The sequence below is a fragment of the Danio rerio genome, chromosome 15, assembly GCF_052040795.2.
Source record: "Danio rerio strain M-AB ecotype USA chromosome 15, GRCz13ab, whole genome shotgun sequence".
NCBI lineage: Eukaryota > Metazoa > Chordata > Actinopteri > Cypriniformes > Danionidae > Danio > Danio rerio.
This window is the reverse complement of record NC_141035.1, coordinates 34,337,017-34,408,716: the sequence shown is the minus strand read 5'-3', so window position 1 is coordinate 34,408,716 and position 71,700 is coordinate 34,337,017. Positions and strand designations below refer to the sequence as shown.

Here is a 71,700-nt window from a genome sequence, read left to right as displayed (position 1 = left end):
ATGAAATGCTCAAAGTACCAGAAGCTAGTAGAGAAGTGCCGGGAAAGGTGCTGGAAGACCCACTGTGAGCCAATAGAGGTGGGATGTAGAGGGTTTGCAGGGCGTTCACTCTGATAAGTCTTTAACCAACTAGGCCTAGCAGTAGCAGCTAAGAAGAGAGCCAAGAAGTCAGTTTGTGAAGCTGCAGAGAAAGCCACAATATAGCTATAAATAAAGAGGGCTGATCTGTGGGTCATGGCTACTGGGATGCTAACTGGGGTCTGATTACCCAGGTGAGAGTGTCTAGTGTTGAAAGTCCCAAAACCCCCAGTGACCCCAGGATACATCATTGATGATGCGTCCCAGTGCATCTAAATGATGTATCTTGGACACAGTGTCATGGTTTCCATCAATTTGACTTGCATTTAAATGTTTTGTAACAATTTAAGTGGATTTTTCAGTACTGGAATGTGGCTGGAAGAATATCCGCTGCTTAAAGCATATGCCAGAATAGTTGGCAGTTCATTCCCCTTTGGCGACCCCTGATAAATAAGGGACGAAGCCAAAAGAACATGAATAAATGAATGCAAGTGGAGTTTATTAAGAATTGCAATATTAAGTCAATATTTACAATATTTAAGTCAAAGAAAATGGAAAATTAAAACAGGAGTAAAACAATTTGTGGAGAAGTAAAGTGGATTTCATCGAGCTCTATTTCAATTTGCATGTAAACCACAAATGTGCAAGCCACCAATCCGATGGTTTGTTTGTTTGTTTGTCTGTGTTATTTCTTTGGCCATACAAATGATTTTGTCACGCATAGATCCCCTCATTCTTCACTGATTCAGAACGGAGGTCTGTACTGGATGCTGCCAAGATTGCCGGCTTGAACTGCCTGAAGCTAATGAACGACAGCACTGCAGGTATATTCAGAATTAATGAAAGCCACAACAACAGTGCCTTCGCTGTGTCTAGAAAAAAAAGATGCTGACTGTATAATAAATCATTCCAGTGGCGCTAAACTATGGCATATACAAGGAAGATCTGCCAGGCTCTGATGAGAATCCAAAGATTGTGGCGTTCGTGGACTTGGGTCATTCGGCCTTCCAGGTCTCCATTTGTGCATTCAATAGGGGTAAAGTTAAGGTGAGTTTAACAACAATAATATTAAGGAATATAACTACATAAAAATGTAAAATATATATATATATTTTAATACAGTGCTCAGCTTAAATAAGTACACCCCATTTTGAAAATGAATATTTTTGTCCATTTCTCAGTGAATATTGTCAATGTATTTTGGTGCATTTAAACAAAATTGATTTATTATACAGATATATTAAATAATATTCACTTAACATATTTAGAAATTGAAAGATAAAACAATTAAATTCAAGTAAAATATTGGCAAAAAAATTACAAAGTACAACATTTCAAATAATTGTTTCTTTTTTTTTAAATTTGTATTTAATATTTTTCTATAACATAAATTTGGGTGTACTAGTTTTTGTACATTTATTGTACGTTTTTTTGTTACATAAACTCCAGATTTGGCTTCAGTACTGGCTAATCTAATATATATCAACAAATCTAATATTGTATCGTTTCCTATTAAAAATATTAATTTAAAAGAGATTTTTGTGTACTTGCATATGCTGAGCACTGTATATTAGCAATAGTTATATACGGTTTAGTCATAACAGGAAATAAATAGAATTTGGGAAGTAGTGCAACTATTTCATGGTTTCAGTTAATAGTGTATATTTTATATTTTATATTTTATTTTTTATATAAGGTTTATTAATAACAAATTAGTATCAATATTTAAACAAATAGACATACAAATGCTCTGTGCTTGTAATTATAACAGGAATAAAATCGAATTTGAAATAAAAAATTCTAAAAAACAAACTTTCCTACTGCACAGAAAAATATATATATTATTTAAACCAACTTTAAAAATGATAATAATAATAATTTTGTAATCTGTTACAGCTAAAAGTTCTAGTTTTTCCTTAAAGCATAATTAAACTCGTTTCAAGCATTCATTTTATTGAATCTAAATCATAGGATTATTTTTTTTTCATAAAGTAAAAAAAAATGTAGATTTTTATTAAAGAATGTAATCTTTACCCTTTTTATCCTTAGATCAAAGTATCCTTTTGTTTTTAAGCAAGCTAAAAATTTATTAATTTTAAAATTAATTATAGTTTTGACTTGGTTGCAACTGTAAAGTGTAATTTAATGTTAATCAAAATATTTATTCTGCCCAAGAAAAAAAATACATTCACTCACATGTAAAAAATTTGCACAAATTTAGCAAATACATTCATTTTTAAGCTTTCTATTAGAAAACAACTTACAGCAACGGCTGCTTGAGGGTTGTAGCTTTAGACTGATGTATAGTTTTTTAATATTACTCATGTTCTTTTTGACGTAATTTATTTGTAAACAAACACTGAAATGCACAAATACAGCACCTCAGTGCGTCCACGTCCTGACGATGGTTAAGAGATTCAATTATATCAGAAATAAAACACAATTTGTGAAAACACAAACACATTTCATACGGTTTATAAATATTTTTTTTAAGTTCATTTTGTTATATCTATTTCTGAATTCAACCATGGTCTTAGTCACAAGATGCTTGTATAGATGCCAACTTTGCATTTTCACACATTCTCATTCCCGCTCTGTATTTTGCAGGTTCTGTCTACTGCCTTTGATCCTTATTTGGGAGGGAAAGACTTTGACCAGAGGCTGGTTGATCACTTCTGTGCTGAATTTAAGTCCAAGTACATGATGGATGTAAAGTCCAAGACCCGAGCTTTGCTGCGACTGACACAAGAGTGTGAGAAACTCAAAAAACTGATGAGCAGCAACTCCACAGAACTCTCCCTCAACATTGAGTGCTTTATAGATGATAAAGACGTATGTGGGAGGATGAACAGGTACTCCACTTCTTCATATCACTCTTAAAGCGTATATGTCTTAAAACGGGGACATTGTTGCTGACAAATTTATCATTATTTCATTTATTATCTTGTCACAGCATAAACGTGTTATTATATAAATATTACTTCATCCAGACATCTTGATTTACTATAAAGTATATACAATACTTATTTATTAAAGAGCAACACTGCAAATGCTTTTCCTAGAGGTTTTGTCTTGTTTCTAATACCATATTCTTGAAACAAGCGTTTTCTTCACAAGTAAAAAATATTGATTTATTTTTTTAAATAATAAAACAATATTAAGTGAGTTTTTCCCCTAAAACAAGTTATATAATCTGCCACTAGGGTAAGTAAAATAATTGATCACACTTTATTTTGATGGTCTGTTTGTTGAATTTAAGTTACATGGCATACATGCCAACTAATTCTCATTAGATCATAAGTAAACTGTTAGGCTGTGGTTAGGGTTAGTGTAAGTTGACGTACTTGCAGAGTTTCTTATAGTCAGTTAAATGTCTGTTGAAGCAGCAGTATCAGCAGATATTAAGCAGACAGTCTACTAATACTCAAATAGACCATCAAAATTAAGTGTTACCAAATATGTATTTGGTTGGATTTTAATTTTTTTTTTTTCTGCGCTAAAAACAAGATAAAAGCTCTAAGCAAGAAAGCTTTTTTAACCTATTGTACATGAATTTTAAAAACATAACAAGTAAAACTACACCTTCTAAACAATTGCAGTTTTAGGAAGTGTATTGACAGTTAGTTGTATTCAGGGTTTCTATGGGTTTCATCAAGTCAAATAAAAGACTTTTTAAGACCGTTATGAGTTAAATTCCAGACTTGCACAAGTCTAAATGTTAAGAATTTTTTCCACTGGCCCAGTTAAAACATTAAAAAAACCATTAAAACAAATGTTATTGTAAGTAAGATAATTAGGCCATATTGGTAAATAGAGTTAATAAATAATCTTTTGTTAAAACTTTTAAGATAGAATGTTAGTGTTTGGACGGGTGTTGGCACAGTTGCTTTACATGGACATAAGAAAATTAAGATCTGGTAAAAATTGTTTAAGACCTACAACACAATATTTCAGTGAATATAATACATTTTAAGACCTAAAATGTTGTTTTATTTAAGACATTTTATAATAAAAAATGTAAGACTTAAGACCCCGCGGATATCATGTATTACTGTTTAACATAATTGTAAACTAGAGCACATTATTATGAATGAACATTCTGTACTGATTTGTCTACAAAAATATAGATTCTGCATTTTTAATTGCATGATGCGTTTACTTTTTTAAAAAAAACTTTTTTTATTATCATAGTGTACCTAGCTCGTAGGTAATTATAGGTACAAGCTAAAAACAAGAAAAATCATTAATGATCACTTATTATACCGTCAACATGGGGATGTGAAAATAAGGGATAATAAATAAAAGTTTAAATTAAAAGCTATTATAAAGAAATAGAATCAAGTTATCAAATCTCGTTACCCTTTTATATAATGACCTGATATATAATGAAAGCATTTGATTGCTTTTCTATGCTTTTTATGCTCATTTAAGACAAAATTACCCAAAAAAAACACCAAGATCAACATCTTTAGATGTTATTTTTATTGTTGTTATTATTATAATTTTTGTTATGTTTATATGTCTGTTCAAACACGCACCCAAAACCCAGACTTTTGCTCCGCGTCAAATCACTTATACAGAATCCGTTTGGGAAACCGCGTCTATTTATCATATGGAGCGCTTCTGACATTCTGGCACCGCTACATGAACTGAATGTTTCGAGGACTGCATAAGAGGGGCAACGGCACCTGTAATGGAAAAGGAGGGATTCCTGTCATTTTTATATTTATTTTAAAGTGTTTTCATGCCTAAATAAAATGAAAGCACAGAACAGATTCACATTTCATAGCAAGGGGTGTCCACTGGTGGTTCGAGGGTATGGGTTGTGTATAGGGAGGATCGGCTACTTAATGTCCATTGCCACCCTTTATAGAAAGAGCGAAAATATGGGAGAAATATGGGAAAATACCTTTACGGGATGATAGCCAGATAGAATTGTAAAATACAGGAGAATCTTGGGAAAAATGGGAAGGTTGACAGGTATGTCACTTATTAATAAACAATCACACTAACAACAGAATTCACAATATTACCATTTCTCTAGATTTCCCTCTCAAGTCAAACAAACATGTAAAATAGGTCAAATGGAAATGCTAAACTGTCGGTAGGAGTGAACGTGTGTGTCCTGTGATGGACTGGCCATCTGTGCAGTGTGTCTGTGGTCAGGGATGCTGGGATTGACTCCAGTTTCTGTGACCCTACGGAGGATAAGCGCTTTGGAAAAAGGATGAATGGATAATTTGTGTATTGCTAGGCTGTTCTCTCCAGGCTGATTTGCTGCTTGGCTGCTAAACGTTTCATTTGTGTCTTGTTTTTGTCATTTTGAGGATTTTTAATGGGTTGAGTCATTTTTAAGAAGTTGCCAATTTTATTAAAAAAAAATAGCTACATTTGCTTTTAGGCACTTTTAGAAAAATATTTTTACTTGAGTATTCTGAAACATCGCTAATTCTGGAAAAAGTGACACTGTGTAAGGATGCATGAGATATCTGCACTATACTGATTATCAGCCAGTATTTGACTTGTAGTACTCAGTCAATGTGGTATCTGATTATCCTATTTCCTCCTGTAATTTAGTAAATTTCAAAATTAACATTTCTTATTTTATTTTGGACTTCAGAATTTAAAAGAATTTCTAAACTGTTCATAACACCAGGCAAAACATGAAAATATCAGTAAATGAAAACATTTTTAAACTTAAAGTCCATCTGAAATCAAAATTTGCAAAGGTTTTTTTTTTTTTTGCAAGCATTGTTATTATTTAGGTGATAACAATAATAATGGATTATTTTTGCATAGGTATTATTAACCTATGCAAATTAATCCATTGAAAAAAGTTTGTCAAAGCACCATTTTTAGTTAATGTCAGTCACTTCAGTCACTATATTCTTAACACTAGTTTGCTATGAGAGAATGACGTGCAAAAAGAAAGTCCTGCCTCCAATATTCCATTTCAGTTGGAAGGACTGTACATCAAAATACTGAAATAAACAACTTTGCAATTCACGCAAACTTTTACCAAGTTTAAAATTAATATCCCTTTTATTTATACATTTAGAATGAAATAAATAGATTTTAAGCTTTTTTTATTTTTAAGATTTTTAATACTATAATTTTTTGTTGTTATGTTTAGTTGTTTATTGTTTGGATTCTATTTTAATATTTATTTAAAATAGCATACATAATTTAGATGGTCTATTAAATAACAGGTTTAAATCCATCTTTACACCGCGAATGATAACAATACTTTAACTATAGCAATAAATATATCACTCCACACCAACTGATGAAAGCATTCTGTTTAAAAAGTCTTATTTTTAGTGTGCCTAAATTTGTTTATCTACACTTTCATATTTGCAGCGCATTTAATTTGCAGACAACATAAAAACTGAAAATAGCTTATATGTGTAAGTACCTGTTTTTCTCTTCCATAAAGGGCCAAATTTGAGGAGATGTGTGCTGACCTGATCGAGAGAGTGAAGTTTACTTTAATGAAGGCTGTAGAACAGGCTGGAGTGCGTCTACAGGACATCAGTGCTGTGGAGATTGTAGGCGGAGCCACACGCATCCCGGCTGTAAAGGCCCAGATCAGCAGCTTCTTCAGGAGGGATGTCAGCACTACATTAAATGCAGATGAAGCAGTGGCCAGAGGCTGTGCATTACAGGTACTGTAACAGGCTTTTTTACACTGTAGCTGATACATTATGTAGCTCGTTTAAAGTTAAAATTTAGAACTAAATGATGATGTTGTTGATGATTTTAAAGTTATTTGTCATTTAAAGGTTGATTTGCTTTTTTTTTTAAATATCCCAACCAGTTTTACAAATACATGTAGGGGTGTGTGGTGTTTCATTTCCTCTGATGAAAGTTTAGAGACTCCAGGGGTCACCAGTCTCAGTCCTGGAGGGCGGGTGTCCCTGCAGGGTTTAGCTCCAACTTGCCTCAACACACCTGCCTGGGTGTTTCAAGTATACCAAGTAAGACCTTGATTAGCTTGTTCAGGTGTGTTTTATTAGGGTTGGAGCTAAAATCTGCAGGACACCGGCCCTCCAGGAACAAGTTTGGTGACCCCTGGTATAATCTGTTTATATGCTTAACAAGGCTGCATGTACAGTATCAAAGTTTAATATAGCAGACAATAAAAACGGTAATATTCTGAAATATATTAAAAAAAACATTCTATTTGAGTATAAATCAAAATGTGATTTATTTATGCTATAGCAATGCTAAATTTACAGTGTCTTTACTCCACTAAGGATGGGACTTAGGCTTTCAGTGCTATTTGGCTAACATTTTCCAAGACCTCCTATTGCATCTTAACCCTCACATTATTGTAAAAGTTGCATCTTGGCCAAATAATATCCTATACCTACAAAGTATACATCGTTGGTAAGCTTATTTAATCAGCTTTCATGTGATGTATAAAATGTTGAGGTTCAGTCAAATTACTGACTCCATACTGAACAAATTATTTTTGTGTCACACTATATTTTTAACAAGTTATGAAAATTATGCAAACTATTGCAAAATAAAAACTTTTGAAAATCACGCTTACAATCTATATGCAGTTGAAACCAGAAGTTTACATACACTATAAAAAAGGCAAATAACCATTTTAAAAAAGTCAGATGTTTATGTGACTAAACTTTTTCTCTTTTAGGTAATTTAGGATTATCAAATTTGTTTCTGTTATGCTTAATAGCAGAGTAATGATATGGATTTAGTTTTTTGAGAAATTGTAACTTTTCTTGAAAGTCAAGTTCACATACAATAAGATTATTATGCCTCTGAAAAGCTCAGATGATGTTGTCAACGTTTTGGAAGTTTCTGATTGGTTAATTGACAACATTTGAGTTAATTGGAGGCTTGCAAGCCTAGGAACACTATCCCAACTGTGAATTATGAGGGCGGCAGTGTCATGTTGTGGGGCTGTTTTGCTGCAGGAGAGACTGGTCCACTTCACAGCATAGATGGCATCATGAAATAAGAACATTATGCAGATATACTAAAGCAACATCTCAAGACATCAGCCAGGAAATTAAAACTTGGCCACAAATGAGTGTTCCAAACAGACCATGACCCTAAGCATACTGCCAAATTAGTTAAAATGTGCTTTAAGGACAACAGAGTGAATGTTTTGGAGTGGCCATCACAAAGCCCTGATCTCAATCCTATAGAAAATTTGTGGGCAGAGTTGAAAAAGCTTGTGCGAGCAAGACAGCCAACAAATCTGAATTACACCAATTCTGAGGAATGGGCCAAAATTCCTTCAAACTATTGTGAGAAGTTTGTGGAAAAATACCCAACGTAACATTTGACCAAAGTTATACAGTTTAAAAGGAAAGCTAAACAAAATACCAAGGAAATGTACAGTATGTAAACTTTTGACTGTCTAGAAATTAATAAAAAGCTATCAAAAAATGATCTCATTATTCTGGCATTAGGCAAATGTAAATCATTAAGCTAATCCTAACAATACTAAAATAGTTAACGTTTAGTATGATTTACCATCAGACTTTTTTTTTTAAAGGGTTATGTTACTTTTTTTAGAGTGTATGTACAGTAAACTTTAGTGTCAACTGTATGCCTACTATCAGATGGCCAGAAAGTGATTGATTTTTTTATAAATTGTTAATGTTGGTATTGGTGAAGCAGCTAGTCCAGAGACTGTTGTGTACACAGATTTTTTTTATACAAATCACTTTAATGTGTGGACTAAAGCGGTCAAATGAGTAGCGTCTTAGACCCAGAAACAGTATTTCATACATCAACGATACATCAGGACTTAAAAAGCAAATGGTCACATTTCTTAAAAATATTACTGACTCCACACTGAACTAAGTGTATTTTGAATCTCTCTATATTTCAAACAGGCAACGAAAATGATGCAATCTATCCCAAAATAAAAAATTAAAACCTGATGGAATGAAGAATTCATCTCTTACATTCTGTTTTTTCCCCACAGTGTGCCATGCTCTCTCCTGCATTCAGAGTGCGAGAGTTCTCCATCACAGATGTCATTCCATTCCCCATTTCTCTTTCCTGGTCCAGTGAAGCAGATGAAGGCAAATCGTAAGCCCCTCGACTACTTACTTTCCTATACATAAGATCCAAGAACAAGAAAACGGGCTGCAGTTTTCATTTTAATTAGTTTAACCCTAAACATCTGTGTGCATAATCTGTGCTATGCATTTCACATACTAATGCACTTCTCATTACCATTCCTTACCTTCCAGGTGTCATGAGATTTTCAGCAGGAACCATCCTTGTCCGTCAGCTAAAATGATCACATTTTACAGGAACAAGCCTTTCATTCTGGAAGCTTTTTATTCAGATAAATCATCCCTGCCCTTTCCTGAGGCCAAGATCGGTGAGCTTTTTCCTCCTTCAGGCCATCGTAGTGCTTCTACCGCAGCATACAGATGAAACTGAAGTCATGTTTTTCATATTTTGCTGTGCGATTGTGCCAATGTCTCTACAGGTGAATATAAAGTGCAGAATATTCAGCCTCAGGAGAACAGAGAAAAGGCGAAGGTGAAGGTCAAAGTTGAAGTAAACAGGAGTGGTGTAGTGAGTGTGAGCTCAGCTGCCGTGGTCCTGAGAGTGAGATCAGATGAGTCTGAAATCACTGAAATAAATGAGGATGTTGACAGTCATGATGCCTCTGATGATACTGACGTACAGGTGGGTATAAGCAGTCTGCTTGTGTTTCATATTAGTTCATTTGGCATTTTTTGATGTTTTATTTAGTCGCCAGAGGGGTGTTACATAATGCATTCTATTGATATATGTTTTTATGTAAAACTGTTATTTAGGTCAGGAGCCATTTCCACCTGATATAAACGTGCTGAAATGCATCTCTTGTGTCGCTCACTTATGCTTGATTTTGTTGTGACATTAATATTGAGATTTGAGCAGTGTGCAAATTACACTACCTGACAAAAGTCCTGTTGTCGATCTCAATTGTAAGAGCAGTAAATAATAACTTGACTTCTAGTTGATTGTTTGGAAAAGTGGCAGAAGGTAGATTTTTCAGATGAATCAACTGTTGAACTGCATCCCAATCATCACAAATACTGCAGAAGACCTATTGGAGCCCGCATGGATCTAAGATTCTTACAGAAATCAGTCAAGTTTGGTGAAGGAAAAATCATGGTTTGGGGTTACATTTAGTAGGCAGGAGATCTGCAGAGTGGATCAGCCTGACCATCAACAGCCTGAGGTATCAAGATATTTGTGCTGCCCATTACATTACAAACCACTGGAGAGGGCAAATTCTTGAGCAGGATAGCGTTCCTTCTCATGCTGTGGTCACACTAGACGCGGAAGAAGCATCAAGCGCGAGTGATTTACATGTTAAGTCAATGCAAACGCGCGAATAGACATCCTGCGGCGTGATACGCGCGAATAGTATTGTGCGAATGGCGCAGCGTGAATTGAGCGATTTGCGCAAATCGCTCGAGTTAAAAAATCTGAACTTAAGCGGACATTTGCTCTGCGTTAACCAATCAAGAGCTTGCTCTTGTGGGGGCGTGATTGTGACGTAGCGCCTGTTGTTGGTGTCCTGGGGAAAATCCTTCAGCCGACACCGACAACAGTTCATCAAACTGGGCTTGGCTCAGTCAGAAGCACCGCTGAATGCCTTCATCATCCAGGTTAAGTTTCTGGAGGAGTTAATGAGCTCACAGAGCTGGTGCACCTCTGAAAGGATCTAGTGGACTCAGACACAGCCCTAAACGTATTGATGCTGTTTTTCAGCCTTCTTAAAGCACATAAACACTGTTATTTTCTTAATTAAATCCATGTTAGCCATTTAGCAACGAAGCTAGAGTCACTGGGCAGACAGAAGCCCTGTCCATCACACGAATCCACGTCTGTTCTAAAGTAAATTTGACGCCATATGAAGCGGGGTTTGATGCGCAAATAAAGCAAGTGAACTCAAATTTTCACGCTGCTATTTACATGTGAATATCGCGATTTATCCGCACGTTCGGCGACTGGTGTGAACACAGCATCATATTATGATGATAATCATATTATTAACGTAACACAAAATCAGAGATGCATCAGAAATAGTCAACAAAGTTACAGATGGGTACTGAAAAGATGCATCTCGTTTTGATGTTCCTCAGGGGGGATCAAGCGTTAACTGTTATATAATATAGTCTGATATTTTCTGTAAGTAAAATAGTCATATAAACATTTATACACGTTAATGTTATGAAAGAAGATTCAAGAGAGATTAGTTTTGTAAAGATTATTACAATAAACATACTTATAAACTGGACTGCTGTTTAATGACTATAACTAGCACACAAGAGCTTGAGGTAGACTTTGTAATACACCTTTATGTTCCAATCCAAGAAAGTCTCTTCAAGTAACTTAACCATGTGCTTTAATTTACTTAAAAATCGAAAACCGCTGTTCTAAAAACCCATTAAAAAGTCCAGAGGGAACCAAAGTGAATAAGAGTTTCAGCACAGTCTACAAATCGACATCACGACTAAACAACTCCGATCTCTATACACCTTGAGTGATGAAATACTTAAACTGCACACATAGAACTGTGGAGCTAACTAAAACCCAATTTATAATAGTTTTTTTTAATATACTGTTATTGCATCTCACAGTTTTGCTTTACATGATCAATATCATTGACTGGGTGGGTTTCTATGAGGGTGACAGTGGGCGACTGGCTTGTGTTGTGATGATGCACACTATCATTATGGTGTGGAAATGTAACTATTAACTATGGGACTGTGATTTCTAGGACAAGACAGAGGAGGTGAATATTGAGCTCTCAGTAAACAAAGAAAACCTGCCAACAGCACAGTGTCCCCCCATGGAAAAAGAGCAAAATCAAAGAGAAACACTGAGCGTAAGTGAGCTGCACCTCTCACTTACTGCTTAGGCAATGCATTTAGCGTTACGTGCATATTGAATGACCTATGCTGTGTATCTGGTAGCTTATATAATCTAAAAATTGTTATGCGTGTCGTGTCTTGTGATATATCTTAATATGTACATCTTCTGTCAGATTGATTGACCTGGGTGTCATACTGTTATGCTAATGGTGGATGTCTGTTCTTCACAGATGAATGGAGAAGTAAACAGTCACCCTCCTCATGCTAAAAAAGCCAAAATGAAGGTCAAGCATGTCGTTCTGCCCATGGAGGAGACGTTTAACCAGCAGTTGCCAAAGGATCGCCTTAGCGCTTACACGGAGCAGGAAGTACTAACGACGAAATGTTTGTTTAAAGTTATACTTATAAATCAGGGCCTGAAATCTGCCATTTAAAATTTAGATTTAGATTAGCAGTTTACGTTTTAGGATTAAATTAGTCATTTAAATGTATTGTTTTGTGGATTGTTACAAAAAAGGTTTACAATGCTTGAGCTCAGTGTTAAAGTCATGTTTCAGCATTATTATATATGTCTTTACTGACACTATTGTACGGAAAAATCCTTTAAGGTATTATTATATTATATTATATTATATTATATTATATTATATTATATTATTATATTAAGCTTTCTTGTTTTATCGTGATCATTATTGAATTTTCTCTCAGTCTTTACATATCAAAATTTGTTTTCTTGTTATCACGACTAACGGCCTGTTTATACATTGACCAAGCATATCGTAAATAATAGTGACAATAAAAAAAATTAATAAATAAATAATAATAAAATACTGTAGATAGAAAAAGCTGAAAAATTATGTTGTGATAACAAAAAAAACAACTTTTCAAATGTTAAGATCACAAGAAAACTAAGTTGTGATTCCAAGAAAACAACTTTTGTTATGTCGAGATCGTGAGAAAACTTGTCATGTCGAGATGACACGAAAATGAAGTCATCATCACCACAAAACAACTTTTGTCATGTCTAGATGACTAGAAAATTACATCGTCATCACATCACAAGAAAACAACTTCTGTCATGTCAAGATAATGAGAAATTTAAGTCGTCATCACAAGAAAACAGCTTTTTTTATGTGGAGATCATCTGAAAACAAGTCGTTATGTCAAGATCACGATAAAATTAGATCATGTTCATGAGAAAACAAAATAAAAAAATCTTTAAATGCAAGATCTCTTAGAACTATTTCAGTCAAAAAATAATAATTACTGACAGATAATTACTGCAGATATTTAAATAATTGTATTGAACAGACCTGCTCAAAGTCTGTCCTGGAGGGCTGTTGTCCGACAAAGTATAGTTCCAATCACAATCAGACACACCTGGAATAGCTAATCAAGCTCTTACTAGGCATCCGTGCAGGGGTTTTGAGCCAAATTGAAGCTAAATCTGCCATAAACCAGCCCCTCAGGGTCAAGTTTGGGTACCCCTGGCATAGAAAATGTTAATCTTTGAAAAGAGAACTTTATTAAATACTGACAGTCTCAGTCAGTCATAGTAATGCTAAAAAACATTCAGTCACACTTTACTTTAAAGGTCACATGAAGTTAAATTTTAGATTATAGTTTCAGTGTGTTAGTTTTAAGGATTTCTCTTTGCTAGTGTGCTCCAAAACAGTGACAAAACTCACATTTAGAAAATATAAAACTGATATACAGTTGAAGTCAGCCCCCCTTTAAATTTTTACTTCTTTTTAAAAATTTTCCCAAATGATGTTTAACAGACAGAATTTTCATAGTATGTCGGATAATATTTTTTCTTCTGGAGAAAGCCTTATTTGTTTTATTTTAACGTGAATAAAAGCAGTTTTTAATTTTTAAAAAATATTTTATGGTCAAAATTATTAGCCCCTTTAAGCTATATATTTTTGTCGATAGTCTACAGAACAAACCATCGTTAAACAATAACTTGCCTATTTACCCTAACCTGCCTAGTTAACCTAATTATTCCAGTTAAGCCTTTAAATCTCACTTTAAGCTGGATAGAAGTGTCTTGAAAAATATCTAGTCAAATATTATTTACTGTCATCATTGCAAAGATTAAAAAAATCAGTTATTATAATGAGTCATTAAAACTATTATATTTATAAATGTGTTGAAAAAAAATCTCCTCTCCGTTAAACAGAAATTGGGGAAAAAATAAACAGGGGGGCTAATAATTCAGACTCTAACTGTATGTGCTTTATAAGTACTAATAAACAGCCAATATCTTAATTATAAGCTGGTAATAAGCCACTAGTTAATAATATAGTGTTAATTGGTCCTTAAACTAAACTGATACCTAACATTCATAATCAAATGGGCTTTATTACAAAACAAAAACAAAAGCATTTCCTCTGGTGTTCCCCACAGTAAACACGACAGATGTTTTGGAGCACTAAACCTTAGAAACACAGCTTTTATGTATGAGGTTGTTTTTAGTAAATCTCAAACCACAATTTAAAGGCTGTGATGGATATTTTGTCAGCCTAAGAAGTGTAATGTTGTTATCTTGATAATGCATGAAGCCGTAAAACGCGAATTAAGACATTCTGGTCGATTTTTGAATATCAAAGCTATTGAAAAAAGTCATCAGTCATTCACACCATCTGGCGCTCATTTCAATTCCTCTTTTTCTTTCCTCACAGAACAAAATGATTCAGCAAGACCGCCAGGAGAAAGAGCGTAACAATGCTAAGAACGCAGTTGAGGAGAATGTCTACTACTTCCGACACAAGCTGGAGGGCTCCTATCAGACGTTTCTAAACGCTCAAGTAATGTATCTTCTCCTAGATAACACACTCTATTACCTGTTGAGAGTGACACACAACAATCTATTCAGCTCACAGCGACTGTTATCAACAGCTCGTGATTTATTCATAGCGTTCGTTGAATGTTTTCATGTATCAGAAGCTCGTTTCTCATTGCTAAATCTCTAAAGGCCATTTTCGGTTCATGCATAAATGAAACAAAACTCTCGTTCATTTAAATTAGCTAACAGTGCATACGAGCTCTTGCAGTTAAATGAACCACAAATCTGAACGCCGCATAAAATGTTGTTGTTTCTCTTTTTCCCCAGGAACATCAGGCATTCTCTGAGCTTTTAAATGGCACGGAGAACTGGCTGTATGATGAAGGCGCAGACCAAGATAAGCAGACGTACATAAACAGGCTGGCAGAAATACATGTGAGTTGTCTGTCCCGTTTGATGAACGAACACATTTGATCCTAGGCTAGCCTTGACAAATTGATTTAGTGTCACAACGGAGATAACCGAACCGGTATACTTTCAACATGCCCTCCGTTTTGATGTGCGTCCACACTTTAGTCTTTTAATTGATTCGCAGTGTCTCGACAGCTCGCGGCGAACGGGACGCCATGAAAGGCTGAAAGTCGTTTGTGCAGCTTTCAGAATTCCTCTGCTGCACTTTGGGAAGAGCACTAATTGGACGCTGTGTACAAAAGCGTTCGTGCTTGCAAAGAGTGATGTATTAAATCCTTTTGTTTTATTCAACAGAAACTGGGTTTGCCTGTGGAAAACAGATACCGGGAGTCCATACGGAGACCCAGAATGTTTGAAGAGCTGTCAGCCAAAATACAGAGCTACATGACCATTGTGGAAGATTATAAGAATGGAGTAAGTTGTCATTTTTACATCTTATTTGAAGCTATTATGTTTTGAAAATTACAGCATAGAGAGGCATCCTGTTAAACTGATGTAAACATAATAATGGAGGCATTTAGACGCAGTCAGGTTTCTGCCATTAGTCTTTTATGACTGACTATAAATAGTGTCTGCTTTTACATTTCTTCATTTAGCAGATGCTTTTATCCAAAGCTCCTTCTTACAAATGAGGAATGTAGCAACACGGCAATTAATCTTCAAGACGATGGCAATATTATAAGTGCTGTAATACTTTTTTCTTTGCTGACAAACAGCAAAGTATTTATTGAGTTTCTCTATACCATCTGCAATCAAAAAATCATTCAAACAACACTGTAACATGTATTCTTTAGTGAAAAGTAATTATCTACTTTTCTCACTATTTACTGCGCATATGTTGCTGTGCAAAGATCTACTGATTTTAGTTTGTAATGTTTAATTCAGTTAGAGAAACAATATAGAACTTTTGAAGGGGAACTATTATGCAAAAACATAAGGGGTTTAAAACAAAGTACGAATTGGGGTCGATTCTTTTGTTCCGAAACAGGGATTAAAACTGTTACATTGTTGCATTTTGTTCTTGGTACTGTTCGCTTTTACACGGCAAACTTTCTAAACGGACCAAAAGAGCTAAAACAAGTTATGTGCAAGTTAACTCTCTTCGCATTGATTCAGGGTTTTTTTTTTCCGCTCCACTGTCATGCATCCTTATTTTAGAATATAAATCAGAGGAAAGAGTTTCTCATACATAGCAGTTGGCTTATGCATTATATTATGCTTTACATTACAGAGAGAAATAACAGATAAACCAAGTCTGCTGTTCAGTCAATTTTCCTAACGCATAAACAGCTCTCTTTAATAATTATAATTAACATGCTTTCACTTTCGTATTTGATATGAAATGCACATCTACCAGTAGAAGTGATGACATCCTGCCATACTCATAATTCTCTCTTCATATAGCTATATTACATATCCATAATACACTGTGATATAGCCTGGTTCGGATTGTATTACTTTCTCACTACATTGATCCGCTCCAGAGTTCGTTTCAATCGAGCCGAGACCACCTCATTCAGGCGATCTTGGACCGATTGTTTTGGCGCAGATCCTCGCACTATAGCTGGATTCACATAAGCCAAACGAACCACCCTAACTGGGGAAATGCACCAGGTTCTGAAACAAAAGTTTAGGTGTGAAAGCACCCTTAAATAATATTACAAATTAAAATAATAGATAACGTAAATATACATTTTTGACCACTCCCTATAATGGTTCATACCCCTGTGAATGCATGTTTGCATCAAAATATTAATTTAGTGTTTGAATCCGGCAAATCTAGAGCACCAACAGAAAGCGTAAGCGTACACAAAACATGTTTTTTGTAAAATATGCATTTGTACTGTAGGTGTCCATAAAACTAGATTCATAGTTTTTATTTTACTTTTGCTTGCACATGGAATTTAAACAGTAAAATAAAAAAATATGTGCCATTTTTCATGGTCATCCATTAATTGGTGCAGGAATGCAAATCTGTCACCTTTTATTTGATATCACAAATGTCATTGAGAAACACTCAATATGCCTCAAAACAAAACAAAAGTTTGATTATCTAAATTAGATATAATGGAATTAAATAAGTAACTTTGGTTCACTGAGGCATATTACCAAACATAACTGAAAAAATTTGACCACCACCCCCCGGATCGTTATTGTATAATTCACACCTTGGTTTAAATAAAGTTGTGTGACTACTAGCTTCTAATTGTAAAAGATTTATACATTTTATTTTTTACAATCACACTTCATGAAACACACTTGATCAGAGGGTTTAAGCCCTGCCCCTTATTGATGAATCATGATCTCATTAGCATGGGATGTTAGTCTTGTTTTTGAACCTGCCACTATGCATAGACATACACATGGGTATTTGTAGCTCCTCCCTCTTTTAAAAAGAGGACTTCAAGGACTACTCATTTGAATTTAAAGCGACAGTCACCAAAATGGCACAATCAGGATCAAAGCATAAGAGTCATGTTCAAAATTATTTGTGGGGTATTTGAGCTGAAACTTCACATACATAGTCTAGGAACATCAGAGACGTATTTTTATCTTAGAATTGGTCCTCTTTAAATGGGGGTATCCTATATTTTTCATTAATTTTAATAACTTACTTGCTTTAAAGGTCCAAAAACATTGATTGCATGATGTAAAAGCTAAATATTTTTGCATTATTGTTGGCATAGTTAAACGGATAGTTTAAAAAATTACAATTCTGTCAGGAAATATTTCAACAAAACACAAAAGATGTTTTTAAGAGCATTGGAAAATGGTGACGATTGACATCTGTTGTGAAAAAACTACTACTATGTAAATCAATGGTTACCAGTTTTAAACATTCTTTCCAACAACTTAAACTGGATAAACTGGACAACTTAAAATGGAACAAGTAAAGGGTGATTTAAAGAGAGATTTTTTTTTATTTTTGGGTGAATTGTCCCTTTAAATAAAATCAAGCAATACTTAAATTTATTGTAACTAGCAGTCAAAATTCATCTAAGGTAGTTTCTCTTAGTGTAACTGCATAATAATGTTTGTAAACTTTGTCTCCCAGAGTGAAAGTTACTGTCATATCGATGCCATGGACATGGACAAGGTCAGAGTGTGTGTTAAAGACACACAAGTATGGATGACAAACATACAGGATTCTCAGGATAAACTCACACCCGATCAGGAACCGGCCATACACAGCACTCAGATCCAGAAGAAATTACAGGTGAGGAAATAGACTGAAATAGATCACTTTGAGGGATAGATGAAACAATAGTCTTATATGTGATTGATTATAGATTTCTATGTCAAAGCAGCCACAGGGGGGTGTTGTTAGATTTATTTATCTATTTTTTTGTCATCACTCAATTTCAGAAAAAGCTTTTTTATTGTATTTATTTATTTTTAAAACATTGATATGCAGGATTTTATCTTAAATAATGTAAATAAATATTATAATTAATACTATTATTTTTCATTAATATAATACTCAAATGTTTCCTATTAAAAAAATGTAATAATGATTATTTAATTAATTTAATTCTGTAGACACTCAACAATGTTTGTGGGGAGATTGTTTCCAAGCCCAAGCCCAGAGTTGACTCTCCTATGGACGACACTATTCAACCAGAGCGTTTACACAAACACAAAAGCCCAGAAGATGTGACTATGGACTACACGGATTTTGTTCAAAATGAAAGAAAAAACAACCATGTCAACATTTAGCAGCTTATTTTGCCAACACAATATGCTTAAATGAAGCTTTTTGTTTGTTACATTCAATGCTATTAGGCACCTTGTATTTAATATCAGATATGTTTTTTGTTGTGTATTGTTTCATATTCATGAAGCATCAATCTGAAAATCTTTAAAGCTCTTGCTGTGTTTCAGTCTAGCTTCAAAGCTTTCCAAGTAAATTCCAACTCAGTTACTGACTATGAATGCACCTCCATTGACATGCCCATAATAAAATGTGTGTTTTAAATTAAGAGCTGCATATATGTAAATATAACAGACAAAAGCAATATATAAAAGAACAGCAAAAAGCTTTGAAATGATCATTTACTAGCACTGATTGAAAAACAAAAAGCTTGCACTGAAACTATGACTCTAAACAAAGTGAAAGCTTGCAATTTCAGAAATGGATGTACAAGGGTTGCTGCTTTACGCTTGACGGTTCCACTTTATTTTCCTTGTGCATTCAATAGGATATGTCATGTTAAATTTAGAATTTATTGACAGTGCTATCTGTGCAGGTGGAAATGCACCACCTGTCTCTGTTGTACATGTTAAAATGATGAACTGATTTGTCGTGCCTGAAACTTTTTGTTGTAAGTTTGAAAATCACAATAAAACAGTTTTGAAACTATCTATGGCTCTTTTTATTCTTTCTTTCTTTGATTTATTCCCCGTAATGTCATTTTAAACATGTATGACTGGATGTTAAATGTTTTGAATCCATTTGACATCTATTGCATGAGCAAAAACAATTCATCAAAATTGAAACAATATCAGGTTTGGAATGACTCAACGTTGAGGTAATGATGACCGGATTTTCATGTATGGGTAATCTACCCCTTTAAAGTCAAAATTTAAATACATTTTCTTTAGGGGAACAATTAATCTGTACAAGTTATCCTCTGGTATTTAGTTTTTTGGTAGTCTTTAATCAAAGTCTGAGTATTTGTTTTATTTGTTTGAATGTCATTTTAACAACTTCAGCCACAATATTCTTAACCATGCCCCTTTTTAACCATTCGTTTGCTATAAGGGAAAGATACGCAAAAAGAAAGCCCCACCCCCCACTCAATATTTTATTTCAATTGCATGTAAATCATTCATTCATTCATTTTCCTTCAGCTCCTTCCCTTATTTATCAGAGGTCGCCACAAATGAATGAACCACCAACTATTTCAGCTTATGTTTTACGCTGCGGATGCCCGTCCAGCCACAACCCAGTACTAGGAAACACACACTGTCATTCACACACACTCAAACACTGAGCCAATTTCATTCATTCATACATTCATTCATTTTCTTTTCGACTTCCCTTTATTAATCAGGGGTCGCCACAGCGGAATGAACTGCTAACTTATTCGGCATATGTTTTACTCATTGGATATCACTGGGATACACCCATGCAATCTTTCATTCACACACATACACTAAGCCCAATTTAGCTTTCCCCAATTCACCTATAGCGCATGTCTTTTGACTGTGGGGGAAACTGAAGCACCCAGAGGGAACCCACATGATCACAGGGAGAACATGCAAACTCCACACAGAAATGCCAACAGACTCAGCCGAGGCTTTATCCAGCGACCTTCTTGCTGTGGGGCGATCGTGCTACCCACTGTGCCACAGTGACACCCTATGGTTAATTTAGTTCATCCAATTCACTTGTTTTTGGAAACTGAAGCACTCGGAGGAAACCCACATAAACACGGCAAAACACGCAAATTCCACACAGAAATGTCAACTGGATTCGAGCCAGCGACCTTCTTGCTGTGAGGCGACAGTGCTAATCGCTGAGCCACCATGCCACCCTGTATGTTGAGAACATACTCGAATAAAAGTCTCACCAACTTCCGTTTCATAATGGTTCAAAGAAGCTAAAATTATAAATAAATCCTTATAAAAGTAAAGTGCATGTCTAAATAAGGAGGTCATATTGATATATTAAAAAACAACTCTTGACGCTGTTCATATTACTATCATGTATTTGTCCTCATTTTAACACAATGACTTTGAAGCGGCTATTCATCTGCATCCTTGGATTCGAGTGGATTGATTTTTCGGAGGGAGAGATCGGGTCTTTTATATGTTTGTGGCATAACAATAAGGTCCAAGTCCTTCAAAGTGTTGTAGTCCTTGAGACCCGTTCTGTTTGATGCTCTGTTCAAATGTTTGAATATTGCATGACGCTGCCTGTGATCCAAAAGATTGGAGAAAATCCAATTTGTTACTCCTTAATCAGAACACTTGGTTTGCATTTAGATGTTTGGTTTTCATGAAATATGTACTAACCTCCTGCCAGGCTCAGAGCGAAACCAGGAGCTGATGCTTCCATCTTCAATATCTCTATCATTGAGGATTGTTGGAGGATCACTGTCTGTCTGGTTATCCAACTGTAATTAGAGCATATTGAGATTGTTTTAGAAGCCAAAGTTTCATCTCGGAAACACCACCTAAGTCATTAATGGAGAAAAAAAAGGAGGTTTGTAAAACAACCCACATATACCCAAAAACCACACCTGTTTGTTTACATTTTCACTTTTCTCAGAGCTCAAGACATCTGACTGATTGATCTCTTCATCCAGTACTGGATGAGAAGGCATGCTCAAGGGATCAATGAGGATCTCGTAGGGAACAGCCGGGTGCTTCCAGGAAGACGGCGTTTCAATCCTCCAATCCTCCTCTTGACCAAAAGTACCTGAGAAGTTTATGTAGTTCAGACTGTCGTTCATTTTATTCTCTGAATAAAATGAAATGACTACTGAATTACTTCTTTTTAGTCCATCAGACATGTACAGCTTACATTTATTCACTTATGCTTTTATCCAAAGCCACTTGCAAAGGAGGATAAAAGAAGCACTTTAAATCAATAGAGAGCAGCTATATATACAGGAGTTGGACAATTAAACGGAAACACTAGCCAATTTAACACTGGCCAATTTGAGGTTGGATGTTTCAAGGCTAAATTTGATTCATTGATTGCATATTCCACATTTAACCACCTCAACTCTCCTGTTTCGACCAAAATTGTTCGTTGGGAGCTTCACATGGTCAATTTACATGACCAAGCTCCTATAGCCAAACCTTTGGTCACTCATGCCAATGCCAAACGTCAGTTTTAATGGCATCTGCAGCAAAAATCTTAGGCTGTGGACAATGTGAAACATATGTTGTTCTTTAAAGAGTCCACCTTCATTGTTTTCCCACATCCGGGAGAGTTAGGGTGTGGAGAAGCTCCAAAGAAGTCTACCACCAAGACTATTGCATGCCTAGAGTGAGGCATGGGGGTCTACCAGTGATGCAATATCACGGAACTCCCTAGACCCAATACTTGAGCTAGATGGGCGCATCACTGCCAATGACTGCAACTTTTCTGAAGGACCCACAATGCTTAAAACATTGAATCCATCCATGAAGGCGATGCCGTGTATCAGGATGATAATGCACCGATACAAACAGCAAGACTGGTGAGAGATTAGTTTGAAAAGTTGAACATCTCGCATGGCCAACACAATCACCAGATATAAATATTATTGAGCCACTGTGGGGTGTTTTGGAGGAGCGAGTCATGAAATGTGTTTTTTCTGCATCACGTAGTGACCTGGCCACTATTCTGTAAGAAGATTCACTCAAAATCCCTCTGGCCATTGTGCGGAACTTGTATCTGTCATTCCTAAGATTAAATGATCCTGTATTGGCCAAAAAAGATGGTCCTAACCATTAACAATGAATTATTGTAGTCTCAAACCATGTGTTTCAATTTCATTGTCCTAGCCCTGTAGATGTTATGAAAATTGTAAGTTAGTTTAGCGGTTTAGTTGAGTTTTTTTATTTTTAGAAACTGTTTGGTGCATAGTGATCTTATTCTGCAATGCATAAGTCCTAACATATGCATAACTCTTTTCTGCAATTGTTTCATGAAATGGGAAAATGTATATATGGGAATATATATATATATAGTGAATAAATACAAGTTTGCAGCATAACAAGCTGTTTATTTTTAACAGTAAAATGCAATTCAAGTCAGTGAGACAATAAGATTTCAATGGCTGCACCTGCTTGTACCTGGAAAGAATAAGGTCAATTGAAAAATGCAACAGCAAATATTGGTGTGCTGCTGACACATTTCGCCATGGTTTATGCAAAAAGACTTTGACAAAAATCCAGACATCTTGTAAGCTTGTTATCAAATGTACCTATGTAATCCCCATGAATATTCCACAGGCGCACTGAACAGTCCATGGAGGAGGTAAGCAGAAACTGGTCCTTGTCAACTATCTTTAAGCTTGAGATGAAATAAAATAAGATTAAAGAAATGCCTTTAATTCAAATGAAAAATGTTTAACAAAAACAGACAGAAATAAAAGTAAAAGAAAACTTTGTCTGCTTTTCTTTTGACACCTTGAACATACCCTGTGATGCTGCGGATGTGTGCGCGCCAGAAGTTTATCTCTGGAAATGAATAATAATGAACCAGGGAACAACATCAGCATTAATAACAACTTTGAAGCTTAATAATGAAAATGAGGACTGTCCTTACTTTCAGGCGGGTTTTGTTCAGGCCCCATTGCGTATTGCTTGACATTGTACACATAGATGAAACCGACATGATCGGCAGTAAAAAGCATGCTGTCGTCCTGTGTTAAAGCCAGTTTTGTGATCTGCTGCTGAAGGTGAGACTTTAAAAAAAAACAGCTTTGATTACAACTTTGAGCTAATTGTGTTTGCACTGAATTTATTATTAAACTTTTCACTTACGGCTTGAAAAGATGCGACGAACTTTCCACCATTCAAAACACTCCAGAAATTAACATAACCTTTATGGGCATATGAAATAAATATTAAGGGTGAATTAAGAATTTTCTGTATTTGAATTGATTTTATTCATTGCTATGGCTGGTTTACCTCGAGACCCTGAAGATACAAGCCAAGCAGAAGAGGCCAGTTCAGGAACAAACGCCCTGGTCTTTAGGAAGATGAGGCTTAGCACACTCGTGTTTTGCACTGTTGTGGGCAATCAAACAACAACAAAATCCTCTTACAGATTGTGATTTGTATTCAAAAATGTCATGATAGATTTGCTTTGGGCTTTTCACACTGAGCTTAATCCTGGGATATTTTACAATCCCGCTTTCAGCCTTGGGTAGATAAAACATTTCTCTCCAAAAGTTAAAATGCTTTCTGACATTTTTCTTTGTCTAAAACAACACATAAACAAACACAAATTAGTTCATAGACAAGCAGAACCAATGACAGCAATGTTCATAAAATCTATTAACCACACTGGGAGGCTTTTAATAAAAAGACATTATTTTTTCAGCATTAAATAATGGCAAAAATACTAGTACTCACTACTGCAACATTAAAATATTTTAAATGTGCCATAGAATGAAGTGACACAATACGTAAAATAGTTTTCTTATATCTATAGTAGGGTTGTTACTATACTGGAATTCGGTTCCAATCGATACTTAAATTTTAAAAACGTCTATTTCCCGCGAACATTTGATCGATGATAGGCACGTTCTTAAACACAGCTGATTTGCCATTGTGTTCAACAGAAACGACTGCGATTGACCATAAATTTCATCAGTTCACCGAACTCACCACTATTTACTGAGTGTAACCACAGATACAGGGACATTGGAACATTTTAAAGCTGTGATTTATTAGTGAATCGCTCCTATGTCAGCATATAAACAAACCAGCTAATCGAGGTGACTTTAAAATAGAGGTCTGCATTCCCGCGGCTGTCCCGCGGCTGGACCCGACAGATTTCTGCGGCGCGGGAATAAATTTGCGAATAAATCGCGGGAGCGGTCGGTAACGGGTTTAATTTGGGACGGGAGCGGGCTGCCTAGCAATATATATATATATATATTGCTATGCGAATGAGAGAGAGAGAGAGAGAGAAAGAGAGAGAGCTTTGCTTGTGTGTGTGCTTGGTGCTTGTGTGTGTGTATGTTAGTGTGCGCGCGAATGAGAGAGAGAGAGAGAGAAAGAGCTTTCCCAGATAGCAAAATACACTAGGGCCAGTTCCGGCTAGATTCTCGCCTGCCGGAGACTTACCACTCAGCCCGGCTCTGGCTGCCGGACTCCGGATGCTTGTGGAGTCACTGCCCGATTCCAGCCCGAATCAATCGTAAGCGAGCCAACGCTGCCGCATCCGCGCCAGAATCGGCCCGAGGCTGGCGCGACTCAGTATTTATATACCTTTATATAAAACCTTTTGGTATTACATTGGTACTTGATACATGGTATTACAAGCCTTTGAGTTGATATAACAGCAAACGCCTGTGTGTCTGCTTGGTACTTGTGTGTGTTAGTGCGCGCGCGCGTGTATGAGAGAGAGAGATTGGTCTGTGTGTGTGTGCTTGGTGCTGTGTGTGTGTTTATACAGACAGCTTGGCTGTCTGGACTGTAGCTGGGGGATTTTCGGTTTTGTTCTCCCCCGCTCTTTAGCGGGATCAGGCGCGGCGACCAGAAAACGGGGCGGGTCGGGCAGCGGGACAATAAATAATATAAGCGGGAGCGGTCGGGTTCAGGCTAAAACCTGGCGGGTGCGGGATTTAAAATTTGGTCCCGCGCAGATCTCTACTTTAAAATGCTCCAGTGTCCCTGTATCTGTGTTTACATTCAGAGAACTGATAACCTTAACAGCCAATCACAGTCATTTCTGTTTAAATGTTTGCGGGAAATTGACATTTTTAAAAAAATCCAGTATCAATTGGTACCGAATTACAGTATCATGACAAACCTAATTTATAGTACTGTAAATGCAGTTTTGGTAAGTGCAAAAATTTTCCAGAAATAGTTTTCAGGTACATTTCCAGAATCGTCCCAAATACAATATGGTTAGTTTTGACCTTATTTGGAAGGGTCATGAACAATAATGAGCTATGCTTTGATGCTCCAGCAGCTCTGCTCAGACACACACATGCAAAACAATCAAATTTCAGCTGTCAAAAAATATTTATATATGTATTTAGCTTAAATAGCTTATAATCTGTATATCCCACATTTTGCATTCTGACAAGTTGTGATTGATTGTCTGCTTCACAAATCCGGTTACTCTTCTGTGAAACCTGTTCATTTTTAAAATAAGATTCCCACATACATAGTATATATAAGCTCATTGTTATAATCTCACTAGGAAACTTTGTGGCCAAATAAAGTCCTCAAATGTTAAAGTCTGTCTTTTGTTCCAATTTACCTGTTTTTTTTGTTTTTTTTGTTTTTTTTACTGAAATTTTACACTCATGGAATTTACCTGCAAAAGAGGAAACAATAGTGTTTTAGGCTCAGTCTAATTTATTCAGCTAGGCCTTTCTATTCAGCTATATCTAGATTTTCATTCTATGGCACAATTAAAGACCCTCTTCCAAGAAAGTATGCTACCAAAAACATGCTCTAAAAAGGTTTGTACTACAGCAAGCTGTTAATAAATCTCACACTTAAATTTTTCACAATAAACTTCTTATGTTTGTCAAATTATTCTTAAAGATCCCGTGGAAGTGCTTTGAAATGTGCATTTTTTATTCCATGTTTGATATAATCAGAACTGAAAAGTGAAGAGCGAATAACAAAGTAGCTCCTCCCCTTTAAAAAAAACAGCCAATAGTGTTTCATTTTTATTGGTTGAGATCAAGCGCTTCAAATGAAAAGCAAATGAGAAGCGTCTTGAAGGGGGAGCAGCATGTCCAGCCTGTTCTCACGAAAAAACGTAAGTATTTTATGTTTTGTCAGTGAAGTGGCGTATGAAAATGTATGATTTTAAAAAGGAGGTGTGGCACCCAACACCATTCCTAAACCCAACCATCATTGGATGATGAGCAAATAGTATAAAATTGTACAAATTAGATTCGCCACGAAATCAAAAGGTTACGAATTGCCGTGAAATTGTGTTGTCAGATACTATAAATCATTTCATTGGTCAAGATTTGATGAAAAAATGAAGTATGAGGTGACTAGAAAATTGTTGATCCATTTAGGCGGAAGTGACAAACTGCAAGCCCACTAGCCAATGAAAATCCTTAAAAACTAACTGAAACTAACATCTACATTTTTTTCATTTTAATTTTGCAAGACCTTAAATGTCTTATCTGAAGTCTTTAATTCTGGATGTTCTTAGAATTCCAGTCCTATCGTTGACAGTGTGAACCCTAAAATAATACTCCCTTTTCCCTGGGGTTTGTTAATTCATGTGTGAAAAGCCTTTCTGAGGATCAGCAAATCTATTATTGGTACCATGAGAACTGCTGATCTTTTGAGACTGCGGGGTCTGGAAGCGACACTGTATGCGTCCAGAAACCACATTCCACACAATGATCTCCCCATCGAAGCTGCCAGTGGCCAGGAGATGTGGTGTGCAGTGAGCAATGCACAGGATATCTTCTTTGTGTCCATTCCTCTGTGTAAAACATCAACACATTTCTCTTTTCTCTTGTGTAGTGCAGTCATGTGTAGAAATAGGTGTTTGTCGTGGATGTTGCTAATACCATGTCGTCCTGCCAGGAAGGTGTTGGTCTCTGAATGAACTGAGTTTCCTCTTTGGAGTCCTGTCAAAAGCAATACAATAATACCATCTGAGCACTTTTTACAAGAAAAAATAAGTAGCAATTCTGCACTCTTCTGTTCATTCATTCATTCATTCATTCATTTTCTTGTCGACTTAGTCCCTTTATTAATCCGGGGTCACCACAGCGGAATGAACCGCCAACTTATCCAGCAAGTTTTTACGCAGCGGATGCCCTTCCAGCCGCAACCCATCAATGGGAAACATCCACACACACATTTACACATACACACCCACACACTAAGGAAATTATGGCCTACCCAATTCACCTGTACCCCATGTCTTTGGACTGTGGGGGAAACCGGAGCACCCGGAGGAAACCCACGCGAACTCCACACAGAAACACCAACTGAGCAGAGGTTCAACCCAGCGACCCAGTGACCTTCTTGCTGTGAGGCGACAGCACTACCTACTGCGCCACTGCCTCGCTCTCTTCTGTTCATAGTCTCTTAAATTTAATTGAATCACTCGCATTAAAGTCCACATGAACTGGAAGTTGCTGAGACTTTTATTGAAGTGATGTGCTTCCATCTGAAACAGTATATTGGAAGGGCTGGGCTTTTCTTTTTGTGCATCATGCCCTCATCGCAAACTAATAGTAGGAGGGGCGTGGTTAAGAATAATGTGGCTGCAGATGCAGACATCAGAGATAGACCGGAACTTTAAATGGAAAAGCAAATGATCAATGATTTGAAAATTACTAAAACCAACTTTTTTTCAGTGGATTAACTTACACAAAGGCATTTAATTCTACTGTGGCAACCCCTGATAAAGCACGGAATAAGCAGAAGGTGAGTGAGTGAGTGAGTGAGTGAGTGAGTGAGTGAGTGAGTGAGTGAGTGAGTGTTTAGGTTAAAGAACTTATTAATTTGTGCACAGATAAATTGATAAGTTAAAGAATAAAATGTGTGTTAGCAAAATAAACATATTGATTTCACGTAGACATTAAAGATGGTACATTTTATAAGTCAGACTATGAATGGTCTGTTTGTAGATGCAGAGAACATGTTAAATTACAAGTTACATATTGCTTGCTTGTATGTAAAATTTAAAGTAAAACAAGATCCAACGACAAACGTGAATACTACTGAAAATATTTTTTAAATAAACTGACAACTGTCTCTATTAATAAATAAAGGCTATATTAGAGCTGTATATAAAATAAACATAATTAAATCAAACCTTTAAGTAGCAGAAGATTGCATCCAAATTAAAATATGTATATAACCTCTAGATTCAATATTATTATATTTAACCTTATAGTATATTAACAGTTTATAAAGCAACAATATACAGTTGAAGTCAAGTCAGAATTACTAACCGTTCCGCATTATTTGTTTTATATAGTGATGGTTTGTTCTTAAGACAATTACAAAAAAATATATGTATATAATATATATGGGTAATTCTTCATCTACGGCCACTTTTATGTCCTTTTATCATATATCCAAAAATATATATAATTTTGTTCAAATTCCTCTTTCTTTGTCAAACTAACAATAAAACCTACTTTAAAAAAAAAAAAAAACCTTTCTATTATATTTTTTCATATTATTTAATCTCCTTTTAGGTGTCAAAATCACTGTTTTCACCTTGTCACACACCCAAAGTTTTAAACTTCAACAATGAAAATCACATTTTAAAATATTATTTATCTGGTATCTATAAATGTATCTTAATTAAGCACTACTGAAATCATTTAAATATTTTATAGTTATTATTAATGTGAGACTATTATCAATATTGTTTTTTATACAAATAAAGCTGCCTTAAAACTAGACAAATTGTTCAAACTTATGAGGCTATGTTAATTTTTAACGTAAGTTAAGTTTTTAACGTTTTTCTTAATAATAGTGACCTTAAAATGATTTTTAAAAATACTGTTTTTATTCTTGCTGAAATAAAACAAATATAACCTTCTCCAGCAGAAAAAAAATATTATATGAAAAACTGTGAAAAAAAAAAATCCTTTTCTCTGTTAAACAATATTTGGGGAAATATTTGAAAAAGTATGTAAAAATCACATGAGGGCTAACAATTTTGACTTCAACACATACATTATATGCAAAACATAACTAAAATATTTATCCTTTCACAAATATTATCAATCCTAAATGTAACATTTCATAAGACAACCTAATCTGTTCTATATTTTATATTAAATCATCGAAGACAGTCTGATCTGTTCTATATTTCATGTTAAATCTTCCTCTACCAATGAAAGAATGAATAAATCAAGTTACTCTGAACACTTAATACAGAATTGACAAGAGATGGAAGGGAAAATTCTCAATAAAAGTGAAATATATACTCTCCAGTGGTGTCATAATCATGCGTTTAGGGTATCTTTTTTCCACAGAGCTCAGATTCTCTTTTCTAAAGTGAACAAAAGCTCTTGTAACAGATTAAATAATGGACTGTCAGGAGGGAATGGAGGAATAAACCACACCAAACAGCACTCGGGCACTTTTGAGGAGGGAGAAACACTGAAGTAAATGAAATATGGAAATGGAGTGAACAGCAATAAAGGCGAGAGTACCAGGGGGGAAGAAACAGGTCATGGCAGTCAACCATTTTATGAGAGTCATCAGGGGAATAACGCTGAGATAAAATAAGGTCGTGAGGGAAGCAGGCTGGTCACTTTACACTCACCAAGTAAATGTCAATCCTGCGGCTCCAACCAACAGAAATCACAAATCTGCCAGAATAAATAAGAAAAACAATCAGCCAAAAAAGATGAAGTGGATAATGTCTGAGAAGACTGTGGTCCAGAGACTCACGTGTTTCCATGCAGTGTCAGATAGGAGCAGTCACAAATCTCTGGACATTTTCCTTCTGGGGAGAAATGTAATGCAGGGATTCACTTCACAGCAGATTTATAGGTAACGCGGGATCATATTTCAAAGCCTGAATAATCAGTCATAGTCAGGAGCAACGAAAATCAATCAAATACACATTATGAAGAATTACTGACCTCTGCTGAGTATCTTCACACACTGGCCGTTGTTGAAGTTCCACAACTTAATGAGGCCATCTCTCCCACCAGTCATTAACCTGGTGGAAATACACAAGGATATGAAAAACAATCAGAATTTTGCACCAGGCAGATAGTTTTACTACTAACCTTCTTCCGCTAGTGTCAAAGGTCATGCAGGTTATTGCAGAGTCTCCATGAGCGCATCCAAATTCAAATATTAGAGCTCCGGTTTCCACATCCCAGATTTTAATAACCTGAATAGAAGGAAATACATTAAAGAATAACTTTCATACATAATTGCTGTTTTATCAAACATTTAGCTTGTCAGGGGTTTAAATCTGTACTTAAATGATCAGTTCACCAAAAAATTGTATATTATGTTATTAATTACTCATCCTTATATCGTTCCAGTCCCCTGAGACCTTCCCTGTTCATCTTCAGAACACAAATCATGGTATTTTAGATTAAATCTAAGAGCTTTCCCATCCTCCATAGACAACAATGCGGTCACAAGATGTTTAGTCCAGAAAAGGAACCAAAAACATTTACAAAACACTCCATGTGACTTCAGTGGTTCGACTGTAATCAAACATAGCCCTGTTAAAAAGTTTGGGTAACATTTTACAATAACATTACATGAAAATTTATGTATTCATATGTAAACTAAACATTACTTTATTATGAACGAATGATAAGTTAATGCAATTCCCAGGGTTGTCCAGACCTACCTGAGGCCAGATGCAGTATGAAGAGGCATAGAAGATCATTCTCATTGAATTTACAGTCCCATGGGAAGAGGGTTGTGAGCAAGCGTTTGAGAGGAAGAGTGCCAAATACCAGGACCTCTTGCATGACTGCAGGTCGAGGTCGGCTGTTGCCCTGGACCAGTCAGTATGGAGGATGCTTACAGCCATTAGAGTGATGGGGAGTGAGAGAAGATAACTGTTCGCAGGATGGGGGAGGCAGCAGAGAGAGCTTCTTGCCGGTTATGGAGAAGCTTAGCTGAAAGCCAGGGGAAGTTGATGGGCTGTGATTTGGCTATCACTGATGATCCACCAATGTTGAGGGTGTTGTGGTTTAGGGTTGAAACACCCAACGATGAATGGGTACTGCCTGATGACATCAACTCTTCCTGGCCAAGGCTACATTCACCAAAAGTGAATGAAGGAGAAGCATCTTTGGATGTAATTGTATGCTAATAATCATTAACTAACTTTAACTACAACAGGAGTCACATGAGTTCATGTGTGAATAACGGCTATCTTAGTTACTTGTTAGTACATCCTTGGTTGTTAATTAATGTATTAAGTGATGATTAGCGCATATTAACTCATCATAAGGTCATAATAAAGTAATGTTTAGGTTACATATTAAGTAGCAAAAGATTCAAAGTAAATCGGCACACTGCCACTTTAGCTCTCAAAAAAATGTTTTAATGTCAATATTACAAAATCACAACGTTTCGACCGACATGGTCTTCATCAGGTAAAAGGTTTTTTGCTAGGTTACATATTAACACACCATTACTCATGAACTGGTATTTTAAAGTGTTACCAAATTTTGTGTTTCAAAATGTAAAAACTACTTTGTTCACATTAGTATGTTGTGTAAGGTCACGGTGCACACTTGCAACAGAAAATACAACAATTGTGTGTTGCTGACTCTTATGGCAATATGTCACACCGCCTGTAGTAAATGCATACTGTACAGTCATATTTACAGTTTTTTAAACGTTGTATGATTACTGTTGAACTACTGAATTCACAAAACAGGGATGTTTTGACAGCTTTTGATTTCTTGTTTGGACTTTGACTTCTTGAACGTCTTGGTGTCCTTGGAGGGTCAGATAGCTTTCAAATTTATTCTACAATATCTTAATTTTTAATATTTGTTTTGAGGATGAACAAAGGTCTCGGAGATTGGAACAACATGGGATGAGTAATTAGTAATTAGTAATAATAATAAGTTAATAAGTTAATTAATAATAATTTTTGGATAAACAAATCCTTTAAGACTTACATATTTTAATGATACTGAAGTTTAAAGAAAATTTTATGATTATCAAACATTTTGCTTCAAACTAAAATACAAAGAGTACAGCGTTACTAGTTTTATTTTATTTTATTATTTGTTTATTTTACAAGGAATTCTCTTCCAATTCTCTAGAAATCTCTTCTACCAGGGGGGCCTGGCCAAAATGGCAGCACAAAAAGTTTTAAATTCAACATTAGACACACATAAAATATCACATATTAAAATTTATACAAAACATTCACATGATTCTTCCAGGTAAGACTTCAAAAGTATTGTAAAAATATTAGCAAAATTGTTTCTAACATGAAAACACTCTGCATTTCATTCCATAATGTAGGGCCAAAGGAGGAAAATGCTGTTTTACCAAACTCTGTATATGATCTAGGAACAGTTGAATGTAATTTATAAGAACTTTGTGTACTATAAATAAGTATAATGCGATAAAAGTTTAGAAATATACAGTAAAATGGCAATTTACCCAATAATACCTACTGTATAGCACTGAATAAAAGCATATGCACTTTTCTCCTTTGGCGCAGAGAAAACCAACCAACCATTATGTACAAAGTACATTAAATGTTACGTGAAAATGCATTCATCACAAATCATATTGCAGCATGAAATATACTGTCCAATTTTTTTTAAAATTAATGACAGGTTTCCATAATCTCCATAATCTATCACTGAAAGGAAACAGCTTTTGGATGATTATTTTTCTTGCTGCGAAAGGAAGCCACTTCTTAATACAAAAAATAAAACCCAATTTAGATCTGAGCTACTTTACGAGATTTTCGATATGAAAATTAAAACCCAATCATTTATCAAGCCACATGGCCAAATATTTATAACTGTTCACTCTTTCAATACAGGGTTAAGATTGGTGAAACCTTCGCCTGTGTTTAACTGCGATTAGTTCTATGCATGCACGGTTTACACCTAATAGTGTCTAATAGTCTTGAGCATCTTGATTATTTGGATCAGCTGTGTTTGATTAGAGTTGGAGCAAAACTGTGCAGAGCTGTGGCCCTCCAGGAATCAAGTTTAAGGCCTATGTTTTACAATTTTGGAAAGGAAAATTTACATTTTAAGCAAGAAGACTGATCAACTGATCAAATGTTAATTTAATGAAATATAAAATTACATGTTTTTAAACTTGCTGCCAATTAGGAATTATGAAAAATGACAATCTCGGTTGTATCTACAGTATGCGCTATAACTACATTCACATGAACTGAACTGAACTTAAACACTAAAACCTGAACCACACTGTTCCTGTTACTATGACCATTTATGTGAAGCTGCTTTGACACAATCTACATTGTAAAAGCGCTATACAAATAAAGCTGAATTGAATTGAATTGAATTTAATTGAACATTTGAAGGTCAAGCAATGACCATAAGGAACTGAAAATCTGCATCCTTAAAAGCACTCACCGAGCCCTCAGAGCAGCTCACCACCTGCCTAAACTGCTCACTGTATCCGCAGCACAACACAGGCTCTTTATGGGACACAATCTGAATGCCTTTAGGCTGTGGTCTACAACAGATGGAACATAGAAAGAGAATGGATAATAACTGCATTATAACAATTCTAACTAAATATATCATAATGCCTTTATGGCAAACTGATGCTCTTAACAAGATATAAATATAACATCCAAGATATGTACTTTGTCTTAAGGGAAAGTAAAGCGATTGAATCTGAGGCAATGTAGAGCCCTTTCGCTGCTGAAGAGTAGATGCATGCAGACAGTTCTCCCTTGATTTGACTTGAATTTGGATGTGCAGTAAACAGACACGTCTGGTCCTTTATATGCCATATCTGAAAAAAAAGCATGATAAAAAAATCATACGTTTTCATATTTATGTTGCACCCCTCTGTTCTTTTGATTAAAGAAATATTTCACTGTAATATTCATTTACTCACTCTTATGTTGTTCCAAGCTTATTTGACCTTCTTTCTAACATGAACCACAAAAGGAGAATTTCTAACAATGTCCATGCCTGCTGTTTTCAAAATAATAAACATTAAATGAGGACTGGCGATAGATGTTCCTCCAAAAGGATTCAAAAGCAACTAAGAAATGTTATAACAGTGGGTTTGTACTAGCTTTGAGTAATGAACAGACCGAATTTGAATTTTTTACATTTTTTTATTCTCTATAGTGGGCTGTTTACAACTGTACTACGTCTGAATCTGTAAACAGGGTCAGATTTCCCTATAATTGTGACCTATAAAAGTGTGTGCAGATCCTGCCCCCATCCTTTCATTCTATTATTTTGAATAAACAGCTTATTAAAGTGTTCTCTATTGAAAAAAGTGCAGAAAGAAGTTTTGTAGTTTTATAGAAGTAGTTTTAAAGAATGTTTTATAGTTTACTGCCAAACCAAAATGTTCAGTTATTGCTTAAAATTTATGGCAGCACTGAAACATTTGTGTGTGATTTCCATGTGTATACTGCTTTTTATTCTAGAGCCCCTGAAAAGTGTGTATGTGCCCATGGCTTTGAAAGTTTTGCATCTTGCATTCACTTGCTACAGTTTTCCATTCTTTTTATGGTTCTGACATGGGTCATATACTGTATTATTTGGTAAAGTTACTTTTAAAAGTAATATATTACTGTTAAGATGCCATATCACCCTGCATCCCAAAGCTGGTTATTTGCTGAAGCTAATGGAGAGTTCAGACTGCATGCTTTTCAAAGTAGTAGTGCCACAGATGTTTTCACACTGCATAACTATCTGGGTTAGCGTTCTGTCTGTGCTGTGTTTGCAATGTAGGATGGATCGGCGACAAGAGAGTTCACACTGCATGACTTTAAAATATGAAGAATCACAGACAACTTTGTCTAAACTATGTCTCACAAACAAACATGAGTAGTGACATGGAGTTCACGTAATATATATTTTGTTATTATAACGGGAAAAAGAAGGCTTTAGCTTTAGATACTTGTGTTGCTCGCATGGCTTTTAAAGAGAATTAGCAATCTCTTCTCAACTTTTACTTTTTGACCCAGTTGTGATATTGCTTACATGACACAAACAGACACGGGTGCTCCTGCCAAATTTCCACTTGTTTTTCCTCCATTTCTTGGGTCCAAATAAACTGAAAATGAGTGCTTAGGTGATTGCGGATGTTATTTTCAATCAGAACACATTTCACAAAGCATAATTTGAATTGCCGACAGCTCCATATATTTAGCATGCCAAATATCTCACGCGTGTCGGCGACTCATCTGCGATTCTCTCAGATAGTGTCCTTGATAGTTCACTCACGTGAACAAGTACCGATTTGTCTGTGATTTCAGGCATTTGTTGGCAATTTCTCAAAATCCATCGGCGACTCAAAATCAGAGCTAAAATCATGCAGTCTGAACACGGCATCAGCAAAGCTAAGTTTGGTCAGTACCTGGATGGGGGACCACATGGAAAAACTAGGTTGCTGTTGGAAGTGGTTTTAGTGAGGCCAGCAGGGGGTGCTCAACCTGCGGTCTGTATGTGTCCTAATGTCCCAATATAGTGAAGGGGACACTATACTGTCAGTGAGGGCCGTCTTTCGGATGAGACATTAAACTGAGGTCCTGACTCTCTATGGTAATTAAAAATCCCATAGCACTTCTCATAAAGAGTGGGGGTGTAGCCTCGGTGTCCTGGCCAAATTCCCTTCAATGACTCTTACCCATCATGGGCTCCCAATCATCGCTGGTGTGTGGTGAATACACACTATACACTAAAGAATACACATCTGCCATTTTACCGAACTACAAATCCCATCATGGCACTCAGTTTTAAATCACCTTTTAAATTCACATACACAGCTGCAGATCATCTTTACTGTTTACTTGAACTATTTAAACACCACAGACACGTTCATTCCTTGCTCAGTATTGTTTCATGTTCCTTGCCTCCATGTTTTGCTCTCTCTAGTTTTTTGATTCTTGGACTGTTTTTGGATTGTCATAGTTTTCTGTCTGCCCCTACCTTTGCCTGTTTCTTGGACTAATCTTTTTGGATTGCCTATTAATGTTTTGCTCCTGTTTTGCCTACCTGACCATTCACTAAATAAAGATGCATGTTGAACTCCATCTCTTTTGTCATGCCCACATCATTTTAATTACAATCTTAAGCCTATCTTAGTCTTAAAATACACAGACATACACACAAAACAACATAACATATTTATATATGACTAACACTAAACAAAAAAATAAAAAACAAAATAGACCATTATTCTAAAATATATTATTTGGAGAAGATTACGCATCTGTAAAATAATGCAAAAAAATCTTTTAACAGTTGTTAAACCAAAGTAATAAAATTAAAAATAAAAATAAATCACTTTTTTTTATTATTTGTACAGGATATGGAATGATCAAAAAATATGCTTATTCTGTACATTTCATGTGCTCTTTTTCCCCAACAAAATAGTATGTCAGAGATTGATTTAGGTTGTTAAACTTAAACTTTGACTACATTAGACATGGTTTGAAATTAACTTTCTCGCTAACCGGCTAATTTAGCTATTTTTTTATTTACTGACCCTTCAGATGTTCTACTATCAAACACCAAAGTATCAAAAATATCAGAAGCACTGTGTCTCATGTATCTCAGCTATCATTCACCATTCACATCTGTACTATGTTCAGATTTTAAAAACATGTCTTTTCTCTCAGTGTACGACCCTCTTTATGTAATGTTTTACTAAATTTGAGTCTCTAATTTAGGATGCTGGATAGCAATTACATGCAAAGTGGCAGAACATTATATATGAATCATAACGTGCCAAACTGGCCAGTGTATTGACACGCATTACCTGCCACAGTCAATTGTCACCCCCATTTGCCAAGTTTTAAATTCACATCCTAGTAATGTTACTTTTCCCATGAATGCATTAAGGAAAGATTGTGTGGATTTAATGATTTCTGGTTTAAAAAGACTTTGAATACAGTTCATGAATTATATGGGCCATTGGTGGTGCTTTTTAGAGCCATAGAGCTGGACAAGCCATTAACTTTCATTATACTGAAAAGAGTAATAAAGACACCTTTTTAAAAAAATCTCCTTTTGTGTTCAGCCTCTTTGATAAAGAAGGTACAAAAGCTGCCATAGTGGCGGTACCCTTTTAAAAGAGACAAAAATAAAACAACACATACTTATACATACAACTAACACTGACAAAAATCCAAATTTTAGACCATTATTTTAATATATATTATTTGAAAAAGATAAATTTCATTATACTGATAAAAGTTATATAAGTAATAGACACACTTAAAAAATCTTTTTGATTACAACCTCTGTACAAAAGCTTTCATAGCTTTTTAAAAAGGGACACCTCTGTAACTTTTAAAAGGGTACCACCTCAATAACAGCATTTCTGCTTTTTCTTGATAAAACAAGTGAAAAGTCATTTGAGTAAAGAACAATATAAGAATGAGATAATCAAAAAGACAAATGGCTGCAGTTGACTTTATACATATATGTCAGTATTCATTATTAGGTCATAAATGTTTTCATTAATAACATTTGGTAACATTTTTATATCAAGACACTGTATGACTTTATTTTGATTGTCCCTTTAATGCATTTTGTTGAATTTAAGTTACATTGGATCTACATGCCAACTAATTCTCATTAGATTACAAGTAGACTGTTGGGTTGGGGTTGGGGTTGGGGTTAGGGTAGGGTTATTGTTAATTATCTTGTACTTGCAAAGTTTCCTATAGTCAGTTAACTGAAGGAGCAGTCTCAACAGATAATAAGCAGTCTTCTAATACTCAAATGAGAAGTAATTGGCATGTAGTTGAAATGCAGCTTTTAGTCAACAAAATGTGCAATAGGCACCATCAAAATAAAGTCTTTGAAAGACTTTGGCATTATGGGATTTTTAGGATTTTGAGTAATGAATGAATCCCTCACCTTTGCAGTGTTGTCTGTGGACACTGAGTAAATGTGTCCATTCTCTGACGTGACACAGACGTAGGCAACAGGGGCGGAGTGACCTTTCAAAATCCCTGTTGGATTTCTGCCATTTCAAAATGTAAAATTACTAGCCAGTATTGAACATCAGTATTTGATCGCATAGTATTGTATGCATAGTATTGTTGTCTGTATGCATTTCAAACAATAAAGATCAGAGAAGGTTAAAATCTCTTTGTGATATCAGAGAGATACCACTTCGGAATGAAAAGTAAGGGATATGGGGCATTTTCAATTTATTCACATGGAAGATGTGAGGCGCATTCATTTCGAACTGTGATCAAAACTATGGATGCTGCAATTACATTTATTGTATAATATTAAATCGTTCTGCACAACCTCCATGGTTCAATATGGATATGGATATTGCGTTTTGTTTTTTGTTTTTTGGGTTTTGCAATAAAATTAATAACTTGACTTTGCATTTCCCGTATTCCTTTAATTAGTCTCTGAACTGGCTCTGTGTGTGTTAGAATGTATTTCTATCTGTTGAAACAAAGCTCCCTGCAAGTAAATCCCCCATCAGTAAGAACTAAAGAAGAAGATGCTTTCAGGTGAAAATGATATGAGCCATATGTCAGAGCATGAGCCATGTGGGACTCACACGGGAGATTTGAGAACTGCCTCATCTTAAAAGCTGGATGAAGGTCATGACGTGCAAATTAGGTCTTGCTTCTCAACAATAAGACTGCATTTACACTGCATGGTTCAAGTAACTCAATTCCGATTTTTTTTCTCCCATGTGGGGAGAATATAGATCCCATATAGATCGGATATGGTCCATGTACATGTAAGTAGAAAATATAGAATTGGACAAATCATGCCACAGACATTACATTAAGATGCCTACTGGTTTAAAATGCCTAGATTTAAAGAAGATAGCAACATGAGAACTTTTCTGTCATAAACTAAAGTATAACAACTTGTCAAAAAGAATTTTACAAATAATTAAACCCTGTGAACACATTAAAAACAGGAATGGAGAAAACTGTGCTCTTTTATTATCAGCTGGTAGTCAGTGCCCGCTATTTTTTTCCTGGCCATTGAGCCTTTGCAGTGTGCAGTGTAAATGCAGACAACCGGATCGGAGTCACATTTAAAAGATGATGTGAGCAGGTCATCAAAAAAAATCAGATACAGTTACAAAATCGGACTTGCACATCAAGATCTGCAGTGTAAATGCAGCCTAAGACTCAGGTGATTTACAATCAATAATTAAATTGATCCATCTATCTGGGTGAAGCAGTAGCACTGTAGGTAGTGCTGTCGCCTCACAGCAAGAAGGTCGCTGGGTCGCTGGTTCGAACCTTGGCTCAGTTGGCATTTGCATGTTCATTTGCGTGGGTTTCCTCCGGGTGCTCCGGTTTCCCCCACAGTCCAAAGACATGCTGCAGGTGAATTGGGTAGGCTAAATTGTCCATAGTGTATGAGGATGACAGACGACAGGCCAGCAGGAAGGTGTAAAAAAATTTGTTATCATATGGACAAGTCTAAATGGAGTACTTGTTCCAAAGAGCCGACCCCGCAACCATAAGGGACTAAGGCCGAAGAAGAAGAAGAATTATCCATCTATCTGACTTTGAGCATTCAATCGGTTATGCCTTGGAATGTAAACATTTGGGAAATCGTGTTCTCTGTAACTTTCTCATCTGCATCATAAAGTAAATACATCTCATTCCTGTTGTCTTTGTTTTTAATATTGATCAAACAACTAAATAAAATTATTTCATTTATTCTTTTCTTGAATGAATAGCTACATAGCTCAGTAATGCTTAACCTTTATTTAATTTATAGAGTGAAGATTATATGCATTGTTATCTGATTAGATTTGTAGTTGATTTAACTAAAAACTTCTGTTAGGTACACTGTAAACCCTAATGCTGTAACTAATTAATTGAGTTGAGTTCTATTAACTTAAATCATTAAAATTCGTTTATCTTAATTAACCTTGATGAGTATTTAGAACTTTTTCTTATTTTTGAGTTTGTAAAAATTTAATCTTTCAAGTAAGGTGAACAATTCTGCTGGGTTTAATCTATACAAAATGTCTCTTTAAAGTTTCATTAACTCAAATTCTGTCAGACTAGTGATTTTGCGTCTGACGTCATCCAGGTTCACGTACGTGCTCATGCTTCATTCGTTTTTTTCAAGATGGCGGATCGGCCTCGCTTCACACTACAGTAAGTAAAATATTTACAAATCCAAGAAATATTAAATGTATGTTTTAATTAATATAATCACAGTAACAGTTCAATGTAATGTAGAGTTAATCAGGGTGCGTTTACATGTCGTACATTACAGAAAACATGTTTAGCCTCACTTGTTGCTAACTAACGTTAACATTACTGTTTAAAAAGTTAGAATCAGTGCAATGTTAGCGTTAGTTGTAATGTGTTAACTCTGAATTTTAACAGAGTGTGATAAAGACAAAAATATTTAAAATCGGCAGATTACATTTTTCAAAAAAATTTAAATCTTGGCGCGAGTATGCCTTTTCTCAGCCTGTGCTGAAGTTGTCATGGAGACGTGCGCTGTCACAACCGCATGTCATGGCGCTGCGCTGAACTCCATCCAGTCTGTGAATGTGGTATTATCTTCGCGATCTGTAGGCACTTCGGAAACGAAAGGCACAAGAAACGTAACGTTAATCATAACTCAAATGATCTCCGCCTAAACACTAAACGGTATTTTCTGATGACGCGCAAAAACGTAGTCTCAAAACTTAACTCTGTCACACGCAGCTTGTTGCTTGCTGATCCATGTATGAGGATAGCCTGACGGAGAACATTTAAGCTGCGCTCCTCACCTGAGCAGGTACAGAGCAGAGCTTCATTTTACACTACCACATTGAGGTAAAGTTGGTTTTATATTCATACATTCATTTAGTAACAACTTGTGACTCGCTCCATAAATTGTTTACCATGGTACTTTGTCTATTCGTTCTGAAATCACATGCAAGTATGACATGAAAACAACATTACACTAAATGCACTATTTTTTTTTGACTGAACAATGTTGTACTTTGAAAGTCATTGGCTGCTAATATGATTTCACCATTAAGAATATGCAAAAATTACCTTTCTGAAATTATATTATTAGGGAGAAAGTCTGAATGTGTAAATATAAAACTAACTTTACCTCAATCACCAGCACTGATCAACACTTATTTCCTCGCGCTTAAGACGACATCTCTGCATATCAATGATTACCTGATTAATGCGATCAGTTAAGTGAGTTTAAATGTCATTTAGGTCAAATGTATTTTAAAGGTATGATAAAAGTTTTTTTTTTTTTCAATCTATTTTTTAAAATGTCTACTCTGGAGAGAATATAAACAGCCTAAAAAACAAAGTATGCATATCTATAACACATTAATACAAAATTATGTTATTAAATAAAATAATAACAAAACAAAATATTCAAGACGTGTTAAAGAAGACAGTTTTCTGATGTGCAAATTTTGTAGCTTAAAATATATTTATATCTTAAAAATATTTTAGTCTATATATTTTTACATCATTAGACAATAAGGTAAGTTTTGTTATTTCTAGCTTTTAAAATCAGGCCTTAAATTTCTTTGTCGTCCTATTCAGTTTTAGAAATTTCAATACTGTTTAAATTAAATCTGTGTTCATCGAATTAAAGCAACTAACATGATAATCAGCTCTATTGCTAACCGTTTTGGAGGTTAACGTTAGACATCAGGCAATTGTACTACTTCCACTCTCAGCTAAATGACACTGTGACTTTGTGTACATACAGAATTGAAGGTCGGGTGTTGCTGACTACAGATCGGTTCTTAAATGGAGGCATGTGAAAGGTGGGTAAAATATTTATTTTGTACTACTATGCCTGGCATATCCAGATAAAATAAATATTACAGTGTATTTATCAATGATACTTTTGCAGCAAGGAAAGTGAAACTTCAGCTAGACCTTGAGTTCAATTTACAACATGAAGATCCTGCTTTCAACATCTGATCAATACCTGGTTTTCATCTGAGGTAAAAAATAGATAAGTAAATGAAACATAATAATAATATTAATACATTTTTTCTAGAATTGTATATTTTGTGGTGTGGGTTTGTTTTATGAAATTCTCTCTTGTTTCTTTTTGCTGTTTGCAGAGTACCAACATGTTACAAATGAGAATTTTCCCCACAAATTCTTTGCAAAACTGGACCACCACCTATTTCATTTGATGACAATTTTAAGGCAAACAGCATCCAAAACTGGCAAGACAGCAGATACCCTGGCTAATCTTTTAAAGGTTTATGATGAGCAGGTATGTTTGGGGTCACGTGTTAAAGTATACATTAAAATATAATTTGAATTATTATTATTTTTTTAATTTTTAAAAAATTGATTCTTGATTTCCAGGAACTGAATGATGTCAGTTCATGACGGACTACTGTTATCAGAGGTCTTTTGGTCTTGCTGCGTGAGCGTGACTTTAAGATTCTTTAGGAACACCATGGTAAGACTTCATTCATTCTTTTCACAATTAGGCATGTTTAATGAAAAGATGAAAGTTTTGAAAACTTTTACTTAACATATTTGTAATCACGAATAGTTGATGAATCATATAATATTGGCTCAGTCATTTTGATACTGTCCTTACATTAATATCCTTGAATTATATTTTTAGATTGATAATCCTGCTGACTGAAGATGCTTTATTGGCCCTGCATTCACTGAGGGTCTCTGTTGTCCTGAAGAATGAATTGGACACCACCCACAGCACGCTTCCAGACCTTTCTTGTCTTGTATGGATTAATGTATGCTCTTCACATAATATATAGTAAAGGACTTTGAACTTGTGCAAAAAGTTTTGCTTGGCATGGATGATGGAAAATAAAAAGTCTCGTAGCATGGAAACCTTAAAGAATGAGTTGATGTAGAGCTTTTTTTTTTTTTTAACTTAATAAAGACTGTCTCTGGGGTAGTAACTTCAAAACATTTATTTACCTTTAATTGGTAAGTATGCATTTAATTATATATAGGGATAGTTTGTCCAAATGTAAAATTCTGTCATTTACTAACTCTTCACTTGTCCCAAACCTGCTTGAATTTCTTGCTTCTGTTGAACACAAAAGTTAAGTAAAGCTGACAACCTGTAACCACTGACTTTCTAATAGGAAAACAAATACTGTGGAAATCGGTGGTTACAGGTCTCAGCTTTTTTTTTTTTTTTCAACAGAAGAAAGAAACTCAAACAGGTTTGGAATAAGTAAATGACAGAATCATAGTTCAACCAAGACTGAATATATATATATATATATATATATATATATATATTGTAACGAGCGCACACATGCCACGTCGCCCTGGGGCCTGTTTCAGTAAGGAGGTTCAAACAACTCAGAGTTTAAACTTGAACTCTGAGTTGATTTACCGAGAGATTAAAAACTCAGAGTTTTCGGTTTCAGAATAGCTGATCTGAGTTGGGTCAATCAACTTCGAGTAGACCAACTCAGAGTTAAGCGCGCACACCGTGACTTCAAAAAAGGCATTATCAATGGAGCGCAGACATTACGAGTGACTATGGCAATATCTTATAAAAGAGATCACCATTTCTTTCTCCGGCTGAACTTGATGTTCTCATGCAAAGTTATAGCAAATATGAGCTTATATATTTGAAAATAAGCAGCCATCAGTGAAGAAGAGACAGTTAGCGTGGAAAACAGCTGCTCAAGTTAATGCCTAATTTCACTTTTTAAGAACTTAAATATTTAAGTATAATAAAATAAGTAATGTAATTTGTGACGTTTATATATTTTTTTCTGAACTTTTTTTTTATACATTTATTAGTTTTAAATGATTTAACAGTGCACTTGTGTGTCTGCCTTTTTATTGATCAAGTGATATAGGTTAATATAACATTTAGAAGGTAAGCAGTACTAAAAATTATTTTTAGAAAGAATAATAATCCCATTAATCTAGTTACAGTGCATATCGAAGGTGAATTTAATTTAATTATTTATAAAAAAAAAAGGATAAGCCATTCTCGTACAGTTCTTCTGTGTGTGACTAAAATGTAGGCAATAGCTATGTTTCCATCCAAATATATTACATAAGTTTATGTGCAAAACTGGAATATTGCATAAAAGATCCGAATAAAATTCCATCCAACGAGTCAAAGAGAAAAAAAATCGTCACTTCCTGATTAAACTGGCACCAAATATCAACAGTAAAAGCAGAATTTACTGTGGTAGAAGAAGCTGCGTCAATTAATTCTTTATTTAGCCTAATTAATGTACTTGCGCCTCGATGTCAGAAGACAACGCTGAAACACAATAAACACGTGGGGGCGTCTGAAGCCATGAGACGCGGAGACTCTTGACACGCACCAGACGCTCGGAGGTAATTAATAATATACACTAATACTGAAACAGTTAAGGCATTTTAGAATGACTAAAACAATATTTAAGACGTGTTACAGTGTGCTCAGCCTGCTGGGTTGTTCATTTACACACATTTTCATTATCATATGATCATGATCTTTTTTTTTAATGTACATGCTGTAATTTGTTCAGTAAAAGTGTTTCCATCGTCGTTTATGCGCAAATTTTCTATCAAATAAAAGTTTATCCTACTCAGTTATGCGCGTTTTTTATGCATATTTTAAAAAGTTATGTGCATCATGACGTTTTTATCAATCGTTTTTATGCACGTATCCAAAATAAGCATAAAAATAGGTGGGTGGAAACGTAAGGCTAAGGCGAGAAATACCGCTTCATCTTTAAAAAAGGGGAGGAGACCGACAGAAACTCTGAGTTTAGAGAATAAAACCTGCTTCTGACCAGGTTAGATTCACAGAGTAAGTTACCACAGTAACTGACTCTGAGTTAAAGTTACCTCTCTTTCAGAAACAGGCTTGACTTACCCTGCTTTCTCGAGTTTAACAAACCTGCCATTTTGAAACGGAAAACCCAGAGTTTCTCTCAATTCAGGGTTAAAATACTCTGAGTTTTCACTTAACCTCCTTTCTGAAACAGGCCCCTGGTCGCTAATTCAACCCAGCTGGACCATCATCAACACAGGATCGTTCACAGCTGGACGTCATCAAGTGGAGAGGCATATAAACCAAGCCCACGCAAGGAGAAGATGAGCTTCATTCACCCAATGGCTCCATGCGCTAACGCTTGTCTCTGTCTCTCCACAGCAGACTCCAGCTCGTGACGATCCCACATCCGACTACTCACTGTCCTTCACTTACTTCCCGGAGCACCAGAGCACCTCACCTTGAAGAAGAGCACCGTTTACACCCCATTCACGTTGTAAATAAAGCACCCTCCGGGGACTTGTCTGTAAACTTATCCAACTGTGTCGCTGTTTTCCCTCTGCTTTGCTACAATGTATATATGTGTGTATATATATATATATATATATATATATAATCATAATCTGCTCTCCGTTAAACAGAAATTGGGGGAAAAATAAATGGGGGCGAATAATTCTGACTTCAACGATATATATATATATATATACAGTTTCTGTGTAGTTTACACTAAACGAGTCACTTCACAGAATGTGCACTTATTATTTTTTTTAACGAATGCCTTAAGAGTAAGTTTTACACTTATTAATGTATTATTAAATTTTATCAAACTTATAGTTGTTTTTTCTTGAGGCTCTTATGTCTGATATCATATTTACATTGTGGGTAATTTTTATTCATTTCAGAATAGTGTTCATTTTCAATCTCTTTATGTCTAATAGTTTTTATCGTTTTAAGACATTTGTAATTGCATAGGAGACAAATTTGAAAGTACTGTTGGACATTTTTTCTTTAACAATAAATGTCTAAAATGGTATTGTCTGTGTGTTTTAAATTACAGATTTATTTTGACAGATTTATGGGGTTTAAAGATTAAAATAATGGCTAATTTTATTTGTGAAACTGACGATGGAGAAGTTAATTTTAAAAAATGCTATCAAAATGTATGAGCTGGGTGACTAATTATGTAAAGGTGAGATAAATAATTAAAAATAAGTTAATTGCTATTAAAATGTATGAGCTGGGTGATTTAAGTATTTAAAGTTGAAAGAAATTAAAGCAATTAAGTTAATTGGTATTAAAATGTATGAGCTGGGTGACTAAGTATTTAAAGTTTGGAAAAATTAAAACAATTAAGTTAATTGCAATTAAAACGTATAAGCTGAGTAACTTGGTTATTTTAAGTTAGGTGAAGTGTCTTGCATGAGTACAACAAACTCAAAACTTAATGTTTCTGTTTACTTAAAATAGATAATTTCATAACTTAAAAAATTTGACGTAACTGATTACCTCAAATTTTTTGAGTTTTGTCAACTTATTCGGGATTACAGTGTACATGAAAAACCTGTAAAGTGTTTTTTTTCGTATTATATTTCCTATATTGTGTTTGTTTTGTTTTGTATTTTGCTTTTTACTGACCATATTATATACCAAACCATATCCAAATTACCCAGCAGGCACACAATGTCATAAGACGTTTTAATATTATGTTAGATTTAGGTCTTGAAGACAGATTACCAAAGTTTTATGCCCAGCCATTGTCCACAGACAACATTATTTTGACGTCCAGTAATACCGTCAAATATCGTTGATGTTTGGTTGTTATTAGGTTGCGTTGATAAGAGACTATAATCCAATGCTGAGCCAACATCTTAAGCCAACATCATATTGACGTCAGATACTGACATTTATTCGTCAGGTATGGCACCCCAAAACCAACGTCTGATGGACGTCATAGTGGTAACGTCCACACAACGTTAATCTATAACATCATTATTTATTCATTTTCTTTTCGGCTCTTTATTAATCTGAGGTCGCACACGGGAATGAACCGCCAACTTATCCAGCATGTTTTTACGCAGCAGATGCTCTTCCAGCCACAACCCATCTCTGGGAAACATTCATACACACTCATACACTACAGACAATTTAGCCAACCCTATTCACCTGTACCGCATGTCTTTGGACTGCGGGGAAAACCGGAGCACCCGGAGTAAACCCACACGAACGCAGGGAGAACATGCAAACTCCACACAGAAATGCCAACTGAGCCAGTCGAGGCTCGAATCAGCGACCTTCTTGCTGTGAGGTGACAACACTACCTACTGCGCCACTGCGTTGCCCTATAACATGATTAGATGTTGATAATTGGGTGTGTTTAAGTTGCATTGGAAAGTGACCCAAATGCAACATCTGTCCGACGTTTGACACATGTTAGTTTGACGTTGTGTCCCGATTTTCATTTCCACCTAAAATGCATCAACCTATGACTTTGGGGTACAACGTCAATCTGACGTCCTGTGCATAACCTAAAATCAAAAACCAAACCGAACCATGAGAAGTCTACTGTTGTATCGCTAATCAAATCTCACTGAAACCTGTGCATTAACCGAGTTTATAGCACCTTCCAGCCAATCGGTATCAAGATTTTCAAAAGACCATTAAGAATAAGAGATTATAAGGCATACCTAGGCACATAAGGAATCCACATCCGTACCACCTTGTCCATGCCTCCAGTGACCAAAAGATTTAGATTTTTACACAGGTCAAAAGTCGTAACCCCTTTAGGAACGATAAAGATTGTTTGGTTGCATGTTGCTCTCTGTGTGACTTTCGTAGACCTTTCATCACTCACTTCTGCCGTCCCTCTCATCTGCTCTTGTTTATACGTTGATGGATGAATGGAACCTAATTAAAAACAGATTGTCAAACATTCACACACACGTTCCTGCTCAAACCGATCACAGCTGACAGTTTCATAGCCCTTTCCCCCTCTGTCTGTGTCACGGTGTGTTATTCAAATGAGTTTAACCAGAGCTTCATCACATTGAGGGTTCTGACAGATCTCTGCTTTAGCATTAACATCCAAGACGACAGAGCTGCTACTTTCTTTTTTTCTCTCACCCAGTTACTCACTCAGAAATAAGGACACAGTACTTGCTATAATCTTGTGTGAATCTGAATGTGTAGGTTAAATTTCTCCCTAAATCAGCTTTTAAATGCAGATTTGCACTAATAAAGTTAACCCTATTTTTAGCATTTCTGTAACTGTTTTAAATCAGCTAACCACATGTTGACCTCTATTCTCATTATCATTGTTTGTTCTGCGTTTTCTGCTTGCTTGTATTTCTCATTATTTTTAATTATGATCCTCATTATTTTAATATAATAACAAGAAGGGCAACATGCTTGTTATGAAATAATGTCAGTTTGGAAAATAAACAGAGCTTATTTTAATTTAGCAAATAATTTCTAACTTTTCTTCAAAGTTGGGATGACCTTAGTAAATGAAAAACAAAAAAAAACAAAATAAATTACTGCAAAATTAGACATTTTAAGATGTTACCTATAACAAGGGCAGTTTCTTCATGGGCTGATGAGGATACAATGGAAGATATGCTTTCAAAATATTTCACCTGGAAATAAAAACAGTGTTACATTTTACCCTTGATTTTAGCAGGAAAAAACTATTAAAACATCAACATATTACAATATAAATATTTAAATAATACAGTTATTTTATACTCATAAACATTAAAAAAATTTTCAAATGGCCCAGATGTAAAAGATTTTTATTTTCCCTATCAAAAAAACTAAATTACAATTTAATAAATGTAGTAATACAATCATAAGTTAATAATAAAAATAAAATATTTTAAATATTAGCAAAAATATTTTAAAAATTGTGTAAAAGCAAGCAAGCTCTATTCTTGTATCCATACACTTTTTTCCCAACAAACCTTAAAAAAAAAAAACAGCAAATGTTTAAAACTACAATGAACTAAATGCACAACAATCTGTCCAGGTCAGTGTCCTTGTGGGGGAAACCGTAGCACCCGGAGGAAACCCATGCAAACACAGGGAGAACATGCAAACTCCACTTAGAAACACCAACTGACCCAGCCGAGGCCCGAGCCAGAGACTTTCTATTTCTTTTTTCTGTGAGGTGATTGTGCTACCCACTGTGTCACCGAGACGTCAGGTGTCCTTAGCAGTATTGACTACTTTTAAACACTTGTTATTGTAAGGAAAATAATTAAACCACTATGGTAAACAGAGTTAAAAATTACCTTTTAAATAAAAAGTTAAAAGTTTTATTTAGAATGGGTGTTGACTAGAGTGGGTAGCTATACATGAAAATTAAGACCTGTTTAAAAATTATTTAAGGCTTACAACACAATATTTCTGTAGATTTAAGACTTTTTAAGACCTTAAATTTTGATTTTGAGATTTAGGACATTTTAAGACCACGCAGACACCCTGTAATATCAGTATTTTGAACAAAATATGAAATATTGCAATGTTTTTAAGTGCATTAAAGCAACTGAACAATAACGGTGTGATAAGACACTTAAATCAGTAGTATACTCATCTAAATATAGTAAAATATTTAACCTTTGACACCCAGTCTTGGTGGACTTTCCATCGGATAAATGTTACTTCTGGAGATTCAACAGCATGGTCAATGCTTATGTTTGGGATGTTGTCAACCTGCGGTGATCTTTTCCACAATCTAGGGCATAAATAAAAGTTAGAAATCCATACACAAGAAATATTATACAAGGCTATTTCTATAGATCTTTATAGTTATAGGCTTACTGATAACAAAACATGTCAGTTTTAGCAAGGTCTTTTAGTTTTCTTTCACATAGTCTCTCTGCAGAGAATTGAACCAATCTAATTAATGTATTCATAATTTTATGAAAATTAGGTCATGTCTGCATGACTTGCGCTTGTGATTTTGTTTTACAAAACTGCACATGGAAAACGGCATTATTAAATCCCTTGTTTACCTCAGTTTCTCCCTGATTGATTTCATTAGTAGGATGTTCACACAGCCCTGGAGTGCCAAAAAGTCTGTGGTTAATCAAATGCGGTGTTTTATATGAAATTCATTTGTGTTGAACAGCATTTTACCTCAGTATCGCCGTATACAATGACACATTCATCTGGACGAGTAGAGCTGACAAAACAATCTTTTTTTTTACTAAAGCATCATCAAAGAAAGTAGGTTTTTGTTCTTACATATTTCATATCAAAATAAATAAAAACAAATGCATAAGCCAACATGCCCTTATTAGCTTTTCTGTACCTCAAACAGAAGATCATATAGCATACAAAATACATCAGGTTTTATTTACAGGAAATATACATAAAGATTATTGTTAACTATTTAAATGCATTAATGTAATAAGCGTTGCTTTGACGTTTTTTAGTTTCCTAAATGCATTGCATTTAAACAAATGACATTATTTTGTTTCCAAAATAAAATAAATAAATTAATGCTTTTTTAAAAATATAAAGAAAATGAAGAGGAATTAAAAATATACAGTTTATAATTAACTTAAGCTTAGTTTAAAAGATGGGGAGCTACCGTTGTGATTTAGGTAAAGATTAAATAAAAAAAAAATTAAAAAAAACAAATAAAATTAAATAAAGTACTGATTTGGCGTCTGCTCACCAGTAATCCAGATTTAAAGGCACAGTTTCCAGTGCACTCAACTGACAACAAGGCTCCAAAGAGGAAAACTCATAAAACTGGAGTTCTCTGGATCTGTAAAATGGAAGAAACGATGCCTTTTGGACCAGTAGTGATCATTTGGGGCTGTTATATAAAAAAAAGTATCTTTCATAAGAACACTAAAAAGTTACAAGCTACACTTCAACAGAGCAATCCTCAGGCTGCTCCAAGGGAACTGTCCCAGTAATAACAGTAAGTTGCTTCAGAAATTGACTACTTCATCTTCATTTGGAAAAGCACGCCCTGAGCAAAACTCTTTCCTAGAAGATTATGTGTATTATGAAGACTATTATGCAAAAATACATGTACTTTGGCAGTATTTTACCCAGTTGCAATAATCAGTTTGTTATACTCTGGCATCAGCACAAAATCAGTAGCCCAGTTTGGTCTTCTAGTGATGGATCGTTCAGGCTGGAATAGAAACAGATAAAAGATTCAAATGAATTATGAAATTGATATAATAAAAAAATTAAGAATCTCATTGCATAGGCCCACACATAATCTTTGCACGCAGAAAATCCGCAGATCCATTTAGCCCATTTATTTACTTATGTGAATGTGTAAAATATATATATATATATATATATATATATATATATATATATATATATATATATATATATATATATATATATATACACACACACACATTTATTCAGTTGTTAAATTACTTTCTGTAGTTTTATCAATATGAAAATGTTTATATGATTTATTAACAATACAGTTTGTAAAGTTTTATTTTCTGTGTTTAAGTAGATATATTACACCGCCTGGCCACTTTATTAGGTACAGTGTCATGAAGGGATGTACATGGTCAGCAACAATATTCAGTAGTCTGTGGCATTGATGCTCAATTAGCACTAATAGGCTCAAAGTGCGGCAAGAAAATATCCCACACCATTACATATCCCACACCATTACACCACCAGCAGCAGCCTGAACCGTTTATTCAAGGCAGGATGGATCAGCTTTCATGTTGTTGATGCCAAATTCTGACCCTACTATCAGAATGTTGCAGCAGAAATCGAGACTCCTCAGACCAGGGAATGTTTTTGATGCTCGGTTTGAACTGCAGCAGATTGTTTTGACCATGTCTAAATGCCTAAATGCATTGAGTTGCTGCCATGTGATTGGCTGATTAGAAACTTGCATTAACAAGCAGTTGGACAGGTGTACTTAATAAAATGGCCGGTGAGTGTATATGAAAGACTTGCTTTGCTTACCAAACAAATGGCTCTAATTGGATTTGCATTGTAAACCTTTAAGTTAAAAAAAACATTATTATTTTTAAATAGGTTAAGAGTAGCATACAAACAAATTCTTCTTGCTCTTCAAATGAAGTTTAGGCGTCCAGAAGCTAACAAGCCCATCTTCTCTGAGAGTCACAACTGTGCCATTTGGAGGAAAGTGGATTCTCAAAAGTGGCTCCCCACAGTTTAGAAACTTCACAATAGCTGGCAACACAAAAGCTGCCATCTTGCTGCGATGCACAGTTTCTTCCTTCTTTTTGTTCTCCAGGAATATATATGTGCAGATCTCATGCTAAAAGAAAGAGAGAGACACTTAAATAGAACTTGCAATAGACATCTATTCAGAATCTCATTGCAAATGTTATGAGTTACATCCACTGGTAACCATGTAGACATTGCTGAGTAAAACCTGAAGGAGAATGAATTATTAAATCTAGAAACATTAAATATTGCTACTGAAATAGTGAGCTTGAGCTTGAAATGCTAGAAATAAAATGAACATGGTAAACATTTTAAAAATCATTAGAACAGTAAGTAAAGAAGATCATCTTCCATTAATACATTTTAGAAATTTCCAACTGTAAATATATTAGCATTTTGATTGGTAACTTGGATTGCTAAGCACTTTAGACTTTTTTTGAATGCTCAGACTCTAGATATTTAATATCTTGACCAAATATTTATTTACTCATTTTCTTTAGGCATATCCGTTATTTCAGGAGTTCACACTTAGCTGATGATTGACAATAAAGCGTGTTTGGCATGCTGTCCCATAAGAGAGAGCCCTGAGCTCAGAAGATCTTTGAGCCTGGGGCTGCTCTCATCAGGAAAGAGGGGAGTCTAAGCTCAGGTAGGTCTCGAGAGCTTCCCTGAATTTGTTCGCTCTACCTATTCCTTGGTTATTAGGGGTTGCAACAGTGGAATGATCCACCAACTAGCATATAGCTATGCAGTGAATGCTTAGTTCTAAAACACTTATATTCACTTATACTGCATGTCTTTGCACTGTGGGATGAAACCGGGGAAAAAAACATGCGGGCACGGGGAGAACATGTAAACTCAACACAGAAACGACAACTGGCCCAGCCAGGACTCGAATCAGCAACTTTCTTGCTGTAAGGTGACAGTGCTAACCACTGAGCCACCATGCCACCCTGTTCTGGATTAAACTATGAAAGAGGATGTGGGGGATTCTTCGAGGCGAACATGACTAAGGTAAGGATATCTGGTTATTTATGTGTGTTTGCATTCGTCTAATTGGTAAATCATATGACAGCTAATGCGGGACCATCCTCGGTCAATCATAAGCCCGTGATCTTCTCGAAATTAATTTAGAAATAAACCTCACTTATCAGCAGAATGAACCGCCAACTAATCCAGCATATTTTTTATGCAGTGGATGCACTTCTAGCTGCAACCCAGTACTGGGAAACATCCATACACTCTTGTATTCACACACCACAGAGAATTTTTGCTTACCCAATTCACTGCATGTCTTTGGACTATTAGAGAAACTAGAGAATCCAGAGGAAACAAACATGAACATGGGGAGAACATGCAAACTCCATACAGAAATGCCAACTGGCCCAGCCAGCACTCGAATCAGCGACCATATTACTGTGAGATGACAGTGCTAACCACGGAGCCACCGGGCCACTCATTTCGATCAAATATTGTTCTATCATATCAAACCATTCATCAGATGAAAGCTAATATATTCAACTTTAAGATAAAAACTGTCACTTGTGGTTTGTGTTTACCATGGTTTAACTACAATAGAAATATGTGGTTACCATTAAACCACAATTACCATGTGTTTTTGGTTTTATTCATAATAAAGCCATGGTTCTACTTCAAATGGAGCAAGTCTGAGATTTAAAGGGGAAAGTGAATTATTCATACCCACTCGATTTTGCCATCGCCGGTGTAATCGATCTTCATGAATAGATGCTGAATTTGAGTATCTTTCTGTAAAATTTCAAGATGTGTAAAGTAAGACAGAAAATGTGTTTAATAATAAAAACTTTGGACACTGGACCTTCATTAACTGTATCTGTTTTACAAAATGAATACCTAAACCTCTCAGTAGTTTTACACACAGAATTAAATATTAAAACATCTTCCTTTTTTTTTAGAAGATTGCTCAAAGGCAAGTTCTGAATACTATACTTACAACTGTTTTCAAACTCGGGCAGCTTCTCATAACAGTTTGAAATTCAGCATAATCCAGCATATCAATGCCAGCCTTTGCAAACTCCTGCACAAGGGAAAAGAATTAGGAAAACCTATTTTTGACAAAATAATAAATGAAATGAGATTTACACAAATGTAAATGTTTTGAATACTTACGTCAAAGGCCTGTTTAATGTGTTTTAGGTCATTAATGGACACCATCTGTTCAATCTGTGTTGGACAATAAAATGTAATTTAAGTAAAACCCTTTACATGCAGTATGAGCATGCATTTAATATGCAGTTTCCCTATCTGAAGACTACAGAGGTCTGCAAGAAAGAGGATTAACAAGAATGAACACCACAGCATGAGTGACTGTATGCTGGATGCTAATTTTAACAGTATAATTTGACATGTGCTGTTTGACATTCGTTGGATGATCAAAAGGCACCTTTCCTGCATGCCAGAAAAGAAACAGCTGCTGGTTTTTCGACAGGCTGCTGTCACATGTTCGGCTCCCTTCATTAACAAATTCACTTCCAATTGAAATGGCTTCACTGAAACATGACACCCTTTAATTATGTTGTGAATCAAAAACCAAGTTGCTTCATCAGTCTGCAGAAAAACAAGGAGTTACGTGCATCCCAAATCATCGAATCTCTGTCATCTGTTTAAAATGAATTCAAATTTATGAAACAGACATAAGATGCATAATAAAATAAAATAAAGTGGAAAATCTCAAATAATCTTTGCTTAACTGTTATATATTTAATATTTTTTTTATAGTCAATTTTGATTGGTAACTTTGATCGCTTGCACTTCACTCTTTTTCTTCAAAGGCAAGTTTCTTAGTATTTTTAGACTTTTTTGATCCCTCATAGTTCAGATTGTCAAAAGTTATCTCTTGACCAAATACACTCACTGGCCACTTTATTAGGTACACCTTTCTATTACTAGGTTGGAACTCCTTTTGTCTTCAGAACTGCCTTAATCCTTCATGGCAAAGATTTAACAAGCTCCTGGAAATATTCCTCAGATATTTTGGTCCATATTGACATCATAGCATCACAGTTGCTGCAGATTTGTCAGCTGTGTATCCTCAATGCAAATCTCCAGTTCTACTTCATCCCAAAGTTGCTCTATTGGATTGAGATCTTGAGATCTTGAGGCCATTTGAGTACAGTAAACTGTCATGTTCAAGAAACCAGTCTGAGATGATTCACGCTTTATGAGATGGCGTGTCTTAGAAGAAAAGAAATGGACATGGTCATGAACGTTACTCAGGTAGGCTGTGGCATTGAACCAATGCTCAATTGATATGAACGGGCTCAAATTGTGTCGATAATATATCCCCTACACCATTACACCCCCAGAATCAGCCTGAACCATTGATACAAGGAAGGATGGATCCATGCTTTCATGTTGTTGATGCCGAATTCTGATTCTACCATTGCAGAAATCGAGACTCATCAGACCAGGCAACGTTTTTTTTCAAACTTCTATTGTCCAATTTTGGTGAACCTTTGCAAATTGTAGCCTCAGGTTCCAGTTCTTAACTGACAGAACTGGCACCCAGTGTGGTCTTCTGCTGCTGTTGCTCATCCACCTCAAGGTTCAACTTGTTGTGCGTTCAGAGATACCTCTGCATAACTCAGTTGTAACAAGCTGTTATTTGAGTTCCTGTGGCTTTCTATCAGCTTGAACCAGTCTGGCCATTCTCCTCTGACCTCTGGCATCAACAAGGCATTTGCACTCACAGAATTGCTGCTCACTGGATATTTTCACTTTTTCGGACTATTCTTTGTAAACCCTAGAGATAGTTGTGCGTGCAAATCCCAGTAGATCAGCAGTTTATGAAATACTCAGACTAGCCTGTCTAGCACCAACAACCATGCCACCTTCAAAGTTACTTAAATCACCTTTCTTCCCCATTCTGATTCTCAATTCAAACTGCAGCAGATTGTCTTGATCATGACATGACTAATTGCATTGAGTTACTGCTATATGATTGGCTGATTAGAAATGTGTGCAACTAGCAGTTGGACTGTACCTAATAAAGTGGCCGGTGAGTGTAAATATGTAAGCATTAAAAAAAATTAAACAAATGAATGTGTTACTCGAATAGAAGTTATGATTCTTGAATTAACATTAATTAAGACAAGACTATATTTTGTTATACAGAACAAACACAAACGTTTCTTCAAGCAACCGCAGACATCAATTTATTGTTTGAAAATGGCCTATATAAAAATCTGAAATAAAATGTGTAAATTAGCATTCCCAGCTGGCCAAGGAACTGATAATAAGTATTGCATCTGCCACAAAAGCAATAAGGATTTCCATTAGGCTGATGGCATTAAACAGCAAAGCGAACATATCAGTTTCCTGGAAACAGCTGAGCTATTGTCACAATACTGAAAAATGTAAGCAGTGTCCCGGCTTGTAGTCAGTTGCTCACTTTCACTGATAAATACAGATTATAACTTTCATGCCTCTTTCAGTGTGCAGTCAGATGGCAAATTAGCTCCAGAGCAAACAAATTTGGGCTTGATAAGGAAAAAGTAATTGATTTGCTTACTAAGGGCAAGTTCAGGCACTTTGTTGAAATAAATAATGCATGTCTAACTTGTCATTTGTCCAATCAGTAGTCATGACAGATTACCCTGCAATGGCTCCCCATCCAAAGGTCATCCAGCTAATGAATGAATGGATTCTGTACTTGATTTAAAATGTCATTTTAGGCAATTTAGGGCTGCTGAAAGTTCATGATTTGATTTGGGCATATTTAATGAAGGTTTAGTTAATATGGGAAGAGCAACCCACTACTCTACTGACATCTTGAGGTTAAGAAGTTGATTGGATAAAATGGCAGTTACTTCCATATCAAAAGCCTAGCACCTAAAAACTGCAATTAACTAATCTTGTCTACTAATTTATCATGTTTAGGAGAATATAAAAGATATTAAAAGATAAATTCACACCCTGTAACATACCTAAAGTTGATGTAGTTTTCAATCTGGGGTCTGTTTATGGCTCTGTCAGATCAATGAGTTTAAAAAATGCAAAACAAGAAGATTCCAACTGTGCAAAGGCGGGGTCTAATGAGAGTGGGCGGGGTTACATAATAAGTTAAAGGGATAGTTCACCCAAAAATTTAAGTATTTACTCACCCTTAAGTGGTTGCAAACCATTATGAGTTTCTTTTTTTCTGTTAAACACATCCTGTTCAAAAATGGTAGAAACATGTAACCATTGACTTATACAGGAAAACAAATACTATGGAAGTCAACGGCAAAGATCCTTTAAGTATAAGTGTGTTCTATAGTCTTTGTCAACGGTTAGGCTTCCAACATTTTTCAAAATAACTTTTTTGAGTTTAACGTTAGCAAAAAAAAAATAATAATAAAAAATCTCAAACAGATTCATGACAGCACTGTATAAAAAAAATCCTGATTGTCTTAATTTTTTAAGCTGAATCAGATTAACTTTTTGAGTCCATTGAACTTATGTTAAAGTGACTTGAAACTGCTTGCATAACTTATATAATTAGGTAAGAACATATTAACTTAGTTTAATAAGTTACAATGAACTAAAAACATATGCTCTCATGACTAATTGTTCATATAATTTTTACAGGGAAGTAAAGGGAGAGTAAATGATGACAGAATTTACCATTTTGGATGAACTATTCCTTTAACATTAAATTTTAAAATACTATATGAAAGCATATTAAGACTTTGATTTCATATGCAATATTATGAATTTAGGCAGACCCAGCTGCCCAATCTCCTCTTATCATTAAAACAATTCATTTCCATACCTTGGCCTGTGAAACATAATTCTAGGGCAAACTGCCATTCAATCTAGGTGGAATATAATTGTTGGCAAATTCAGCCAAGTAGCAGATGCTTCATAAGCTTGACCCTTTGACTTTTACCTGGAGCTCATAGAGGGAGCCAGCAGGATCCACTCTGTAAAACTGTCGCATGTTGAGTTTAGCATCATCTCCCAGGGCATAAGAGTGTCGTCTGGGCTCTTCCCTCAAAAGCTCTCTCTCAAGCCAATCCGGAAGTTGCTGGCTCCTCTCTGCAGCATCTAAATAGCTGAATATGGATCCATTATAAGAAAACACCCTGTTAGTCTGATGTTTGTACTCTGCACCCCAATTCTGATTCAGGCAAGCAGCTCCATGCACTTGTCCAAACTCTGTTGAGATACTGAATAAAAGCATAAGCGTGGTGCACTGAATATTTTATTTAGTGTGTTTACTGGTTTTGGTGGATTACAAGGACTGTTTTTTGTATAATGACATGAGTATGAAATAGTTATTTTGGTTTACAAAAACACACCTGATGTCCTTGTAATTCAAAATGCTTCAAAATCATATTTAACGGTCTTTTGACAATAAAATTTTGGCGGGTTTCTTGTGAGAGTTGGGTTTAGGGTCTGGGGTGGGATAAGGCCATATAAAAAGTGTTTTAATAAATAAAATACAGGGTGATTCAAAAGGAATACCACAACTTTGAAAATTTCTTTTTAATCAAAGAAACATAATGGAACCATGACTAATTAATCAATGTGAAGAGTACTTAAAGTTTTCAAAACTTCAGAGCTTCCATAAATCGACAACAGAAAGAACTTCTTTGCAGAGTTCTCGATTTTCAAAGTTGTGGTATTCTTTTTGAAACACCCTGTACATTTACATAGAGTCCCTGTAAACCACGGATACCAACATGTGTGTGTGCACTTTGTATTCCTTACAACTAAAAAAGTAAAGCAATACTAGTACAGTTTGAACTAGAATTTCACGTTTTGGTCCCAATAAGGAAAATGGCTCATGATCACATAGACTGGAGTATTTAGAAAATGTAAGAATGCAGATTGCTTCCTTCAAGGGTTGGGGTTATGGGTAGGGGGATTCAGTTTGAACAATACGCTAATCATTAGATCTATGGGAAGTCCCCATAAAGATAGCTGTACACTAGAGAACACATCTCAAAAAGAGTGAAATAATTTTATTATATTATATATATTATATTTTATATATATATATATATATATATATATATATATATATATATATATATATATATATATACTTATATTTGTTGCAATTTTTAGTTGTATTTGTTTATATTTCACAATGAAAGTTTAACTATACAATTTATTTAATGTCTAAAAATTAAAAATTGTAAAACAAAAATTGTATTCATAGTTGTAAATAAATTTACAATTTTGAAGTAACCAATTTTTAATAAAAAGAAGAATAATTGAAAAATGTTCTTGTGAACTGGGAAGATTATCTTAATAAATGAAACAACTGAAAATAAACAATTCAAAAGCAGTTTGTTAGTGTAAAATCATTTAAAGATATTTTGTGCAATGGAAAGTTTTTATGCTTGCTAAAGTTTTTGAATCATTAAATCAATGAACAATCAACATCAAAAGAGAACCATTATTTCTAAGAGCAAATACAGTTCCACCATAAAGCATCAGTTCTGTTATAAAAAAAAAAAAAATATATATATATATATATATATATATATATATATATATATATATATATATATATATATATATATGTGTGTGTGTGTGTGTGTGTGTGTGTGTGTGTGTGTGTGTGTGTGTGTGTGTGTGGTGTTGTATGCCATGCTAATCTGAATAAACAAAGGCAAGCATATCTCACTTCACTCTAATAAGAGAAAACTTAGCGCTTCCTAAATTTCATTTTGCAAAGCTAAAGCCAAGGGTGGGTTAAGCCAAATCAAATTGGAGCCAAGAAACATCTCCATATTTGTCTGTCAAAACATAAATGAATTAATCCTCAAGGACACAAACTGATTGATACAATGTTCCAGCAAGGCACCGACATCAACCATCTTCCTTACTCCCTGGCAACAGTAAACATTATGAACAACAGGAGGAGTGTATCTCAAGGTCAGGTGCTGCAAAATGACTGAATATCAATGTGGTGCGAAACCCAGACCTCATACCGAGATGAAAGCCGTGAAGCAGAACAAATGAGTCTCTGCATCAGAAGCTGCGTCAAAGTGGTGCTGAGCAAATTAAATGTTTAAACGAGGGAACAGGACGCTTTGTTCAGATATAGATCAATAAAAAGCAGAATAAAGCAGAATACCTGGGCTTGTTATGGGTCTCAAGTTGGGCTCCAGCAGATGAGGCCCGAATTTTCCTGCCTAGTGGCATATCGGGAGAGATCTGAGAGAGACTCTTGTCTTCTCAGTGTGACTTTCGTTCTCCTTAGAGGCTGCTTGCTTGTTTTGCTGCACGATCTATGGCTTAGAGAGCTTAGAGACAGAGCACACCTGAGTCTCAGGTTACCTGATATACAAAACACAGCGGGGTGTCTGCGCATGCAGTGTAACAAGAGCCTCATTCAATCCAATGCAGAAATGTCTGTTTGCCATAACATGACGCTCTTAATTTTTCACTTTTCTGAAAAGTATTTCAGTAAGATATCTGTGGTTTTTAAATAGTGTTTCTTTTTCACACCTTGTTGTGCACATCCGACTACTGCAAAATGACTAGCATTGAAATGGTTACCAGACATTACACAGTATGTATCCAATGCCTTTATTGTGCCAAGATCCTTAAAAATATATTGCATGCCTTATTATATAGTATAGATTTTTCAAGAGATTCATTATTCTCCATAAACAAATACTTAACATTATTTTTGAAATCTATTTTGTAATAGAGAATCTATTGCTAAAAAAAGAAGTTATTACCACTGTGTAGAGGGTTATGTCTATTAAACATTTTTCAGTGTATTATTAAACACATCATTTGAATATGTACAATAAAGAGACTGAGTGTTTTCACAGTTCACGATGGCATGTTCATAAAGGTCCTGGCCAGGCTGACATCCTCTCCAGTTTGCATCCATAAGCAGAGGGATTGGTTATGTGTAGTGACTTCACTTCCTTCTTTTCTGGGAAAAAATAAATAAAAATACTTAGCACATACATATATTTTACAATACTGTGAGAATTATGCTTAAGTCATGATGGTATACTGTTTCTGGGTCAAAGCTGTATGATTACTGTATTATTAGTAATGTTTGTTGAGTTTCCCTGTACAGTTTGATAGAGAGCTTGGACATGGAAGATGTTTTGAGTGATGTCAGACTTAAAAAGCGGATAGTATGCTATCCGAAAGAAGAGGTTGAGACCAGATCTTTGAACAAACTGAGGAAAAAATAGCGATAATGCAATTTTATAATGAGAATATTCAGGGGATTTATGACCTTTGATGGATGCATATCTATTGTAAGAGACCTCCGAAACTAATTAGGAACTTTTGAAACAGCATAACACATACAGTTGAAGTCAGAATTATTAGCCCCCCCTAAATTATTCGCCCCCGTTTAATCTTTTTCCCAATTTCTGTTTAACAGAGATTTCTTTAACACATTTCTAAACACAATAGTTTTAATAACTCATCTCTAATAACTTGATTAATTTAATAAATCTAATAACTTGATTAATTTTATCTTTGCCATGATGACAGTAAATAATATTTGACTAGATATTCTTTAAGACACTTCTATACAGTTTTAAATGGCATTTAAAGGCTTAACTAGGTTAATTAGGTTAACTAGGCAGGTTAGGGTAGTTAGGCAGGTTATTGTATAACGATGGTTTGTTCTGTAGACTATCATGAAAAATAGCTTACAGTTGCTAATATTTTTGTCCCTAATATAGTTTTTAAAAATTTAAAAAACTGCTTTTATTCTAGCCGAAATAAAACAAATAAGACTTTCTCCAGAAGAAAAAATATTATAAGACAAACTGTGAAAATTTCATTGCTCTGTTAAACATCATTTAGGAAATATTTAAAAAAAAAAAATCAAAGGGGGGCTAATAATTCTGACTTAAACTAGACTTTAATGCATTCAATTGTAATGTTTCAGTAAGAATGCACAGTATCAAACTATCTTACCTTTATTGGATAGTGTCTTACAAAACTGCAGAACAGTCTCAGGTGAGACTGACTTGAGCCCTGAGGAGACATCTGTATATTTTCTTGCAAAATGTTTATTGTATGTGCTCTGTAGTTTGCTGCGCTCCTGTTTATCGATGTGACTGTGATCAACTGTAGGAACTCAAATAAAAAATGTTATTCCTCTTTAACCTGTGTGACACACTGGTATAGTGGTGTTTTGATAACAGTATTTGAATAGTGTACCTCTTAAATTGAAACTAACCGAACAAACAAGTATTAATAGTCCACAGATACAGAAATGTTGTAAATTAGCAGAAGCTTACCAATTCCCCTTGCCGCTACACCATGCAGTTTATTGCATCCATAGCGAGTGGTGTTCCCCAACAGCTCAGGTTTAATAATGGGTGAGCAATAGTTGTGTCTCATTTCAGTTTGGGTGAAGTAATGGACAGCTTGATTGTGTTTAAAAGGCACAATAAAGGCATTTTTCTTCATGATCACTGTGATTTTGACAGAATACAATAAAAAAACACTGAGATGCTTGAGTAATAGTAACATCTACATCAGTCTTTAAATCTTATGTTGTGTTATGTTAATATTAAATAACACTTTCAATGCATAAAAACTGAATTAGTCTCTGTACAATAACTCCAAAACCTTACCTTGAGGTAATCCAAGAAAGTCAGATTTGTATGTCGACATGCACTGATCACTTAAAGCCTTTTGAATTTCCTTCTCAGTTAAATTGATTTGCAGAGGGGAACTGCCATCAAACTGTTTCATATGATCTGCAGAATGCCCCCATATCATGAACGCCTGTGTTGATACAGCACATTTTGATTTTGATTTTCAAATCTGTATGGCTTGTTTCTTTCGCAGAATACAAATATATAGTTGTTTTGATGTGCTCACATTTACATGAGACACTTTCAAATTATGATCAATGGCCACTTTATTTGGTACACCTTGATGGTACTGGGTTGGACATTTTTTTTTTGTCCTAAAAAACGTTTTAATTCTTCATTGCATAGATTCATCAATGTTTTAGAATCATTTCTCATATAATTTAGTCCATACTAAAATAATAGCATTACTCAGTTGCAACAGAATCGCCAGCTGCACATATGTGACGCGAACTCTGCTCATGCCTGCCTGATTTGCTGGAATGTTCCATAATCTAAAATAATTTATGGCATTTATTCTGTTCATCTGCTCTGACACAATCTACATTGAAAAAAGTCCAAGAGAAATAATGATGACTTGAATTGAGTCTTGAGTCTGCTTTATTGGATTGAGATCTTGTTATAGCAAGATGGGCACACTGTGGTCATAGGATTTAGATGGTCAGCAACAGTACTCAGGTAGGATGTGGTGTTTAAGAATTGCTCTGTTGGCACTAAATAGCCCAAAGTCTGCCAAAAAACATCCCCCACACAATACATCACCAGCAAAATTAATACAAGGCAGAACGGATCCATTCTTTTGAGAGGTATATGCACAATTCTGATCCTATTTTTTGAACGATGCAGCAAAAATTGAGACTCATCATGCCAGGCAACACTTTTTCAATTTTTCTGCTGTCCAAATGTTGTGACCCTCGTAAACTTTGGAGATGATTGTGTGTGAAAGTCTCAGTTGATCAGCAGTTTCTTAAACATTCAAACCAGCTTGTCTGGCACCACTTCTAAAATCTCTTAAAACTTGGTTTAAGATTTAGCAGATTGACTTGACCAACATGCCAAAATTCACTTTTTACAAATTCACAAATTCAGTTGCAGCCATGTGATGGACTGATTAGAGATTGCATTAATAAGCAGTTGAACAGATGAACCTGATAAAGTGGCTGTTAATGGGGTATATACACACAGACTTTTAATTTCAGCCAGGCAGCCTCAACGCTTTGGGTGAACTGTTTTTCCATTATAAAATGTCATGTTTAAGGTCTGAATTCTTTAAAAATATGAGATCTTTACTGTCTGTTAGATATGCAATATAAAGTGGGTCTCAGACCAGACAGGAAGCACTGCATTAAACTCTATTTCAACCCCACTATGTCTTAATAATAAAATATATTTTCAATGGAGTTTCTGTGCTCGCCTGCTGATCCTGATGGCACTAGTGGTTACACGGTCTTTCATCTTGTGCTATGCTTGAACAACTAAATGAATGCTTAAGTCTCTTTAACTAAATGTACTGTAATTACATTACAACATTGATGCTGTAAAAGAAACCTAATGAAACTGAATATAGTCACATTAAGCTTTCACTGAACGTTTATCATTGGTTAAAAAACACTAGCTGAGCATATACCCCATTAAATACATTTGCACTATCAAAACAGAATAAATGACAAAATCTGCCAATTGACCTTGCTTGGGTGCGGGTTATTTCTTCTGTTTCCTGATGCTGTTGCAGATCTTATGCAAGCCGTCTTTGGCACAGGCCTCGAGCAGAAGTCTTCACTGTATACAGTTGCACCCACTGGATTGTCCAGTATGTATGAATTTCTAATGACCCTGACAGATGTTTTTGGCCTAGTATTTGAATTAAAATAAAATTATTTGTTAAATGTCCTGACAAGTGCATTTCTTCTGTTAACAGGCACTCACCTTATTGATAGAGGTAAGATGGGTCTATGAATAAAATCTCTTTCATGAGAGGTCTCAAATGCTTCCCATTTTTTGTTGACATCTAGATTGAAACAAGGTGAAAGAAACAATTGATTATTAATTCATTCATTTTCTTTCCGGCTTAGTCCTTTATTAATCCGGGGTTGCCACAGCGGAATGAACCGTCAACTTATCCAGCATATGTTTTACACAGTGGATGCCTTTCCAGCTGCAAACCCAGCAATGGGAAACGCCCATACACTCTCATTTACACACACATATACCTACTACGGACAATTTAGTGTAATCAGTTCACCTATTGCACATGTTTTTGGACAGAGGGGGAAACCGGAGCACCCGGAGGAAACCCACGCAAACACAGGGAGAACATGCAAACTCCACACAGAAATGCCAGCTGACCCAGCTGAGGCTCGAACCAGCGACCTTCTTGCTGTTGGGCGACAGTGCTACCCACTAAGTCAGCATATCGCCCAAACAATTTATTAATCTTTCTAAAATAAAAGAAATTTTATTTATTTATTTGCAATAAACATGTCTTACATTTTGCCATGGTTGTCTTTAACTCTTGTACAGTGAATCGTCCAGAATCTGCTTGGTCCACAACTCGTCGTTTTGCTTGTCACATCGCTTCAGGAATCGAACTATTTATAATCCTGCTTGGACGTTTTCTTTTGACAACTTGAAATACTTAAAAAAAACTTGTAAAAGTTTTCAGCTGGTCTGAACGGCCAATGAGTAATGACAGGTTTTATGAGCTGGTGTTGTTATAGGAGACGCACAACAGGTTCGCGATGGCAATCTGACGCTCTCCGGTGGTATTTTTTACAGAGGATGAGGGATGCACGTAAACCCCAAAACCCGCTGAAAATGTGTTAAAAGAACAGCACAATAAGGTTATGGTTTAAGGTCAGCTAAATAATACATTTTCCATGTAAAAAAAAAAAACATGCAATAATTACACGAGAGCTGCATTTATTGTCACATATATTTCTCACTCAAAGCAAATAAAACAACTCTTTAACTTTGAAGAAACAAATCCGGTCAAATATACAGATTTTCATTTCCGACCACACAGGAGATATTTATATTTCATTAGGGCGTAGCGCCGCTCAGTGGAAAACTTCATATGTTGCATTTTCAATCCCTCTATTTCTAAGACAACAATGAAAAATCCACACTTCATGAATAAGGATACAATTATTTAGTACATATCATCAAGAATGGAAAAACACTATATTGAAAAACAATTAACTATAACAACGATAATAGCTAATAAAATAAAACATTTTGTCCCTATAAAATTTATTGCATCCATTAGCTACCAAAATTATTTTAAAATTTGATTATAAACAAATGTACTCATTTATTTCACGTTAAATTAACGAATGCAATCGATGATGTCATTAATTTTATAGGCATAAAAATGATTGTTGATTATAAAAATTATTATAGGCATTATTATAGATAAGGTGATTCCTCTTAGATCTCATGTTTGTTAAATCTGTTTATAACAGCTTTGTAAAATAAAAAAAAATAACGATAACAAATAATTATAATTAATTTATTAATCAATGTTAAATTTGACAGTAGTTAATGAAATGTTACTTAAGAGAGAATGTCTGCAATGCTTCTGAATTAGCTAATATGCAGATTTAAATTTGTTTAATTCTTAAAACAGATTGTTTTACAACACTATGGATGTTTAAAGAGCCAGACCCCTCCACGTCTCCATCATTTTCACCCTGATGGTATCTTTTTTTCTTACGACAGTTACTGATGCGTAGTTTTGCTGTAAAATACTTTAAATACAATGGACTTATTGCAAATGTCCATTATATACTTTAAAACCTTTCCTTTAACGTTAACGGTGTATGTACATGTACTACAGTAAGTCTATAGCAGTACAAATGGTGTCTCATACCATTACACTTGCTCCAATGGATGGTTTTTCATATTCACGCGCCGTTGAAAATAAATGACGTTGAGCCAACGAACAGCCAACCACAGCTCAGCTATCGTAGGGACTATAGTGCGCCGGCAGCCAATCACAGGCGTTCAAGACTTGGCGGTAGCCAATAGGATTCGTGACTGTAGACTGTGTCTCTCGTGAACGGGGAGCTCAACACGCACTTGGAAGAGCGCGCATCGGTGTTATTGTACTTCAAAGCCCCATTATCTAGGCATCCACAGAAGCTGCAGATAGAGAAGGTTGGTGAATTTTGTCAAAATATGCTTGTCAAGTCCTTAATGAATAATTTTTTCAAAAAACGTCGTAATTTCCCTTGGTAGTTGCGTATTTGGTGAACGCAGTGACCAATCTTTGTCAGATCTATTCGCCCGTCATTCAGTCAGTGCTTAGTAGTGAAATGTCCTGACTGGAAAAAATCTTCTGAGAAAAATACATTGCTGCTATTTTTCTTTAGAAATGACAGTATTCTAGCTCTCTTTAATAGGATGGGTTGTAATATTTGTCAGGTAGCCATCCCAGCTAAAGCAGTTAGCTTTTTGAGGTCTCAGTTAAAGCTGTTATTGTGTGAGGCAGTGACGTGCGAGGCGTTCTCACGTACAGACTAAAATAACACCGCGGGCAGATTCATCGGTCCTCAGGGAGTGTGCTCGTCGTTTTATGCGTTTTCTCTTTGGTCATTCACAACGGGACGTGTGCGGCCGTGTCCTGTAATATAATATGGCTGGCTTGCGGAGGATAGTCTGTGCGTTTTGCTTGTGAGTGGCGGGGGATGGAGACTGACGGGGTGTAAGCGGCGTTCAACTTAACTAAAGAAAGAAAATTAAACCAAGCTCATTTGCGGTGCTTTTTTCAGCTCGTTAGAAAGCCCGAACGTATGTTTTAGTGAATGCTAGTGTTTTTCGACCTTGAAAGAGGTAGTAAAATAGTATTTTTACTGTTTTCCACCGCCGGTGTTTTGTGTATTGAGCTCTGCCTAGCAGACATAAAGGGAGAGAGAGAGAGCGCGAGAGAGAGAGAGAGCCATGTTGGCTCTGCTAACTGTGCTCATGTGGCTCCAGTTGAACGGCGGCCTTACGGGAGCGAAACTCCCATTGCAAAGCGCTTATAGTTACAGACACTGTGTCCATAGACCGACTTCTTCCATAGGAGAGGCGATAATATCGCAAAGCGGCGGGCCAGAGGCGAAAAACGGACCAAGTGCGGTGATTTTGGGTCCTCGAAATTACCCAGGAATGTGGGAGGAGACAATTGAGGGGGACTTTCTCTCATGAAGACGGCTTTTTCAAAATGGAAGAAGAAATATTATTGTTGCACCGATTAGGCATTTTAAGGCGGGCCCTATATGATGTATCTGCCCGCTTTTAGTAGAAAACTATGCAAATGTTGCATTAATGCATGATATACATAAAGTAAAATAAAAGAGTGTGAATTAATATGAAACCATCAAATATGGCATTTTTTATTCGTCTAATGGAGGATGTCCTTGTCTTTCACCGTGAACCTGAGGCGGTCTTTGTGCATCTCAGCGTCCATCTTCGTAATGCGATTTCAATGTACATCTCATCATGCAGATATCAATATACACAACTGGATTATTTATAAGCATCAAACAATAAAATTTTTATAAAGGTTTAATTTATTACATATATTAGATTGTGTCATCATGACTAAAAAGTAGTTTATATAGCATATTTTTCTTGTATATTTACAGAAATAACGTTATTTGAAAACACAACAATGTACTCCTTCACCCATTTTGTTTTTATCTTTTAAAATATAATAACATTTAACCTAGTATTATTGCACACACACACATATATATACACGTGCATATATATGTGTATATATATATGTACATGACAGTCATTTTTTTTGTACATTGTTTCTATATTACATAAATGTGTCTGCTACACTGGATGATGAAAAAACTGAGTTTCACCCATGTTTCTATTATGTTCACAAAAAATACTTAAATCATTAAAGTAGACACTTTGCTCACTATGTATATTATATATTTTTGTATATGTCACTGTTTTGAAAACTACATACACTACATAGCATTTTATAGAGCTAAAGAACCTAAAATATTAAATTAAATTTATTAAATTACTCGAAATATTAACTAAGACACTTTACTTGCACATGACATGATGCTCATTTATCATATGTTAATATACCAATTAATTAAATAAGAAACCGTATTATAAGTCATTATAGCATGTCACTTTCACTTATTTTAGAATATTTTGTTTTCCAGAGGATAAAGATGGGTAAAGATCCAAGGAAGCCCAGAGGAAAGATGTCCTCTTATGCCTACTTTGTGCAAACCTGTCGTGAGGAGCACAAAAAGAAGCACCCTGAAGCCAGTGTGAACTTCTCTGAATTCTCCAAGAAGTGTTCAGAGCGATGGAAGGTACTGGATGAATATTATGCTGTTATAAAAATAGTACATTTGTTGATTTTTCTAAGGAATATTTGGGGGGAAAAAAGGTGACATTTAGAAATAAGTAACGAACAAGACACACACCTTACACTTTTGTTAAAGCCTTTTCTCATTCTGAACAGACAATGTCTGCCAAAGAGAAGGGCAAGTTTGAGGATATGGCCAAGCAAGATAAGGTTCGCTATGAGAGGGAAATGAAGAACTACATCCCACCAAAGGGTGAGAAGAAGAAGAGGTTTAAGGATCCCAACGCACCCAAGAGACCACCGTACGTTCACTCTTTGCACTTCCATTGAAAGCATGAAGGGAACAAATAGGTTGATTTGAATGCATGTTTTTTTCCCCCAAAGGTCAGCGTTCTTCATTTTCTGTGGTGATTACCGCCCTAAGATAAAGGGTGAAAACCCTGGTCTGTCCATCGGCGACATTGCCAAAAAGCTTGGAGAAATGTGGAACAGCTCATCAGCTGAAGTGAAGCAGCCCTATGAAAAGAAAGCCGCAAAGCTCAAGGAGAAGTACGACAAGGTAAAGCAGCCTTTTCCTACATTTACTTGCTAGCTTGTAGATGCACTTGCCTCATTTGTTAATGCTTTTATCTTCTGTAGGATATTGCCCTGTACCGCACAAAGGGAATTGCAGGCTTTTCAAAGAAAGAAGGTGGGGAGGATGATGAGGAGGATGAAGACGACGATGAGGAGGAGGACGACGAAGAGGAGGAGGATGATGAGTAGATTAGCTACTGATGTGGCCTAGGTTCTTGTTCATGCCATAACCCCAATTGTACATGATTCACATCTTCAAACGTAATACAGCAGATACAAGAATGGTTAGGCTGTGTATATGCGACGTTTTTAAGATGTACAGTGTTATTCTCCTTTTGTAAAGTTAACACTATGTGTCTCGAGTCTTATTATTTTTTTATCTTTGTTTTTGTTAGTGGTAGTTCTTGCCAGGAACAGTTTAAGGTTGAATAATATAAACTGTACTGTTTCTCTGAAGGTGCACAGCACAATTATCTGGTTTATGTAGATCTGTAGTGCACTATCATATTAGTTTTTACAAATATTTTTCGTATTTGCAGTCATAAGGTCCTTTAACTGTACTTTGAATACCACTCTAATTACAAGAATGCAGTTTTGTTTGACATTTAAGAATGTGTCTGAATTAAACATTTCTTTTTTTAAGAAAACTGTCCTGTTTTTTTCTTCCATGGCTATTTTAGTAAAATCAATAAACTATTATATATTTACTATTATTATAATAGAGGGTGACACGGGGGCTCAGTGGTTTGCACTATCGTCTCACAGCAAGAAGGTTGCTGGTTTAAGTCCTGCCTGGGTCAGTTGGCATTTCTGATTGCATGTTCTCCCCATGTTGGTGTGGGGTTCCTCCGGGTGCTCTGGTTACTCACAGTCCAAAGACATGGGGTATAGGTGAATTTAATAAACTAAATTGGTCGCAGTGAATGAGTGTTTGGATGCTTCCCAGTACTGGGTTGCAGCTGGAAAGGCATCCGCTGCGTAAAAGATATGCTGGATAAGTTGGTGGTTCATTCCGCTGTGGCGACCCTGATGAATAAAAGGACTAAGTCGAAGGAAAATGAATTATAATGATAATATATAAATAATAAATAAATATATCAAAATATACTACACTATTATGTATAAATTATTCTAATAAACTATTATACTTATATTTGAAGTAATTGTACCAAATATGAGATATTCTGACTCATCTAAGTCTGATTGGTCTGTGTTTGCATTGTTCTATGAACTGGTTAATTAATATTTTAAAGTTGACAAAGAACTGATATGCATTAGTCATTTAAAAAAAATTTTTCAATTTTTAAAAACTTTTTTTGCAATTTTGATGTATAATATAGACCTTCATTAGTTATGCAATTGTGTAATATTCACCTTCATTCGTTGTGCTTGCTTTGGCATAAATTCTTCATGGTGTATACAATCAGAAAACAAGAAAAGTCTGTATTCGGAAATGAAATTATACATATTCTCACTCTTATGATATATCATAAAGATAACCTAATTTTTTTTCTTCAATATGTGAATGAACAAGAAAAATAATTGTGTTCGAAATACAAGAATACAACGACGCCCTGTGGCCGTGATGTGTAAATGCTTTGTTTACTATTTCACATGCATCGATGATGTCATCTTATTCAGGTTTCACCTTGGCGTCATCCACAAGGACTAATGCTGCAGTGAAGGACAGAATCAATACAGCAGTATATTCTAAAGC

General features: G+C 35.3%; 4 protein-coding genes and 1 long non-coding RNA gene across 23 annotated transcripts in view; 3 read left to right on the top strand and 2 right to left on the bottom strand.

The window, feature by feature from the left end:
- The window catches only part of hsph1 (heat shock 105/110 protein 1), a 23,919-nt gene extending 4,358 nt beyond the window's left edge, over positions 1–19,561 (top strand). The window contains exons 5-18 of one of the 3 annotated variants that reach the window (XR_015509626.1): positions 803–902; positions 992–1,125; positions 2,686–2,930; positions 6,515–6,743; positions 9,044–9,150; positions 9,315–9,448; positions 9,560–9,762; positions 11,849–11,956; positions 12,173–12,326; positions 14,627–14,752; positions 15,058–15,165; positions 15,496–15,615; positions 18,257–18,418; positions 18,742–19,561. Coding sequence is in view for 2 of the 3 variants with exons in the window: in XM_087284376.1 (XP_087140502.1) it covers positions 803–902; positions 992–1,125; positions 2,686–2,930; positions 6,515–6,743; positions 9,044–9,150; positions 9,315–9,448; positions 9,560–9,762; positions 11,849–11,956; positions 12,173–12,310; positions 14,627–14,752; positions 15,058–15,165; positions 15,496–15,615; positions 18,257–18,418; positions 18,742–18,918 (2,091 nt within the window). In the remaining variant the exon portion in view is untranslated. The remainder of the gene's footprint in view (positions 1–802; positions 903–991; positions 1,126–2,685; positions 2,931–6,514; positions 6,744–9,043; positions 9,151–9,314; positions 9,449–9,559; positions 9,763–11,848; positions 11,957–12,172; positions 12,327–14,626; positions 14,753–15,057; positions 15,166–15,495; positions 15,616–18,256; positions 18,419–18,741) is intronic. The other 2 variants (XM_087284376.1, XM_087284377.1) reach the window with 2 other exon arrangements.
- Positions 19,562–20,894: 1,333 nt separating this feature from the next.
- wdr95 (WD40 repeat domain 95) lies at positions 20,895–60,785 on the bottom strand. 11 transcript variants are annotated; one of them, XM_087284356.1, is made up of 30 exons: positions 60,574–60,785; positions 58,372–58,537; positions 54,612–54,665; positions 54,436–54,519; positions 54,165–54,230; positions 52,324–52,554; positions 51,338–51,423; positions 50,953–51,045; positions 50,409–50,454; positions 50,285–50,331; positions 49,887–50,004; positions 48,838–48,907; positions 47,960–48,179; positions 38,433–38,538; positions 34,184–34,335; positions 33,948–34,050; positions 30,627–30,733; positions 30,477–30,556; positions 30,283–30,337; positions 30,155–30,200; positions 27,426–27,485; positions 27,175–27,337; positions 23,833–23,931; positions 23,686–23,744; positions 23,468–23,606; positions 23,340–23,379; positions 23,124–23,212; positions 21,447–21,625; positions 21,220–21,320; positions 20,895–21,120 (listed from the first exon to the last, which is right to left on the bottom strand). In XM_087284356.1, the coding sequence occupies exons 1-30, from the start codon at positions 60,639–60,641 to the stop codon at positions 20,949–20,951; spliced, it is 3,099 nt and encodes a 1,032-aa protein (XP_087140482.1). In that variant the 5' UTR covers positions 60,642–60,785; the 3' UTR covers positions 20,895–20,948. The 11 variants fall into 11 exon arrangements, with proteins under 11 accessions (XP_087140482.1, XP_087140483.1, XP_087140480.1 ...); XM_087284357.1 differs by having other exon boundaries at positions 21,459–21,625; XM_087284354.1 differs by having other exon boundaries at positions 50,409–50,478; positions 60,574–60,736.
- LOC137487767 (uncharacterized) lies at positions 40,628–43,448 on the top strand. 2 transcript variants are annotated; one of them, XR_015509658.1, is made up of 7 exons: positions 40,628–40,672; positions 41,234–41,306; positions 42,255–42,312; positions 42,402–42,495; positions 42,619–42,776; positions 42,872–42,968; positions 43,140–43,448. It is a non-coding gene; the product is annotated as an uncharacterized LOC137487767 (long non-coding RNA). The 2 variants fall into 2 exon arrangements; XR_015509659.1 differs by lacking the exon at positions 41,234–41,306.
- Positions 60,574–68,197, bottom strand: tex26 (testis expressed 26). 5 transcript variants are annotated; one of them, XM_087282319.1, is made up of 8 exons: positions 65,570–68,197; positions 65,009–65,090; positions 64,768–64,933; positions 63,062–63,215; positions 62,723–62,899; positions 62,397–62,558; positions 61,278–61,386; positions 60,574–60,742 (listed from the first exon to the last, which is right to left on the bottom strand). In XM_087282319.1, exons 1-7 carry the CDS (start codon positions 65,577–65,579, stop codon positions 61,295–61,297), a joined length of 843 nt encoding a protein of 280 aa, XP_087138445.1. In that variant the 5' UTR covers positions 65,580–68,197; the 3' UTR covers positions 60,574–60,742; positions 61,278–61,294. The 5 variants fall into 5 exon arrangements, with proteins under 5 accessions (XP_087138445.1, NP_001410475.1, XP_087138443.1 ...); XM_087282317.1 differs by lacking the exon at positions 60,574–60,742 and having other exon boundaries at positions 61,142–61,381; positions 65,570–65,890; positions 66,951–68,197; XM_087282318.1 differs by lacking the exon at positions 60,574–60,742 and having other exon boundaries at positions 61,189–61,386; positions 65,570–65,890; positions 66,951–68,197.
- Positions 67,123–70,630, top strand: hmgb1b (high mobility group box 1b). 2 transcript variants are annotated; one of them, NM_001099251.2, is made up of 5 exons: positions 67,123–67,237; positions 69,256–69,411; positions 69,564–69,709; positions 69,792–69,966; positions 70,047–70,626. In NM_001099251.2, exons 2-5 carry the CDS (start codon positions 69,265–69,267, stop codon positions 70,170–70,172), a joined length of 594 nt encoding a protein of 197 aa, NP_001092721.2. In that variant the 5' UTR covers positions 67,123–67,237; positions 69,256–69,264; the 3' UTR covers positions 70,173–70,626. The 2 variants fall into 2 exon arrangements, with proteins under 2 accessions (NP_001092721.2, XP_087139521.1); XM_087283395.1 differs by lacking the exon at positions 67,123–67,237 and adding an exon at positions 67,570–67,753 and having other exon boundaries at positions 70,047–70,630.
- Positions 70,631–71,700: the final 1,070 nt, after the last annotated feature.

Bases quoted from the DNA above. Each gene is read 5' to 3' on its own strand.
- wdr95 (XM_087284352.1), bottom strand. From the start codon at position 58,665: ATGCTTTTATTCAGTATCTCAACAGAGTTTGGACAAGTGCATGGAGCT. The intron at 54,231-54,435 runs GTAAGTATAGTA...GAAATTTTACAG, and splicing joins GCCCGAGTTTGAAAACAGTT to AAAGATACTCAAATTCAGCA. The intron at 27,338-27,425 runs GTATTAGCAACA...TGTTTTACACAG, and splicing joins CTTCCTGGCAGGACGACATG to AGGAATGGACACAAAGAAGA.
- tex26 (XM_087282316.1), bottom strand. The intron at 64,934-65,008 runs GTGAGTGCCTGT...TTCAAATACTAG, and splicing joins ATCTTACCTCTATCAATAAG to GCCAAAAACATCTGTCAGGG. The intron at 62,559-62,722 runs GTAAGCTTCTGC...TTTTTATTTGAG, and splicing joins TGTAGCGGCAAGGGGAATTG to TTCCTACAGTTGATCACAGT.
- hmgb1b (XM_087283395.1), top strand. From the start codon at position 69,265: ATGGGTAAAGATCCAAGGAAGCCCAGAGGAAAGATGTCCTCTTATGCC. The intron at 69,412-69,563 runs GTACTGGATGAA...CATTCTGAACAG, and splicing joins AGTGTTCAGAGCGATGGAAG to ACAATGTCTGCCAAAGAGAA. The intron at 69,710-69,791 runs GTACGTTCACTC...TTTCCCCCAAAG, and splicing joins AACGCACCCAAGAGACCACC to GTCAGCGTTCTTCATTTTCT.